This window comes from Erithacus rubecula, assembly GCF_903797595.1.
Source record: "Erithacus rubecula genome assembly, contig: SUPER_Z_unloc_6, whole genome shotgun sequence".
Lineage (NCBI taxonomy): Eukaryota > Metazoa > Chordata > Aves > Passeriformes > Muscicapidae > Erithacus > Erithacus rubecula.
In genome coordinates, this window is record NW_027635650.1 from 903040 (window position 1) to 957941 (window position 54902).

General features: G+C 40.7%; 1 protein-coding gene across 2 annotated transcripts; it reads left to right on the forward strand.

Annotated features, from left to right (window-relative positions):
- The first annotated feature begins 249 nt into the window (after positions 1–249).
- Positions 250–35687, forward strand: UGCG (UDP-glucose ceramide glucosyltransferase). Of its 2 annotated transcripts, XM_079331616.1 has the most exons (10): positions 260–377; positions 411–593; positions 23972–24113; positions 27592–27694; positions 28632–28733; positions 29119–29231; positions 31143–31321; positions 31816–31902; positions 32331–32520; positions 33248–35687. In XM_079331616.1, the coding sequence occupies exons 2-10, from the start codon at positions 496–498 to the stop codon at positions 33416–33418; spliced, it is 1185 nt and encodes a 394-aa protein (XP_079187742.1). In that variant the 5' UTR covers positions 260–377; positions 411–495; the 3' UTR covers positions 33419–35687. The 2 variants fall into 2 exon arrangements, with proteins under 2 accessions (XP_079187741.1, XP_079187742.1); XM_079331615.1 differs by having other exon boundaries at positions 250–593.
- The last annotated feature ends 19215 nt before the right edge of the window (positions 35688–54902 follow it).

Sequence of the window (54902 nt, forward strand, 5' to 3'; positions counted from 1 at the left end):
CTGCCCCCGACCCCTGCCTCTGCGGATGAGCGGCTGCAGTCTCCTCAGCGGCCACCGCCGAAACAGGACACGGACACGGACACGAAGCCGGAGCCGGTGCCGGTGCCGCGCCCGCACCGCTCTCCGGCAGCCGAGCGGGGCACACCCGGAGCGGGGCACACCCACTCCTGACGCCCCGCTCCTCCCCGGGCGGCCGAGGGGGACGGACCCAAGGTCAGGCGGCGGCGGCGACGGCAGTGGGGGCCGGGCCGGTAACGGATGTGCCCGCCCGCCCCGCCTCCTGCGCTGACAGAAAGGTGGCGGCGGCTCTCGGTGCGGCAGCGGCTCCGCGCGCAGGCCGGTGCGGAGCAGCAGCGGCGCTCCGGAGCCGCCCCGAGCCCGCCCGCAGCAACCGCCGCCCTCGGGCCGCCCCCGCCCGCAGCAACCGCCGCCCTCGGGCCGCCCCCGCCCGCTCCGCTCCGCCGGCTCCTGCTCGGGCCGCCGCGCCCCCCGGGGATGGCGGTGTTGGCCCTGGCCTCAGAGGGACTCGCCATCTTCGGGCTCATCCTCTTCGTAGTGCTCTGGCTCATGCACTTCATGTCCATCATCTACACGTAAGCGCTGGGGTGCGGGGGGATGGCGCCGGCGTTGTTCCGTCACCCACCCGCCATCGCGCCCGGATCCCCGGGCAGCGGGCCCCGTCCGCCGCCCACCTCCGCCCGGGCCGGCGGCTTCCCTGCCTCGGCTGTCAGTCCGGGAACCCGCCCGCCTCCCTGCGGGGCGGCTCCCGCACACCCCGCCGAGACACCCGGGCGTCGGGCTGGCCGTGCGCAGGGCACAGCTGTGTCCCTGCAGCTCGGTCCTCGCGTCAAAACCGACCTCGGGGTTTCTGCCCCCTGCTCTGTGCGGTGATCTTTGCTCCGTTGCTCTTAGTGCTGCTAGGGAAGGCTTGTGTTTGTTGTGTGCTGGTATACACCTGTGAAGTGTGGCTTTCCCGGTGTTAGTGGGAGACCAGGGTCCACAGGACTTGGGCAATGTGTGATGTTTGGCTGCAACGGCTGTACGGCAGAGCAACCGACAGAGCACGGTACTCTGTGCCAGCCATAAGCACACTTCTTTTTTGTATTGAGAAATAATGATAGTACTAGTAAAACAAGTATATATAGTGAGTCAGATCCTTCTTGGATAAGTCCAAGTAAAAATGCCTTTAGAGTTTGTGAGTATTGTGAGTGTTTGCATTTTAGCGACTGAGAAAGTAGATAGAACCTGGCAGAGGAATTTTCTGTGGGTATGCGGGGAAAGGATCAAGAATGTATCTCTTTGTAGATAGTTGTTTTGCTCTCTTAAGTAAAAGGCCACTCTTGCATCACTACTAGGATTAGAAAATACCTGAATTTCTGTTTGCTTTCCTTCTACTTATCTGTTCTTCTTTCTTGCTGCTCTACTGCGTCTGATAGGTACCTGTGATAAACCTCAGCCCTTACTGAAAGCAAAGCTTGCAGAATGGGTCAGGTTGGAAAGGACCACAGTGGATCATCTGGTCCAACCCACCCTGTCCAGCCATCCCTGTTACTCCTAAAGCACCTGGCACAGGACTGTGTCCAGACAGTCCTTGATTATCTCCAGTGAGGGAGACTCCACAACCTCTCTGGGCAGCCTGTTCCAGCGCTCAGTCACCTGCACAGTAAAGGAGTCTTTCCTCATATTCAGGTGGAACTTCCTGTGGATCAGTCTCTGCCTTTTGTCCTATTACTTGACATCACTGGCTCCATTCTCTTGGCACCCTCCTTCCAGATATTGTAGACATTGATGGGGTCTCTTCTCTTTTCATCTATTTTCAACATTGAACAGGCCAAGTTCTCTCAGCTTTTCATCATATGAGAGATGCTCCAGTCCCTTAATTGTCTTTATAGTTCTCTGCTGGATGCTCACTTTTGTGTCTCTTGCACTGAGGAGCCCAGAACAGGACACAGCATTCCAGGTGATGCCTCACCAGGGCTGAGCAGAGGGGCAGGATCCCTTCCTTGACCTGCTGGCACTGCTCCTCAATGCAGCCCAGGATGTCACTGGCCTTCTTGGCCACCAGGGCACACTGCTGACTCATGGGGAGCTTGTTGTCCACCAGGACCCCCAGCTCCTTCTCCACAGAGCTGCTTTCCAGCAGGTCACCCCAGCCTGTGCTGGTGCCTGGGGTTGTTCCTCCCCACGTGCAGGACCTTTCATTTGCCTTTGCTGGATTTTGGAAGGTTCCTCTCTGCCCTTCTCTCCCGCCTGTTGAGGTCCTTCTGAAGGGCAGCACATTCCTCTGGGGTAGCAGCCACTGCTCCCAGCTGTGTGTTGTCAGTGAAATTGCTGAGGAGGCCTCTGCCCCTTCATCCAAGCCACTGATGGGTAAGTTAAACATGCCTGGGGCCACTATTGGACATTGGGATGAAACACCACAGATAGGTCTCCAACTAGAGCCTGTGCCACTGATTATGACCCTCTGAGGTCTGCTGCTCAGCCAGTTCTCAATCTGCTTCACTGATGCAGTCCACACTTTCCGAATGGAATTCATGAATACCAAAAATTTGCTTTTGCTGCTTTATTTTATTTTTTTGGGGATTGTTTGGGGTTTTTTTTTAAACGTGAAATCAGTAATATTCTCTAATAGTTTTATTTTTTTGTGCTGTAGTTAAGTTATCCTTAGATCTTACAGATCTTGTATTCACTTGGATGTCTCCCTCCTGGAAAACTACCTGTATGGGTTACCTTTTACATGAATGGTAGGATTTCGGTACTGGGGAGTAGAAAGAGTGCCTAGTGGGTGAAGAGGCTACTTTGGGCATGGGTGATTTTGGTCAGCTTCAAAGCTGATTAAAACAGTCCATTGCATGCTTAAAATCTCAACCTGTCAAGTGAGCATGTGTGGTGCTACTGCTCATAACTTTTTAACAAGTAAGTGGCAACTGAAATGGGCAGGAGACACAAATGAAGACATGCAAGAGGATGAACAGGAGGCAGAAGGATGATATATGCTAAGAGATGTGAGAAGAAAGAACAGAGAAAAGTACACTTTGGGCAGTCAATGCCACAGGAGTTACCCCTTCAAAGGACTGGCTCCTATGGAGGCAACACTGGAGCAGGGACACTCCTGAGTGCGCTCTGGGCTGCAGGTAAGGCACTCCTGAACCTGTAGACAACCCATGCTGGTGTAGAGACACCCTGAGGGGTTGCAGCCCCATGGCTGACTCTCCCCTTAGTAGACTGCAGCCCATGGCAGGCCCATGCTGGAGCACAGACTGCCAAAGGGCTTGCAGCCTGTACATAAGTTACTCCTGAGCAGTTACACCTGCTAGAGCAGAAGAACAATTTAGGACACAACCAGCAGTAGGCGAAAATGAGTGAGAAGTAAGGCATAGCTGAAAGACCATTGCTGACCCTTGCCTCCTGTGTCATCTTGCTGAAGGGCTGGGGAGGGGACTGGGTGTAGGGGTGGGACTAAGGGACTATGCAAATGAGCAGTTCAGATAGAAAGGTGGGGGGAAAGTAGTTCTTACTGAAGCAGAGCCTGGAGAAGGAGGACAAAGGGTACTCCCCTGGAAGCTAGGTTGTTTGCCTTTTTTTCCTCAGTACCCAAATTGATAATTAGTTGCCTTATCATTGCCAGCAATTTAAATAGAATTGCCTTTGTTGAAGCAGTTTTGCCTGTGACAGTAATTGGTGGGGAGTGCAGACAGCAGCTGGACCTGGTGTGGCCTGCATACAGGGCATTTGCAGTGGTGTGAAATCTGGATGGAGTTGTATTTTTTATTAATGGGAATTTGTGTTACAAGTGCCTGTATAAATTGTGTGTTAACAGATGTGGAGGGGCTGGTTAAGAACTGGGGTGATCCAGTCTCAGCCCCTGAGGCCCCTGGTCTGCTTCCAGCAGGGCTCCGGAATTGCCATCTCAATAGGGCCAGAGTCAGGAACTGTGTTTGGTGGAGTAATGGGCTGATGGCAACAATTTAGTGTTCAGTGCAAAACAGTGGCCCAGGGCTGGAAATGAGCAGCTGGTAGCACTGACATGACCAAATTGCAAACTGTTCTGGGTTCACAGGTGGTTGTGGAGGAACTGCCCTGTTTACAGTGATTTGGCAGATCTGACGATAAAGGACACAGCTCCCCATTGTGTGACAACACCACTGTCCTTTGAAGTGAAAATAAAGTGGTGGACACTATGCCAGGTGACTGTGCAGCAGCTGTGCTGGGAAAGAGCTGATAGCTAGAGAGGACACTGTGCTGGAGAGCTTGGAGCCTGTGCCACTTGTTAGCATTGCCCTGGGCAAGGCAGGAGGGCTGGGAGGTTGTCTAATGAAGCTGTACATGGAGGAATGGCCTGATCCTGTGCAGGAGGTGATCCATGAATGCTGGAGCATGTTTATGGGGAAAGCCCTCCAGACAGAAGATGATTGCTAGTATTACAGCCTGAAAACTCTGGTGGCTGGACACTGTTACTAGTGCCCTTCATCTCCTAGAGGCGAGAGTTTTATCCTGGATGGCAGACACAGCACACTGCATCGTTTCCTAGACCCCTGAGGTAGGAAAGGGTCTTCACTTAGGGATGGAAGCTGCTTTTTTTGGAGGATGCAGCATTAGAATAGAAGTGGATGATACTTGGCATACACTGAATAACATATTGTTCCTATTATGGGCAGTATAGAAGAAAGATGAAACTAATTAGTCTTCCTGTTTTCTCCTTACAGACAGTATTGTTGGTTTAATTTTTTTTAAGTCAATGAGGTACTGCTTGCACCAGTCTGCACTGTGTCTAGTCATGCTGTATTGATGAGTTGGAAGGTCCCATCTCAACCACTGGAGTACTAAGATAATGTAACATGTCAATAAAGCTGTTGTGGACAAGACAGTCATCTTTCTGTGGTTTCCCATTGATATTTAAGAAGTTTGATTTAGCAAAATACTTCAGAACATGTTAATTTAGTAGGTAAATGGAATTATTCAAGAAAGCAAGCTTTTTTGTCTTGAAATACTTTCAGCAGTTGTTGAGATTAACATCAAGACAATATTTCTTTTGCATTGGTTTATGCATTCAGAGTTGTAGGTTTGGATATCTAAGGTACTGTTCTTGCATACTGCAGTTGCAAAATCTGGTTCTCGCCACCTCTTTCTCTTACTTTGAATGGGTTCAAAACACAGAATATTTAGGTTGGAAAAGACCTTCAAGACCATTGATTCCAACTTTGATTAATCACCTTCTTGTCAATTAAGCCTTAGCATCAAGTGCTATGTCCATTTCTTGAATATCCCTGGGGAAGATGACTCTGCAACCTCCCTGGGGAGTCCATTCCAAAGCTTGGCAACCCTTTCCATGAAGAAATTCTTCCTGATATCCAACCTGAACTTTCCCTGACAGAGCTTGAAGCCATGTTCACTTGCCCTGTCAGTAGTTGCCTAGAAGACTTCATCCCCCACCTGGCTACAGAGAGTTGTAGGGAGCAGTAAGGTCTCCCGAGCCTCCTTTTCTCCAGTCTGAACATCCCCAGCTTCCTCAGCTGTTTCACACAGGACTTATCTTCTAGACCCTTCTTCAGCTTTGTTGCCCTTCTCTAGAGAAGGTCCAGCACCTCAATGTCTTCCTTGTTATGAGAGGCCCAAAACTGAACTGAGGATTCAAGGTGTGGCCTGATCACTGCCAAGTAAAGAGGGACAGTCACTGGTCCTGCTAGCCACACCATTGCTGGTGCAGGTCAGGATTCCACTGGCCTTCTTTGCCTCCTTGACATGTGGCTGGCTCATGTGCAGTTGGGTGTTGATCAGGACCTCTAGGTCCCTTTTTATTGGGCAGCTTTCCTGCTACTTGGTGCGTAGCACATTGTTTGACTCCAGAGCAGAACCCAGCAATTTGTCTTGTTGAACCACTGTCATGGTTTGAGCCCAAATAGAAATTAAGCACTCACAGCAGCTCACTCAAGCCCCCCCAGCACTTCCACCTTGGTGGAACACCACCTCACAATTGATCCTGGCTTATCGATCCAGATCACTCTCCAGAGCTTTCCCACCCTCCAACAATTCAACACTCCTGGCCAATGTAGTGTCATTTTGAATGTACTGTGCACTTGATCCCATTGTCTGGGTCCTCACTAAAGGTATTAAAGACATTAGGTAATGTCTGGTAACTCTTAAGCTATTTATTTGTCTTTCTGTCTTTATTTATCTGGTCAAAAAAACTGAACTCACGTGAAGTCATGTTCTGGCTTTGAGTCTTCGTTGTTCTTGTCCTACTTGTCAGTGGCAATGCTAATTATAGCACTTAATGGAAATCACTTTAAGGCAGCCACAGTAAGTTGATACTGAGGTTGCTCATTTTCTTGGTTCCCAGGTGCAAGTGGGAAGGGTAGTGCGTGTCACTTAATTGATAAACATACTGCTGGTTTTAGACAAATTATTTTAAAAAGCTTTTAGTTACAATAGGAAATGAAGAAATAATGAATTCTGTATTTATGTGGTATTTGGGTGTAACTGGCCTTGTCTGTTGAGTGAAAATCAAGACTTTTCACAAAGATGTACAGGTAATAAATAACCCAGATGTAACAAAAAGTAATTGATAGCCTTATTGTGTGTATGGAATCAAGGAGGAAATTAACTTTGTACAGATTCATGAAATTCAAGTTTCCTAAGATACTTTTGCAACATTGAAAATCTTCTTAAACATGCCTTCCAAACCTAAGAAAGCAAAAATGTCTACATTGCTGATTTTTAACTTCTGCTCTTTTTAATATGAAGTTAATACTTCAGTTAATAGTTGCATAGTAATTCTGACAATTCTAAAGAAAATGACAGTTTTATTTCTCTTGTGCCTGTTTGTTTTGTCAACACCTTTTTTCCCTTCCTCATTGAGTATCTCTTGCTGCTCAGTCTAATTTGTGTCTGGGTTTATCCTGCTGTAATCTTTCTGCTTCTCATTGTCATCTCATTTTCACCTTTTTGTGTGTTGTTGGTGGGACTGTCTCCTCTTTTGAACTTATATTTTCCAGTGTCTGGCAATAAATCAGGTAAGACAGCTGTTAAAAACAGCAGTAGTTACTCAATTAGCAATGATCAAGTTGCATTTTCTTTGATTTGTGCAACTGTTACATACACATCCTGTTGCAGGCAGGAGCCAGGTAGGTTGTAATGTATCTTTAATTTAAAAGGCAATGTTTAGAGAATTTTCCTGTTACTATCAAGTGCTGCCTGGCATAAGCGAACAGACACTTTGGTAGTCTCTGATGGAGATAATCCAACTACTCCTTTATGAGGTGAGAGGTACCCTTGCCTCCTGTTGATATCCAAACTCGGAGAACTTCAAAGTGAGATAGTACTGGAGCTTCTCCAGGAAGTGGCTGGAAGATGTCTAGCACATGCAGAATGCCATCTGGTTTTGGCTATGTGACTTAGATGAACCTTTATTGAACTTGATCAACTTACACTTAAATGTCTTCTGCTGGTTATCTTCTTCAAGGTAAGTAGTTTTTCCAGTTATGTAGCTGATGACTAGGATGATGTAAAGTATTGGTGACTCCAACAGCGAACAGATTGTTGTCTGTGATCTTGTATGTGTGGAACAGGTAAAGAAGGAAATTGGTGCTCTGATTAGCAGTGTCTTTTTGCAAAAATTCTTTGAGGATTAAAAGCAAGCCAAAGAAATGCTTAAATGTTTGACCATAAACTGGGATGTTGGAGAGGCAGGAAAAGTTGGAAAGTTATCTGAGGCTTCTCTTTGATCTGAGGTGATGTTTTATCTTCCTGCTTTTTCCCTGAGTAACCCTTATCTCTTGTAATCCATGTGTTGATGATGAACCCCACTTCAAGCAGAAATCCCAGTGTGTTTGCTGCAAGTGTTACATGTTTAAAGCTTCATGTTGTATGGGTTTTCAGCAAGTGGATTACAACATTGTAGCGAGGCAAATCTGAAAGATAGTAATGCAGAGATTGGAAGTTAAATACAGTTACTGGGGAGGAACCCAGAAAGTCAATAGGGAGTGAGAACACACAAGTCAGAATAGACACAATATCCTGAGCTCGAAGGGACCCACAGGATCCTAGAAGTCCAGCTCCTGTTCCGGTACAGGACAACAGTGTTGTTGTGCAAACACTCCTTTAACTCTGGCAGATTTGATGCTTTGACCGCTTCCTTGCAGGGGGAATCTTTTCCTAGTATCCAGTTTAAACCTTCCTTGTTCTTCAGGCCATTCCCTCAGGTCCTGTCACTTTCACCACAGAGCACAGATCATTATCTGCCTCTTCTCTTCCCCTCACAAGAAAGCTTTGACTGCAGTCTCCTCAGTCTCCTCCAGGGTGAACAGACCAAGTGACCTTAGCCACTCCTCACAAGGCTTCCACTCCAAACCCTTTCACTATCTTTGTTTCTCTCCTTTGGATGATCTCTAATATATTTTTCTTTTATATATATTTTTTAATGTTGTTGTGTCCAAAACTACACACAGGACTTGAGGGAAGGCTGCACCAGTGCAGAGCAGAGTGGACAATCTTCTCTAATAACTTAGAGGTGAAAGCCTTTTTTTCAACACTGTGAAGGAAATTGGAGTGCTTTAGGCTGGAAATGCCAGTTGAAGGTTAAGTTCCATCTCCTGTTTGAAGCTGAAACAAATTTTCATAGTTTGATGTATGCATTGATATGATAATAGCTTGTGATAGAAGATGGAAACTGTGGAAGGAATGCTGAGTTTGAGGTGCACAAAATCATCAGATGCCAGTGATTGCTGGGGCCATTTGACATCTTCATTAATGACATGGAGTATGTAACGTGGTCAGCAAGTTTGGAGAGAGTGGCTGATAGATCAGATGAGTTCAGATAGACCCAGACAGGCTGGAGAAATGGTGTCTGGGAAGCTTATGAAGGTCAACCCAGGAAAATGCCGTGTCCTGCACCTGGCAGAAATAACTCCATGCATCAGCACAGGCTAGGAACTAACAGGTTTGAAAATAGCTGGGCAGAGAAGGACCTGTGCACGCTGATTGGTGCCAATCAGCCAACCAAACATCAGCTGGATTATGAACAGTGACATGCTTTCGGTAGAGAAGGCCATTGTTGCATGGCTGGCAGATTAGGAAGGTGATCCTTTCTGTTCTACACAGCACCAGGAAAGCTGTGTCTGGAGTGCAGAACACAGTTTTGGTCTCTCCTGTATGAGTCACAGGTATGTTGGAGCAAGGCTTAGGGCTGCAGAGACTGCAGCATCTGACACTCGAGGCACTGAGAGCTGGAACTCTGGAGAAGGCTCAGAGGGCTCCCGTTATTGTGTGTGAGTTCCTGACTGTTTGGGACAGTAAAGGATGTGAGGTCCAAGACTCATCTCTGCGGTGCCTTGTGACAGGATGAAAAGCAACAAGGAAAAATTCCAGTGAAAAACTGTAATTTTAAAGCAAAGAAGACACTCCTGCTGAGCATTGGCATAGGCTTTCTGGAGAGTTGTGGAGGCTCTGCTCTTGAGGACAGGAAAAACTGTCTAGTCCTTAGCAACTTAATCTAGTTACCCCACTTAGAGCCAGGCATTTGGAGTAGCTGACCTCCAGAGGTGCCTTCCAGCCTCTTCTGTATGGTGATTTTTTTTTTGGTGAAAGATGACACTGAGGCAGCTGTCTGGACTGTTATGGAGCAATAGATTAAGAAAGAGGTTGCTTGGAGTCTGTGTGTTGCTTGTTTTAAACAAGTTGAAGTTTACCTGACACCATGTAATTATAAGACTTAAATTTAGACAATCCTTACGGGAAGATGTCTGAAAAAAATAGTATTGTGGTTGAATGAGTTTCTCTATTGATAAACGGGGAAATCAAAACAGTGCACTACCAGAAATCTTAGAGTGGTAACAGTGTGGGAGAAACCAATAATGTTGAATGCAATTAGGGCTGGCCAGTTTTCATAGTGAGAGTCAGGAGGATAAGACAGACTATAAACTTTGGGGTAAACATTAAGGTATTAAGTGGCTCTGAATGATTTACCAGAATGCAAGAGTGCTAAGCCTAGATTAAAGACTGTCAAGTGTTCCTTTAAAGGAGAGGAATCATGGCAGTCTGGATGGTGTACTTAAGTTGAGAAGGCAGAAGACTTAGTACAATAGGTGTGTTTTGATTTTAAAGCCTACTTGTCACATCTCTTGGAGTGGTTTGTGTGGAAGATAGAAGGCTGTAAAGTTTGGATATGCAATGTGGAAACGGGTTGGGTTAATAGAGCTCTTATAGGGCAAAGAAGCATCAGCTTTGTGTGTGAGCTGGAATGGAAGAAGCTGAATAGTGGATGGGGAAAAATGTAATCTTTAAGTTTTTGTCAGGATATGAAGATTTCAAAGGCATTTTAGGAAGTTGATGCTTTACATGAACTGTTTCCATAAAAGCATGAATTTTGATTAAAGTGGATGAGTAGAATAGTAGATGATAAATTGGTCTAAAAATCAGAATCTGAAATTTCTGTTCTAGCTGTTCCATGACCTGCTGAGCATATAACTAGTTTTACTGGTTTACTGGGACACACTTTAGTATTTGTGTCCATCACTGCCTGAGAATGGCATAATGCTACATAGTGGTGTCAGAATTCACTGGGATTTAAAAATTGCTTTAACTGAAATAAAATACTGTAGTTTTGACACACTTAATATTGTTTTTTACATTATATTGAAGACTGCTGTTTAAAAGAAATTATTGCTTACTTTATTGTGAGAGATGTTTTCCTATAGACTAAAAAAACATTTTAATTTTGCTAATTGCAAGGTGACTAGTTTTGCGTTTTCTTTATTTATTTTATTTTTATTTTTAATCTACATTACTTTAAATAGTAGGTGGTAAGGATCTATGCAAGACTGTATGTTCTTATAAGTGGCCTGGGTGACTTCATACCCTGAATCAAATTATTTCAGTTCCAGCATGTATAAAGAAAGTCTTACACTGTCCTTTGGACAACTAAGGTAAGAAATATTCTTGCAAGTGTGAACTTAGAAAGCTGAAGGGATGCATTGTACTAAGAGAAAGATATTACTTTCTTGCCGGTGTTACTTGCAACACTTGGCTGAGGAATTGTTTTATTTCTTACAGCAGTTTTTTTAACAACTGGTGGGTGCTTCCAGTGGAACAATCTTTTATTAATTAAAGCAACAAGATAACTAACAATTTATCTTTGCCCATTTGTGCTGGTTTGGTCAGGTTTCAACCACGTGAGTTCCACTCTTAGAAATACCTGTCTGTAAACTAAAGATTGTTTTGTTTTCTTCCCTCTCTGTTGATAGGGCACATCTTGGATTTGTTAACAATATAGTCCATGAGAGGAAATCTGTAAATGAGGTTAAGCATTCACTTTTATGTTGTTTGCAGTTGTCCTATTCTTATTAAGCACTTGCCTTGATCCAATTTGCCATGTGAAATGATTTCTCAGATGACTGCAGCTTTGGTTTAATAATAGGTAGTATGCTACACCTTATTTTATGAAGTGGTAGTATCACTTGTCTGGTCATATGCACACATTGTTAAAATATTCAAGCTGATGAAAACGAGATATTGATCAATGTATTGAGCTGGTATGTAGCAAATGTCCCAAATGCTTTATACTGAAATACTTTGAGTTAAAGATTGAGTTAAAATTGAGTTCAAAATTATTACTTCACACTTCCTTTTAAGCATTTTTAAGAGAGATGATACATGTGTTTTATACCTGCATTTGCAAGAAGATTCTTTTGTGCGGATTGTACAGTGGTGAGGGCAGTACTTTTTTTGACAGCACAAACCAAATTTGTGGTTTTTTGTAGACAAGACAGGTAAAATTTGCCAAATTAGTTTTTCTGGTTTGTATCTGTTGGAAGTGTAAAAAAACAAGAAAATTGGCTTTCTGAAATGCAGTCAAATAATGATGGTGAGTGTGCAAGTGTTGTTTTAACATTTTCTTTCAAAGCATTTTTGTTTTTATGTAATTGCTTCCTTCAGTTTCTGATATTTCATACAGGAGACTTTTTCAAGCTTTCCAAGCCATTTGCAGCACAAGGAGAGTGACCCTCTCACTGACAATTGTGTAGTCTGGACAAGGTTTACAGGTTTTTTATTACCCCAGCTGTTGGTAGTATTGTCCCAGACTGTGTGTTCAAACTTGTGTGAATTGGTGTTTCTTTTTCAGCAGTGTGCTTTTTTGTACTCTGTACACTTGCTGCTGAATTAATGAAGTAAAAAATCATACTGTCATACACTGAAAATAAAGAAAAAAATACCTGCTGTATGATTTGCTAATATAGTTTCTGATTAGCCATTAACATAATTCTGTTACTAGCAGTTAACTGTTTTGGAAGTTTTGAGGTAGAAAAGGAGTAGCCTGGGGTCTGTAGGATGCACATTATGCAATGTTTAGCAAATTATGTTGTCATTTAAACTTGTGCCTTATGAAATAATTTAGACTGAGCTAGTTTAATTTTAACATTTTCAAATAAAAGTCAGAAAACCAAATTGAATAGTCTCAAAATAAAATTGTTGTAAAGCTTTGTATTTCAGAAGCTCCCAGACATTGTTGGGTTGATCCTGTACTAAAAGATGTCTGCTGTGGTTATCTGGCCCAGAGTTATGGCCATGCCCTGGAGATGCTTTCATAAACAAAACATGAATTGTGTTGCATGCAGCAGTTCTCTGAACTTGCATAGCATTTGTTGCAAGGAACACCAAAACCATTTCTGTGCATTAGTGAATCTTAATTTGATGCTCAAGGGGATAAACCAAATCCCTTCCTTCTGCTATACCTTTCTAAGCATTTCTACCATTCTAATCTGCCTTCAGTGAGCATATGGCTATGTGGTGACTCAGATCAGCGAGTTTTTTTGTGGGGTAGTTCCCTGTTTGATCAGCAGGCTGATCTGATTTGTCTTGTGGTGCTGACTGTTGTATAGCCACAAGTGGGCTGAGGGTGTGGGAAAGCAGGAACAGGGAATAAATTGCTATTTTGTTTGATGGCAGACTGCAGATAGACTACAAGGAAAAATAGTGTGTTTATTTTAATATTTAGTGTGGTGCAGTAATGAATGTGTTGTAGGCAACTTGCTGTGTCTTTGTTAACTCCATTCAGCTTGCTGAATTATGAACTATCAAAGATTTGGTCAGTAAAAGGGTTCCTGTTGCTTCAGGATCAGCCACAGCCTATTGTAAGGCTGTTTGTTCTTCCTTTTATCCTTAGGGAGTGGGTGGGGAGTAGGAGAGTAAGTGTTCCCTGGCTTTAAGCTGAGATCTCTAGTGTTTTATTCTTTCTTAATCCTGAAAGATAAGGTCGGGGTTTTTTCTACTTAAAACTGTAAAACAGATTTGAAAGCATTTTCAATTCCCCCTATATCCCCCAGTTTTAGAAAAGACTGTATTAATTTACTGATTGCATGTACTGAATGTGACTTCATGGTAATACCTGGAAAAGGCTGATTAAAGAATTTCAGTAGTGCATGGAGATTTTAAATATGAAATGGCAAATAGTACTAGATAGGATCTTAACTGTTCTACATTATATGATTTTTGTCCTTATTCTTAGCTACTAGTAGATTGAATGACTCCTTTCCAAAACTGAAAAAGCAAATTGGTGTTTGGTTTTTGAGAACACTCACCTTCTAAAAAATAGCAATGATCACAGTCTAGGTTTTTTCTTGATCAATTTCAGTTCAAGACCTCTAATTTGACCCCTTAAAAAAAAAAAAAAAAAAAAAAAAAAAAAAAAAAAAGTTTTGAGTCCTGAGCTTTTTTTTGCCTAACTTAAAAAAAATTCTCTTCCTCTCCACTACCCACTGTGACTTCAGGACACTACACTGTAAGGTCCTTTTCATTTTGTCTGTGGAGATTGTGTAGTACAGGAGAAAATATGCAGTGAAAGTGAATTAAGTATTTTATTTGCCTTGTACACTCAGCTGGTAGGTGATGAAGCACAGTTGTAACATGCTTTTCAACAAATCCTTAGTATGCAAAAGGCAGGATTGCAATTTTTGGTTTTGGTAGGTTTGAGCGTGCCTGCAAAACCATGACTGTTTGTCTGCTGGCAGACAGCCAGTGCACACCTGAATCATACCTACCATGTTCTTCTTTCAGACTCATCTACTTCCCTCTATCTCTGAACGTTTTATCAAGGCCAAGTGACTTCTTAAATGTTTTTAATTGTGTTAGGGTTTCCCCTTTAGTACTTTTTGGTGTCCACACCTGTCTGTTTCTGTTCCTGCCTGTTGTTGGGTCTGACAGTCGTGGTGAGTGACTGGTGAGTGGCCATGTGAACCTATGGCTGTTGAATTGGATGTGTGCAGGTGACAAAAGTAGAGGATGGGAAAGAATGCCTGTCTGAGAGCTATGTCTTACTGGTGCAATGGTTTGACCTAGGCCAGCAGCTAAGCAAGGTTGCCTATCACTGGTGTATTTCTATAGGCTGATGTCTTGCTTTCAGTCAAAAAATGTAGAAGAGAGGTGTCCCATAAGCATTACTTCAATAATCACTTTTGAACACTGGCACTGTTTTCTGTTACTGGTTAACATAAATTAGCTTCTTCTGGCAGATAAGGAGCAATGTGTAAGAGAGTGAATGCTGTGAAGGAAAGCTGAGATGTAGTGTTCGTTGTGAACAGTGTTTAGGGGCTGACCAAATCTGTGGTCAGCTCAGCCCTTCTGGAATCCCACTGAAGCATGAGATGGAAGGAGACCCTATTCTTGGTCTTCTCCTATGATATTGGTAACACATTCAGAGCCTTCTTGAACATGCTCTGGAGCTTTGTGCAGCCTTCCTTAAGATGCCTGAACTCTAAGGTGACAGAAGACAATCTGAAGTAGAAGCAAACCATAGCCAGATTTAACTTTCAGTTGGGTGAATGATTTGAAGCAGGATTGTACGTGCATCAGTATTGGCACAATGTCTTGTTTGGCTGGTGTTGATGGCAGCACGGGAGGAGGATTACTGGGGACCTTTACTGCTTGTGAAGCTGCATGATTATCTTGCTCCATCCTTTCAAGCTTGCTACATGGAGCTGATGAAATTATAATGTTACATGCTGAGCAATAGTTGCATGGTGGTTTATGAATCTCACCTAATTCACTGTGGGATCAGATGAATGTCAGCACAGGACATCCCAGAAAAAGAGGAGAAAGGAGGAAGGAAGGAGTGCCTCTGAGCAGTAGCCTGCAGTTAAACTGGTTCAGCTACATTATAAAGCTCCTCTCAAGGGGAAGAAAGGTTTAAAACAAGACCAAGGTGTTTAATTATTGCTTTATGAATATTTCTTTCAGTTTACTAAGAGACCAGTGGCTACAGGTGATTCTGGGTTTTCTGTCTGGTCTTTCGGTTTTCAAATCTCTGACATCTATGAGTAATAGTGTAGTAGGCCTTTACAGTGATGCAGCAGTAGTATTTCTATGGGCTTAAATATGGACAGAGAAGTATAAGAAATAAGTACTTGATAATAATATATTATTCAGCCTTACTTGTATCATTGCAGAGTCCTCTTATATTTCTCTGCTTCCATGTTTTGCTTCCTGGTGGGATCTACTAGAGCTATGACAATAGCTGCTTATATATGCCCTATTCCTCCCACCTTCACATGCAGATGAAAACCTGCACATGTATATTTACTATACAAAAGGTAATTATATTAATATATATATTTTATGTAATATTATATACGGCAAAAATCATATTCTCATAGGAAACACAGGAAAATACAGAATCATAGAATAGTTTAGATGGGAAAAGCTCTCCAAGGTCTTCAAGTCCAACTGTTAACTGAACACTGCCATGTCCACCATTTAACCATGCCCTTAAGTGCCACATCTACACACCTTTTGACTATCTCCAGGTTTGGTAATTCCATCACTTCCTTGCACAGCCCGTTCAGTGCTCACTAATCCTTTTGGTGAAGAACTTTTTCCTAATGTTCATCCTAAATTTCCCCTGGTTTTGCAACTGCTTGTCACTTGTCATTGAGACCAGAGACTGACCCTGTGTCACTATAGTCACCTTTCAGGGCATTATAGAGAGTGATAAGGTCACCTCTAAGCCTCTTTTTTCTCCAGGATGAATACCCTCAGCTCCCTCAGTCTCTTCTCATCATGCCTATGTTCCAGACCCTTTCCCAGCTCCTTTGCCCTTCTCTGACACCAGCACCTCAGTGCTCTTCTTGCCCAAAACTGAACACAGCTCTCAAGGCACAGCCTCACCAGTGCCCAGTACAGGGGGATGGTCACTGCCCTGCTCCTGCTGGCCACACTGTGGCCAGAATGCCCTTGGCCTTCTTGGCCACTATGGACACTTGGCTGTCAATCCCTAACATACTGGCTCGCGTGCAGCCATTGTTGACTAAACTCCCAGGTCCTTTACCTCTGGGCTGACTTCCAGCCTCTCCTGCCCAGCCTGCAGTTCTGCACAGGATTGCTGTGACCCATGTGCAGGACCTGGCATGTGGCCTTTTTTAACCTCACACAACTGGCCTTTGCCCATGGATCCAGGTGGTCCAGATCCCTCTGCAGAGCCTTCCTGCCCTCCAGCAGATCAACTTGATGTAATTTGCAAACTGAGTAACAGTGCTCTCAATCCTCTCATCCTGATCTTTTATAAAGATACTGAACAGGATTGGACCCAGTACTAATCCCTGGGGAACACCACTGACTGGACACTAGTTGGACTTATCTCCATTCTCCATCATTCTCTGTCCTGGCCGTGCAACCAATTCTTAATCCAGCAAAAAGTGCATCCAAGACATGGGAGCCAGTTTCTTCCAGGAGAATGCTGTGGGAAATGGTGTCAGTGGCTTTACTAAGTCAAGGTTGACAACACCCTCTGGGTGTTGTCTTTCACTCATCTAGCAAGTGAGTCACCCTTTCACAGAAGGTGATCGCGTTGGTCAAACAGGACCTGCCTTTCTTAAACCCTTGCTGATCCCCAGGTTGTCCTGTACATACCTTATGATGACACACAAGATGATCTGCACCAGAACCTTCCCCAGCACTAAGGTCAGGCTGACAGGTGTGTAGTTAGTTTCCCAGATCCTCCTTCCAACCCTTCTTGCAGATGGCTGTTTTGTTGGGTAGCCTCCAGTAAATTGGGACTTCTCTCATTAGCCGGGACTGCTGGTAAGTGTCATTGAAGAGACTTGGTGTGCACTCCCTCAGTAGCTTTGCATGGATCCCATCTGTCCCCAGACACTTGTATGTCTAAGTGGTGTAGCAGGTCACATTTGTCCCAGGTTATGGGACATTCTGTTCCCTGTTCTTTCTTTCCACTTAGAGGCCTTGTTACCTGAAGAATGACTGGTCTCACTACTGGAAACTGAAACAAGCAAAGACAGTATCACAGCCTTTCCATATAATTTTTCACTGTTTTTCCCTCTGCAGTTAATGAAGGGTGGATGTTCTCCTTAGCTCCCCTCTTGTTGCTAATGTGCTTATATGTATGTTTTTATTGTCTTCTAAGGCAATAGCAATATAAGGTTCTAGTTGTGTTTTGGCTAATCTAGTTTTTTCTGTCCATAACTTAATGACACTAGAGATGCCTACATTGTCTTTCAAAGGTCATAAACTCTCTTTTTCATCCTGAGTTCCAGCCAAAGCTCTTTAGCCAGGTCACTCATCTTCTCTGCCTTGTATTTTGGTACATGGGGATGGCCTACTCGCTCTGCCTTTAGGATTTCCTTCTTGAACAATGTCAGGATAGCCTCCCAAAGTACTCTGTTGAACAACCTCCTAAACAGACCGAAGTCTGCCCTCTGGAAGTCCTAGGTGATAGTTATGCTGACCCTTCCTACTTTTCCAAGGATTGGAAACTCTATAATTTAATGATTGCTGAGCCCCAGACAGCTCCCCAGCTCCAACCATCCTAGCATCCACCAATCCTCAGTCCTTAGTCACAAAGAAAAGGTCCAATGGGGGCCCCCCTAATGGGTTCACTCAGCTTCCTGACATGGTATCTCCTATGCACTCCAGGAACCTCCTAAACTGTTACTTCTTTGCTGTGTTGTATTCCCGGCAGACATCTGTTGAAGTGAAGTATCCATGAGAAGAAGGGCTAATGATTGAGACTTCTCCCAGCTGCTTGCAGACTATTTCATTCTGTCTCTTCTTACTGGTTGGGTGGTCTGTAACTCCCACCAGGGTTGCTGACTTGTTGGCCTATTATGCTGAATCCTGCCCATAAACACTTAACCCTATCATCACCATTATTAAATTCTAGACAATCAAAAGAGTCCCAAACATACTGTCTACCCTACCATCTCTTTCCCTGCTTATCCCCTGAAGAAAGGGCTTATAGCCATCCACTGTAGCACTTGAGTTATGCCAGTTGTCCCACTGTGCTTCTATGGTGATAGCTATGTCATAATTTTCCAGCTGCACAATTGCTTCCAGCTCCTCCTGTTTGTGGCCTGTGCTGCTTGTATTGGTTTAGATGCATTTCACCTGGACAATTAATCCTGCCTCCATTTTTTGGAGTGAGGTTTCCCTATGTGGCGGTTTTCAAGCACTTCAGTGTTTCTAGAACATCAGTAACTCTTGTGTGTTTGTTGCAGCACAAATCTCAATCCCCTGCCTCCACTGAGACTGAAGGACCTCACTAGCACACTGTCCCTTAAGAAGACAGGCTGTCCCCAAGATTATTTCTAGCATATCTGATTCTTATCCCTTCCTCCTTTAAACTAGTTTAAAGCTCTCATAATGGGCCCTGCTCACACCTTTGCAATCCTTTCCCCCTCTTTGAGACAGGTATAACCCATCTGTTGCCAGCAGGCCATGGTGTCATGTAGACCAACTATGGATCAAGAAACCCAAAATTCTGTTGGTAACACTGGTTATGTAGCCAGAAGTTACATTCTGCTTCATCTTCCTGTAATGTTTCTTCTCACATCCTTCTTTGCAACTGGGAGAATAGAGGAGAAACTACTTGTGTTCTGATGCTGTAACCAGTTGTCCCAAGGACATTATTGTGCATACATTATTTTACATATAGAAGTTCTCTTTCTTTATAAAAAGTATTCTTGGTTATGTAATTTTAAAATGATCAGATGACTGAATATAAAAAGTTACTGCTGTGAGATACTGGAACATTTTTGCTAGCTGTCTGTGACTTCTTATGTGAACTGTCTTTATACTGTTACAATTAGGGTGGTAGAATTTTATGTCTCCTAATATTAGTCCTGGTGAAGCACTGATGCTGTTAACACTTTAATGAATTTAGGAGTTGTCTGTAATACTTTTTGAAATCCTCCAATCTCTTTCAGTTGTATTTAATGCACTGACCAGTGTGGAGTACCAGTAGCAAATTTCTTTTCTTTTTCTTCTGTGGATAAAGGTATCAACTTTTGGGAGTGTTTTGACTATATATACATAGTTAAAGTTTGATAGATAGATTTCATTATATATGTAGTATGTAAAGAAGATATGAGGAGCTCATCCTTTTAACCTTTCTGTTACCAAAAGGAGAATGATCTCACATTTTCTTATTCCTGTTCAGGATAAGACCTTATGCCCTATATTCTATAGCAAACCAACATTCCACAAAGTGAGATGTTTCAGATCACTAAAAATTTCTCATTAAGATTTACTTACCTCTCTCTCACAGGGTAGTTCTTTAATTAAAGTAGCTCATAAGGGAAAGTTGACATGGGTGAATAAGAACTGTTGAGGTTTTTTTCAGCTACCTTTAAAAGGTGTATGTCTGAGAGACCCAGCAGGTTGTCTACTGTAGCAAGGTTTTTGCTTTTGCTATAAGAGAGATAGAGAGAGACTTTTTACAAGGTCACATAGTGATAAGAGAAGGTGGAGCAGCCTCAAACTGGTGGAGTAGGTTAGATTAGATATTGGGAAGAAATTCTTTACTGTGGGGGAGGTGAGGCACTGGGACAGGTTGCCTGGAGAAGCTGTGGATGCCCATCCTTGGCAGCGTTTAAGGCTAGGTTGAGCGGGACTGTGGGCCACCCAATCTAGTGGAAGGTGCCCCTGCCTGTGACAGAGCATTGGAATTAGATGGCCTCTAAGGTCCTTTAAAACCCAACTCATTCTATAACAATACTCTTCTGCCCTTAATGAGCTGGGGAGAGGAAGTCTTGGCCTTTTTTTTTTGGTTGCAAATTTTGGTACAGATTAGCAAGAATTAATTCTGAACAGTGATAACTTGTTGGGATTTTGTCTTTGGAGACTTTTTTTCTTCCTATGCTGAGAGGAAATCTGGGGTATGGGTGCTTCTGTGGGTTAATTATTATTGTTATGAAGTTAGAGAAGATTTTGCAGGTGCTTCTTGATTGATGCTTCATAGTGAAACTACGACTTTTGACACCATTACCATATGTCTGCTTTTTCTTTTTTTCTTTCCCTATCTATGTATGCCAGTACCAGAAAAAAATATATAAAAAATTATATTTTAAAAAATTCAGTTTCACTACCTAGGGATTGCATGCTGATTAATTTAATAAATGTGGGTGCAAAAGTGCTTAAATATAACCTGGCTACATTTATACACATTATCTGAAAGTGCTTATGAGCACTGCTGTGCCAGCATGAGTTCCAGGATTCAAAGGTTGTTGGTGGTTTTCACTGCTTTGGACTAATATCAATGCAAAATAACATGTATTATCCTGTACACAATGCAAACCTTTGAGAAAGCATTGCTTAGCTCTGTCATTTTGAACTGTATGTGTTACACATGTAGAGTTACGTAGAAATGAAGACCTTTGTGATTATGATCTATGTCTGAGAACTGAACCAGCATAAGCACAAGTTAGTACTCAAAAAGACCAGCTTCATCTTAACCTCTCTTTGTAGACTTTAGTACATATACTGTAGCAGATTCATTTAAAAAGTACTTTGATCAACAGTTAATGTTGCTTAAATTCAGTTTTATTATCTTGACTTCCACATAAAATGTTAGTCTGAATTTCAGTACTGTAACTTTTTTAATGGTTGGCCTGTTTCTATGGTAGGTTTTCAATTGTAACTTTAATTCTTTTTGAGAATGTGCCCCTTCATAAATAGTACTCAGTGTGAAATGATCTGGTTTACTGTTAATTTGCTGTTTGGTACATGGACTCTAGCAGAGCCCTGTAGTTCCTTTAGTGTCACAATACCTCAGTGCTTTCAGAAGGGCATGCTGCCACTTCAGTGCAGTGTTACAAACAGCGCATGAACTGGAGTCTTAGTTAAGGTAGAATGTTATGGACAGTCTTGCCATTTGCTATCAAAACTGTACAGTGCTTCAGAGCTGAATAGATTGTGATAATGCTGCATGTCTTATTTGTGTGTTTTGCAAGGCTTTTCTCTCTTGCACAGTCTGTAGGCTTCTCTTACCATAATTCAGTCGCCCTCATAATACTGTGTTAGCATGGTTTGTACTCAGTGTTGCCTTGCAAGTGTCTGCAGGTTTTTCACTTTAGGCTTATTTACCACAGTCCTGCCTCAGAGCTATATTCAGAACTTATTGCTCTGATATTTCCTTCTAGTATTTCCTGTTTGTAATGGCTTTTGCTGCTATACAAAACTCTATGCATTGCTACACCTTTTTTTTTTTTTTTTTTTCCCCTCTCTCTCCCATTTGTTATCTACTTTTTGACCCTCCTGGTCAAAGTTGTATTCTTGAGACTCTCCCTCTTCATTGGCAGTAAAGACCTTATTTCCTGTTATGTTTGTGAACATTGGTAGGAAAATTTCTGTCTAGGGTGAGCTATCTGAATTACTGCTTTTTTTGACTTTGGTGTGACTATCCCTTGGCAGTTAAATGCTCAGCAAGTCTGTTTCAATTTGCCTCTGCAGAGCCCAGGTCTGGACTCAAAAACAGCATTAGGACACAATCTGCTTTGTTCTTCTGTCTTTTTGGTCAACCCATTGTTTATTCTCTGTAACATTATGTTCATGATATCTAGCTGCTACCCTGCCTAAAAGGCAAACATGCTGGCTGAGGCTGATTAGGTATCAAATGCTGCTGTCCCACTTCAGAGAGAAAAATATTCTAGAGAACTACTGGAATTTATTCTCTTACTGGACCTTCTTCTAAGTAATTAGTTCTTAGTAATTTTACTTGGTGAAAGTTTAAAATGAGAATTGATATAATTAGGTACATATTGCAAGAAAATAGTCTTTCAATCTGACAACTCTTCATGGTAGAGAACTACAATATGCAGTTTGTATGTTAATTTGCAAATTTTATGTTTCTGGATATACTTGTCCTTCAGTTACTTGTGTATATGTATTTTTGTCACTGCAAATTCAATTGTATGCTGGCCATTGTTAGGCAGTGGTTTAGCACAGGAATTAAGCCTCTGAATAAAAGAGATTTGGACCCAGAAAGGTTCGAAATATACCCAAAACATGTGATTAAAACCAAACGAGGTTAGATGTTCCTGCCAAAAATTGATATATTTTATTTAACAGTAAAACAGAGAGAAAGAGAAAAGCAAGAAGAAAGAGATAGAGAAGGAGGTGTGCGGGGTGGTGGGGTCAGGGGGACAGTGGCAGGGTTGGCTGGAAGGACATCACCCATCCGAGGGTCCCAAGGATGTCTCGTTGCTCCCCTACCTCACTCTGCTGGGTGCTGAGGATCTCCCATCGCCGCCATGGCCGAAGAGTCCAGGATTCAGTGGATTAATGAATGCTGGCTTTGGGCAGCTGGGAACGCCCAGGTGGCTCCCTTGCAGTGCCAGTGTGACCCCGTCCCTTGCGACACTGAGGGTCTGGTGGCGTCATCTTTGGGGCTGTGGCGCAGCCCCCTTTGGGGGCCCTCTGATGGGCCATAACACTCCCTGTGCTGTGGATAAGCTTTTCTCGGGGTGAAGGGGCCCACAGCCGATCTCCTCTGCACAGTGGAGGATGGGCGGTCACTGAGCCTCTGAGCAGAGGCTTTTCCAGCACACCCAAAGCCTCTCTGCCCCCACCCTTTGGTGCTGGGTCTGTGTGAAGCTGACAGCTGACTGCCCCAGGGCTGCAGTCTCCACTCCAAAGGTGTTAACCTTGATTCCTGTGTGAATGTATTCTTCTCTCCCCAGACCTGAGCTTACTGTATCTTATCTCTTGTCAGCGAACAGTTCAGGGCCTCAGTCAGAAGGCCTGCTCAGGGTGTGGGGGTCTTCTCTGCAGCTTTTGTAATACAGTTTTGCTGTGATAGATAAAAGTTTTTCATTAGAGTGTTTAAGTCACAAATGATAATATTCAGTCTCCAACACCCATCAATCTTTCAGAATTAAATTTTTTGTTCATTTACACAAGAGTGTAGGATTAAACATTCATTTTAGTGAGTTGCAATGTTATTGCCAACACATTTTATATATTTAGTGTGGCAGTTAGGGACAGGGCTTAGTGCACCTGGTAGTGCTGGGTTAACAGTGTGACTTGGCAATCTTAAATGTCTTTTTCAAAACCAAAATAACTCTGATTAATTGCTGAAATACCAATGACTGTTTGAAATTGCGTGTGTAAGTTTATGGTTCTGACCCAACTTGCTGTCAGGATTTTTATACTACAGTTAATTGATCCTTAATCTTGGAGTCACTAACAAATTGATCAGTAAGATCATCTGTTTCCCCTGTACTTTCAGTTTCCTCCAAATTTTGTGTAACTTGATGCAGGAAAAAGCACCTGAACCTTCTGCTTTTTGCCTTGTTTGCAGTAGATTGGTTTTTATGATTATTTTGTTGTAATGCTGTGAGCTTTAATGCTGTGGAGGAAGGCAGAAAAATTTCATCTCTGCAGTTTGCAGTTTCCTGTTGCTTAAAATGCATAGGGTAAAATGCATTAACCTGAAATATTAAATAAGTTAAATAAAGGTGAATGTAATCTACATGTTATGCTAAGGTTTTTTAGGCATTGCCTTTGACAGCAGCTGTTGACATCAACTTTGACATCAACTATTGGATAGAAAAATAGCTGTCTTTTCAACAACTAGATTTAATTATTTTTGCAGCAGTTTTAACTCCCAGGCTTTCTTAGTTCTCACTGTATTTTGAATGGCTTTCTCTAGCATATTTTCTTAAGTGGTGTTATATGCTATTTCTCATTACAGGCGCCTCCACCTCAATAAGAAAGCCACGGACAAACAGCCATATAGCAAGCTTCCTGGTGTTTCACTTCTAAAGCCATTAAAAGGCGTGGATCCTAACCTGATTAACAACCTAGAAACCTTCTTTGAGCTAGATTATCCAAAAGTATGTATATTATTTAGTGTGTTTTTTTCCTCCGATGCCTCAAAAAGTCATATAGAAAGCTTGGATTAGAATTATGCTTGCGTGATTGTCTTGGATTGTTCTTCATTCTGCAGAAAATGTGTAATTACATATTTTACATGTTGCAAACAAAACTTACTCCCTTTTAAAAAGCTGTCTATTTAGGAACATGTCCAAGGCTTGGGGGTGAAACGTACTGTACACTTCACTAAGATTTGCTTAATCATTATTCCTGTATTGTGGTGTTTATAGATTTTCAAGTGTTTCATACTACTGTAAGAGATCACTTGAGAAGCAAGAAATTCTTCTCAGTTGACGATTTCTCTGTAAGAGATCCTCCAGTAGAGAACACTTAACTGACAACCTGAAACTTTTTGATGGTTCTTACTTATGGCTCATCTAATTAGGAGCTCTCAGTGATGAGGTAGTGTATCTCACCAGTTGTTGGTAGGTAGGACAATCTCTAAGCCATGTCTTGGTGTTAGGAAGCAAATAGTTCATAAAAGCTCACATTTGCTGTTAAGCACTGTTTGAATTTGCAATGCAAGTGATAAGGAATATAATTGATAAGTGTGTCAGATGCTCTCCTGCTCTAAAGAGCTTAAAAGAAGTCTGCAAACATTTGCTGTATCATTCAGTATTTGAAATATGTTCCTGTAGATGGGAAAAAGAATACACTTTTAACTGCATTTGTCTGCTGAATTCTAAATTTTGGAATTTAACTTGGATATAAAAACTCCTCTTTTCTCAATTCTTCTCAAAACTCCATCTGACACTGCTGTTCCAATTGTAGAAAGTCAAAGGTTTGTGTCAGATATTTAGCTAGTTTTGTTTGTGTATTCTGAGACCCTTAAACTGGCACCTAAGTAGGCAGGGTAAAACAAGTAAAAATCCCCTAGCACTTGAAACTAATCAGAAAATGGAGTTTTTTTCTGTAATGAGGCTTTGGGCCTTTTGAAAAGCTTCAGACGTGAAATGTCTGAATCAATCCTTTCAACTCAACAAAGTACAATAAAGTGTGGCCGAGCACGTTTTGAAGCATACTTGAGGCATGCTGCGTACGCCAGTACTGCAAACAGTGCAGAGTATCTTCAGCAATATCATAAGCTATTTTATGACCTACAATGAACATCAAAACATTATGCAGCTGAAACATTTGACTGCAAATAAACCTTGTTTAATAATTTTAAAAAGTTGTGTTGTATCTTGCTTTACAAGAGTTAGTCTTGGTCCTTTTCAAAGGAGTTCATGAGTTCTGAAAACGCATGAATAATAATCTTTAAATGTTGGTACTCCATACAAATCTGAGTTTCAGATAATAGTAGATAATCATATTTTTTTCAAGGAAAGTGAAAATGGATGTGTGAATGCTTCAGTTTACTGCAGCACAGATTAGACAGAATGCTTTTTATTTTTACTGTACAGAACTACTTAAAGAGATTGGCCACAAAAATTGGAACAAAAGTATTGCCTGGTATTCAAAGTTCATCTGTGCAGTGAAAAATTATTATGAAACATTAATCTGAAACTTTTTCCAGTGAAGCTGAATTCAGACTGCAATGACAATGATTCTCTTCTGTGGTACTCCATGTGTGAAATATTTTTCTCTTCAATGGAATCCAGTTACCCTGTCTCAAAATGGAAGGGTTTACACATATTTTTATTAGTAAAGAATTCTCACCTACTCTGCATATTGTAATTTTGCAAAAGTTTTTAATGTTAAATTCAAATGAATATGATGGTAATGTTTGTGTAGATAAGCATCTTGGTATTTGTTCTGCTTTTATCATACATTTTCTATTTTTTGACTTTGCTGCTGCATACAAAGGCCATTTATTTTGAATTTTTCTCTTTTCAAATATTGGCATCTGAAATATCTGGTTTATTTCTAGTTGAATTTCTTGGAGAATATGGGTATAGAAATGTCATTGCTATGGATTGAAGATTGATTGTATCATGACTTGGAAAGCCAGTTTTATTTTACAAATTTAATTTAATGTACAGTAAAAAACTAATTTTTTCAGTTATTTCTATGGTGTTCATGCTGTCAAGATTCTGTTGTGATGAAAGGACCTGTCTGCTTAATGAGACAACTCTTTTAAAATCCATTTTCAATGCTGTGAGATGGTAGAAATCAAACAGTGTGTGCTCCTTAGCCAAAGTGATTTGAGTTTGCATTCTGAAAGGTAGAGATATTTTCCTGTTAGTTTCTAGTGCTAGAAGAAATCTTAACTCAAATTTAAAGGATTTTAAATTTCCTCAGTATTGTGAATGGAGTTAGAGTAGTTCAGGCTTTTGTGTATGACAGTACTATTTTTTGATTGGAAATGTATATATGTATTTAACTTGATAACTTCTGTTGTACGTAATACCCTTTACTGAACATCAACATCAGAAATTTTCATCATAGAGCCAATAGGGAGCTTTCAAAACTCAGATTATTTTCACTAGATTACTTAAGTTTAGTGAGGTGACAAAATAGTACAAGGGAGAATAAGAGCTGTTGTGATTGCTAGTTTGGATTATTTTTTATAGCAGTTACTGCAAATGTGGTCCTAGAAAATTTTCTTGTTATGATTGAATTTTTCAGTCTTGGACTGTAAAAATGACTTCTGGATATCTTGATCAGAAATTTGTATTTTCTGTATTGTAATCTTTGTACTGGAGCTTTAATAGGTCTAATTTTGACAGGGTTAAAAAAATACATGATGTAAGAAGTATGTAATAAATTTGCTGTTATTCCAAAAGCAGAAATACCTTTACCAAAACTGCCTCAATATTGAGTGATTATTATTTCTTCATCCACTATCACTAGCTTGTGTAAGCATGTAGCAGCAGTTTTCCCTTACCACTTGTTGTTTTTTCAGCCTTTATTAATAAGAAAATACAGATATGTTACATATGCATATTCCTAAGCTTTGTTGTACAGTTAAGTGTACATATGGACATATAGTGGTCATTGTGGGTTGTCTTCCAGCTCTGTTCTGCATATGTATTTATAAAGTAATGAAATGGAAGATGTAATTCAGAGATATGCAGTCATAGCATATCATAACCTCATTCTTCAGTATTTCAGGTGCTGTCATTTCATTGAATATAATACTGGATTTAAGATTTGTATGTGAACAAAAATGGAAGTGGAAACAAAGATTTTTACCTTGTACACCAGAGCATCTTATTTCATGACTAATAGAAACCCTTCAGAACAGCAGAAATAATGTTCATCATTGAAAGGGTTCATTGAGATACAGCCTTAGTTCCTTTTTCAGAAGTACTTGGCTGTGCTTTAGAAAACTAGACTCATTTAGCTGTAAAACAACCCCTTTGTTTTTTATCCTATAACAGCACTCTTTTTTTTTTTTAATCTTACTACACTATTAAGCTTTATTTCGTAGACCATATGGATATTAGCTGTGTATGTAAATATATATGTGAGTGTATACATTTTTGTTTTTACTAGTATGAAGTACTACTCTGTGTACAAGATCATGATGATCCAGCTATTGATGTGTGCAAAAAGCTCCTTGGCAAATACCCAAATGTTGATGCTAGACTGTTTATAGGTAAGCAGTGCAACTTGGAGGTGGGGCTCTGACTTGTAAAAAGATAGGTCTTCAACTCCATATAGAATGCTCTATATGGAGTTGAAGACTCCATATGTATATGGACTTAAAGAAATAAATAGTTGTCTTGTTCAGCCCATGTTGGTTCTCTAGTTTAGTCACCAGTTTACAGTAAAAAGTAAGTTTGTAGTAGCAGTCCGTGACATCAGTCTAAGAAAACTTTAGGAAGAACAATTTGGGTAACCCCCTGCAATTTTTGCTCCTAATTTTAAAACAAGAGTTTAAATCCTGTATTTGCACTGAGCTAAATGTGCAGGGTGCAGGAAGTGACTTAGAGTTGTAACTGTATTTGAGCTTGAGGTTCTGCAACAGTCCTTTTTCAGGACAGCTTAGGCTGTACGGCTCTTTCTTCACTTTATATTTGAATTAGTGGAGGAAGGGGGTATTAGAACAAGGTAGTAAAATGTAGATTTTTTTTTTTTTTTCCTCTGATACAAAACAAATTTGACCATATCTATTAACTGGATGTAAAGGAGTGTCTCACTTTATTTTGCTCCTTTTTTATTTTTCTGCTGAAATTACTGTAGAATATAATCTTCATAATAATTATCTTAAACAATAAGACGTGAATAAGGTTTACCTTAATAGAATGTAGTAATAACTTTTATAGTTCCACTGCTCCTTTAATTATACTAATCTTGCTATCCTGCCATTTTAAGGAAGTACTTGAATATTTTTTCTTTTTATTTTTCCAATTATAAAATATAGAGTTGAAGGTATACTTAAAATGTAAATACTTTGTATAAAAGTGGACTTTAAGAATTGGTGGGTAAACATTTATTTTTCTTCAGTTCATATATTTAAGTATTTTGTATAATGAATCTGTCTTCCAAAAGCTCCCCATACATTAATTTTGTATGATGTTTGTATTTTTTAGGTGGCAAGAAGGTTGGCATCAACCCCAAGATTAATAACTTAATGCCTGGCTATGAAGTTGCCAAATATGATCTCATATGGATTTGTGATAGTGGAATCAGAGGTAGGGTGTGTATGTATTAACTGTTAAACTATGCTTATTCACTGTAAGCAAGCAGATTTTGGAGCTATTGTGACTGAGAATATAAGCAGAAATTAATTTTAAGGTCTGAAAAAAAGCTTTCATGGAATAAAAGATTAATCTCTAATTAAAGGAAAAAATACCTTTAAAAAAATACTACTCAGACTGTTTCAATTTTATTTGTTATTGATCATAATAATGGTTAGTCACTAACATTCTTTTCCCGAAACTGTTCTTGTAAGATATGCTGTGATGTGTACTATGTACTCTTGATACTGGTAATGAAATGAGAATCAGTGTCTTGCTGCAGTAGATCTGCTAATGATAAATTGCTCCATCAAGTGTCATTTTTTCATTTGTCACTTAGTAACACCAGACACACTGACAGATATGGCCAATCAAATGACTGAAAAAGTGGGCTTAGTCCATGGGCTTCCCTATGTGGCAGACAGACAGGGTTTTGCTGCTACCCTTGAACAGGTGAGTGCAGTGTTCTGGGGGTGGTTTGTTTCATTCTTTTTTGCGTGCAAAACCTCACTGAGTGAAAGCTGTATTGTGCCACTTGTACTTTGTGAGTGAGGAAATGTTTATTTTTAGGTGCAGTCACACTTCAAACTCAGGGGTAACTAGGGCAACTTCTAAATGCTCCAAAAATTTTCTGTGGTGCTCTGCCTATTGATTCAATATTTAAGTTTACAAAATGAACAATGAAGATTACAGGATACACATTTTGCATTTTATGTTTAAAATTATTTAAAAACTGAAGAATTTAACTGACCAATGCTTTCTAGTCAGAAAGAACTAATTAATTATATTTTGATATCTGAAAAGGCACATAAAAATGGCCATGGCAAGTCAAAGCTAAGAACAGCTCATGCAGTATCTTATTTCCAGCAGGATTTACAAGCAGAGCCTTTGAGGAAAGTAGAACGGAAGCACACTTCATATCCTATTTTCCTGTAATACTGCCTCAGTGTTCTGTAATTTTCAGCTGAGAGACCACCTGAGCAGGAAGCAGACTTGTGTATTTACTAATCCTTTATATAATAGTAAGAACAGAGTTCTCAAATGAGCTTTTGTTCCCTTCTTTTTTTTGAGTCCATATACATTTTAACACCTATAATTTTCTCTACCTAGAAGTTGCATAGATCTGTTTGTTATAGGATCTATATCTGTTTTACTCTGGCTCTTATCCTGTAGTGCTCTTTCATGTCTCATAATAACTGTAGTGAAAGAGAAAGTGAAAAGTTGATTCCTATCCACCATCTTCATATTACTCATTCTCATGAGCAATTACATAATGAATTACATATTCTCATTCTCTCCTCTTTCTCAGTAAGTGGTCTTTGACAGGAGGTTGAAGAGGTTGAGTTAGCTTGTTTGTTCTTTGTGTCTCAAGACATGTAATTTAATCAATTTTTATTTGGAACTGGCATTGGTATGAGGCATTTTGGCCTCAAGGCTAACTGATGGGGATGAAAGAGAAATGTGAGAGATGAAAGTGTGGTGAAATTCTGTACTCCATCATTGCTCTAAATGAGAGATGCTTTCGTGCTGATTTTTTTTTTCCTTTTTTTTTTTAATTTTTTTATTATGCAAGTCTGAGTTTTCTCTTACAAGAGAAAAGCAGAGATCTATAGCACAAGTTTCCTACTACTGCTAATTGTTAGAGCAAGAATTATAACTCCTACTTCTCTGCTCCTGGAAGAGTTTTTTGCCTGCTGATCCAGTATACTGCAAGATGAGCATATGTGTTCTTGAATGAGTTATTTAACCAGTGTGAAGGCAGTCTACAATAATAAGTGAGAGGCACTAGCACTCATTCCATCTGTTTTGCAGGTCATTCCTAGTCTTAAATTGCAGAATCTTGTAAAAAAGGTTTGCTCACAATCTGTGTCTTTTCTTCACTATTTTTTTTGCAAGTGTGCTAAGTAAACAAATTTTCCATGCTTCCATAGAATGATATAGAAGTTTATAAGAACATGTATGCAGGAATACAGTTAATTTGCACAAGAGGAAGTAGAGAACATGTCTGTCAGTTATCACCACATAATATATTAATCGTACTGATTGGTCTGTTACTTAATGGATTTTTAATACATACATTCCCTTAGAAAACTCCAGTAAATTAGAAATGAAATATGAAACGAAATGCAGTAGTTCAATATGTAGGTTTAAAACCTGGTTACAGATTTGCAAAAACACAGTCAGTGTTACCTATAATTTCTCAGACTTGGTGATATACTCGGTTTTTTAGAATGGTACTAAAGGTTTTTCCAAATACACCATCCTAATTGACCACATCTAGTGTTTTTTACCTTCCCTATGGTTTTCAGAGGTCAATATAGTACTTACATAGGGAGTTTTAAATGCCTGTTTTTCTTTTGACAGGTCTATTTTGGAACTTCACATCCAAGATCGTATATTTCAGCCAACTTAACTGGCTTTAAGTGTGTAACAGGAATGTCATGCTTGATGAGGAAGGATGTCTTGGACCAAGCTGGAGGACTGATAGCTTTTGCACAGTATATTGCTGAAGATTACTTTATGGCCAAAGCTATAGCTGACCGGTAAGATGACTCTGAAGTAAGCTTATTGCTTTAAATGTTGTTTAAATCTTTGGTTTTTTTTTTTTTGTTGTTGTTGTTGTTGTTTGATTGGTTTTTTGTTTTGTGTTTTTGGTTTTGGTTTTTTGGGTTTTTTTGGTTTTTTTATTTCTTTGGACATGTGGCACATACTGTAAGTATAGATGTTTATGTCAGCTTTATGTATATATAACAAATATGTTAATGCCATGTGCTTTGTCTTATCAGTATGTCTCTTAGAAATAATTAAGCCATGTCATTTTCAATTGCTTTAGAGAAAAGTTTCTGAATTTGGTTTAAGTATTTGATTAATTCCACAGAAGAGTCTTGAAAAATTTTTTTTTTTTTTTTGCCTAGTCCCATTGTAATAATAAGGTACATATGCCAAAGAAACTAATGAAATTCTTGTGTGTTTGTTTTCTAGCTGCTTTTTACCTCTCTCATTTGCACCTTTTTATAATAACAAATTCCTTTTTCAGGGGCTGGAAATTTGCAATGGCCACCCAAGTTGCAATGCAAAACTCTGGTTCATATTCTATTTCTCAGTTTCAGTCCAGAATGATCAGGTAAGAGTTTGATCTTTACTTCCTCTCCCACCCATCCCTGCCCCCTTCTTCTGATGGGGACAACCTGATAATGAGAGGGAATGTTTTCCAAGGTGATTTGATCTAATGCCCAGTGTGCTAAAGTTCAGTACAGAGCTTGATGCATTCTTCTTTGTTAGTGCTGGGGGAGAGGCACTGACTTTTCGCAAAAGAATGACTGTTACAAGTTTAAAAAAAAAAAAAAATTCTAATGCCCCTGCCCTTAGTACCTTAAAAATGCTATCCACAGCATCTTTGAAAGAGAGTTTTTTTGCAGGATTTTACTTGGAGGTGTTAATTAATGTGATTGGCATTTTAGAAAATGCCATGATGGCTCATTTGGCGAGGTGGGAGAGGAGGAGGTAATGAATAATGCAAAGTTCAAAACTTGATTTGTTTGTCTTTTCTAGGTGGGCCAAACTACGAATTAATATGTTGCCTGCCACAATAATTTGTGAGCCAATCTCAGAGTGCTTTGTTGCCAGTCTAGTTATTGGCTGGGCAGCTCATCATGTGTTTAGATGGGATATAATGGTATTTTTCATGTGTCACTGCTTGGCATGGTTTATATTTGACTACATTCAGCTAAAAGGTGTTCAGGTATGTTACTAAAATTATTACTGCTGTTGGCTTCAGTAAAAAGCTAAGCTTAATTGCAACCATAAAATAATTCTTTTGATATGCAAGAAATAACAGGTCCAATCCTTTTATTTCTCAGTTGTCTAGCTTCAGTTATAGTATCATGAAAAGGAAGAAGTGGTTGTAATTTTGTATTTGGTTGCAATTTTGTGTTCTACAAAATTCTGCATTTGCCTCTGATGAGGCTCTGGAAGTTTGTGTCTCCTTAATTAATACTCATTTTTCAAATCTGCTCTACATGGGCATATATGGAAATTTTAAGCTGTTTTAACAGTACAAGAAAAGAAGCTTTGTGGAATTTTATTTGGGGAGCGGTTTATTATTTTAGTTGTCATGTTTCATCTTATATTTGTTGAGGTGTATGTGTACTCATACATACACTTTTCACTTTGATTGTAAGGGGCAAGGAGAGCAACTGTAAACTACTTCCAAGGCTTTGCAAAACTGTCAATATAGAAGGGGGTCACAAATGAGAACAGCATTTGTTTTTCTAATGCTGTAGAAAATATTTAATATGGGTAATTGTATCTTAAACAAGAAAATATTCTTGGGTTTTAATGAAGGATGCTGCTGCTATGTAAATCTGCATAGTAAGCTTTATAAAATTTTTTTAAAAGGTTTTAAGTTACTTTAAAATATCTCTTGGTTTATCAGTATGACTAAATGCCTTGGTTTTTGTTCTTTCTAGGGTGGTGCTCTGTGTTTTTCAAAACTTGATTATGCAGTAGCTTGGCTCATCAGAGAATCCATGACAATTTATATTTTCCTATCTGCTTTGTGGGACCCCACTATTAGCTGGAGGACAGGGCGCTACAGATTACGTTGTGGAGGCACTGCAGAAGAAATTATTGATGTATAGCCACATGTTTGTAACTGTGAATGTCAAAAAAAGAAGGGGAAAAGAAAAGTATTATAAGTTGTTTATATACTTCCAAGAAAATCTACCTTCAGTAGTTTTATTACTTGTATGTTTGGTATCTGTTCTTCAATTTACTTTTGCATGGCACTTGCATCTGTGAAAATACATCTGTAGTCTTGGCCAAATGGTACCTTCCTTCTATGTACAAATAAAAATCGGAGAATTGGTCCTGATATATGCTTTCTATTTAAATGCTCTGCAGTAGACTTTTTAAAAAAAATATCCTTTGGGATATGAACAGCTTCTTACTCCTTGGTGTGCTAGCCTAGCGAATCTAGGGTCCTTTATTTTCCAGCTGGGTTGCATAAGGCTGTATCTAGTAAAATCACAGAGGTACAGCTGATTTTTGTTTTATCCCTCTAAATTGAGCTAGTGATGGGACTTTGGGAAAGAAGCTCTGAAATGTTTTATTCCTACCTCTTCTAGTTGCTGCAGAACAATGTGAATAGAAAGACTAAACCGCTTTGCAAAAATGAACTAAAGTAAACCTGTAGTCTTGTGTTTATATGTATATAAGGAATATTTTAATCACTGCAGTAACCAAAAGTGGACTGAGTTTGAGTTGGAAGGATTTACTAGTAGGGCATGTATTATGGGCATCTTTTGGCCAAGTCTGATCTGGTTCTGTCTTGAACCTCGTTAAGCACTGTGCTGTTAACTAGCCAAGGTGATCCCCTCAGTACTTCCATCCTTTTTTAAGGGGTGTTTGTTTTTTCCTGTGAGTGAATGCTTTCATGTTGGGGGGGTGGGGGTGTTGGGTGTGTGTGTGGGACATAGTAGGGACTAGAAGGGAGCAGAAATACATTTCAGAAACATTTCACACATGAGCTATTTTCTTACGCAATGTCTTAAGAATGTAATTTCATGATGCAGGTATTTAATATCTTTGCAAAGTGAGCATACATACCTATACTAGTAATAATTAAGTATTCAATTGCAGTAGATATTGTGAATATATTAAAGGGCCGGGTGAGTTTGCTGTTACTGATTAAAACTGTAGTCTTAATTTAGATATCAAACTAAGTTTACTCTTGGCTGTTCGCCTATTAGTCTAGCCTTTAAATTGGACTTCTGTATTCCAGTGGTATGACTAAAAGGACTAGATTATAATGCATGCCATGGTTTTCCTCTTTCTATTCCCTGTAACTTGGTTTTCAACCTCATTGTGAAATTACCTAATTTGTGGTGAACTGGACTTGTTTTCTTTGAACCATTTAAAAAAAAAAAAAAAAAAAAAACAGAGCAAAGCTAGAGAAGACTGTTGCATAAGCCTTTTGTTGTCATAATTGTATTTATGCTGCTTTACTTTTCTTGATATGGAATAACATATTGTCACCATGAACATGAACTCTAATTACAAAGTCATGTCGACAAAAGCAGCTTTAAAAGTTGGATGATGATGTGTAGCATATTAGCAATAATGATGTGTATTTATAGAAATGGATTTTCTACCTTACTGAGCCAATCCCTTACCCATCATAGGCTACACAAGTGTACTGTATAAGTATCTGTTGTAAGACATGCTCTGGGCCAAGATGCTTCATCTACTTTAATATCTCTTTTGCCTTATGGTAACACGGAACTTTTTAAATGGGCATTTCTCTGTGGACAAAGGCTTGTGATGCTTCATTTTTTTAATGTGAATCAGGAAGAAGTACTTTTCCTGAGGAAAGTTTTACATTGAAGCCTAGTCTAGTTGTGACCCACAAAAACATTCTTTTTTTTTAATATTGTTTTTGACATAGTTGAATTTTACTGACAAAGTTTGTATCTTCATTTGTTTCATGAAGTTTGATGCCATTCATTGCACTGCTAAAGTGAAGCTTAGCTTGCTATTTAGCTTTATGCTGATTTCTATGCAGGCAATGGAACAGAACCAAAAAAAAGAAAAAAGGCTGAACAGACTTCCGTTTAAAAATCTAGGTGGGGATAATTGTTTTACAGGTGCTTTGGTATTAGTAGAGCCGTCTTTGGCTATGAAAAATAAAGCTTCACTTAAGCAAACAGTTTCATTTGGGTGTTGCTTGGTTGATGATGAAATGGAAACCAACAGTGTCAAATATTGTAGACAATGCTGCAACAGAACTTTTAAAAGTTACAAACAGCTAATGTAAAGTTATGTTGATCTACAGCTGTGTAGAATACACCATGTTTATTTAAAATAATTGTCTTGTTTTTTCCTTTATTTAAAAATAAATTTTGAATACAATCTGTTTGGAGTACTTTTTTTCTTTCTCCAATGATGCTCTAATGTGACAGCTTTAAGTGTTTATGGTAGTTTTGTTAGATTATATTTCTAATTAATCTTCACAGCAATAAAGGGATGTGCCTTTTGATTATTTTTTTTTTACAACTACACCATCTCTTTTGGATTTTATATTTGACTGAAATTAACTCATAAGTGCTAAACTGATTTTGAGTTATCCTTAATTTTTTAGAATAACTTCATTGTACAAAACTTTTACAAGTGAGCAGCATAGTTCTGTATCTATTGTACCACCCTAGATTCAGATTTTAGAGATGATGCCTTTGCCACATGTTGAATTGAGAAGCAGTGTTGATCCTTTGCTTTCAGGTACACTAACTCAAAAGCACTCTGAGCTTGTTCTGCCATCTAACTTATATTTTTTTGCCTCTTCCCTACCATTTATAAAGATCGTGTGAAACTTAGTAAGAGACTGTGTTTATGAAAGAGTTGTTGGAATCCTGCATGACATAAATAAACACCACTGGAATAATTTGAAAACTATTTATAGAAACTTAAATGTTCCTGAGTGTATTTTGTGCTCAGTACATTTGCAGCCACAAAATTTATCCTCTTTCTTCAGTCCTTTATTTCTTTCCTGCCTATTGTTAAATAATGTTGTCATTTTATTCTGTACTTTTAGTTGAAGTCTTTATTCTTTGAATTCCTTTTGCCATTCTCCTTATTTCCTGCTGAATGCTGGCTACCTGCATGTCCTCTCAAGTCTGTTTTGACAGCTGGAAAAGCTTGTCTCTAACTACCTGTTTTCACAAATCACTTCTGGAAGCTGTTTCATTCATCTTAAAAGCTTTTAAGCCTCACACCTAGTTTCTGATCATCCAATTTTAGGGTGGGTTTGAGCTCCAGCTGTTCTTGGATTGAACTGGTTCTCCAACAGCTCTGGTACTGATGATGGCTATTGAGGTTAAGAATGTCACAGTAAGTTTGAGTCTATCAGTACACTTCTAGTGTACCTAGTGTTTTAATAGTTATACAAAAAGATTTCAGCTTCTATAGTGTCTGTGCTTGTATAAATAACACCTAGAAGAGAGAATGGCACTGTATAGAATTTCAAATTAATTCTGTCTTTTGGGTCTGAGAATGTAAGTTTTAAACTAATGATCAGATTATACTGAATGGTTTACTACTTGGCTATTTGGAGTGAATGGACAGGTTTGCATAAGGTTTTTTCCTATTACCCAAACTAAAATCTGTGGCATAGGCAGTACTTAGTGTTACAATGCAGTTTCCTGGGCAGATGAGAATTTCCCTCCACAAAGTCATCTCTGTTTTTATGTTGGCTTTGGACAGTGTTTGCAAGATTCTTATGCTAGTGTTGTAAAACTGCACTGTAATTGAAATCAGGGTCCTGAGATGTGCTTCTAACAAAAAAAACCAATAAAACAAACCAACCCAAAACACAACAAACAAACAGGAAACCCCACCAAACGAGCAAAGGAAACAAAACCCACCACAACCAAAGAAAGCAGCAACCGCAGAGCCAGACCCTGCTGACTTTGTGCATCCTATTGATCCTGAGCCTTTAGAGTTGACTGCTTGAAATGTTACCTGTTCTGCACTCCACAAACCAATTTCAATTCCTAGCTTTCAAACAATTGAGAATAAGTGAAAATTCTTATTATTAAACTCACCATGTTCTACTTTTGCTTCTGCTTTTGTCTAAGGACAGGTGGCTGTGTTTTCAGTGTTAAGTCCTACCTGGAATTAGTGTCCAGTTGTCCCTACAAATCCAGCATTAAGTGTAAGCATACTGGCTGGTCTTGAGGATCCTAAGGCTTTGCTGATGTTTGGCTAAAACCCTGCAAGCTTGTGGCCAGTGGGTTTCCTTTCCAAAGGCAGTTCTAGGTTAGTGTCCTACAGATGTTCTGACTCTGCTGAAGCCCTGCAGAGTGTATCTGAAAAGGCAAGTGTCTAACAACCCTTTTAAGTGGAAGATGTTTGTGCTGCCCATCTTCACACTTGGCTGACGTTAAAATAACTAGCCAGCTTAATCTTAAGAGACTGTAAAAAGTAAAGCATTTCCAGTGCTTTCTAACAGCTTTTGGACTGCTTTATTTCTTGAATTCTCATCAGATCAAGAGTGGACTGCTGCTTATGTGTGGTTTGTGCTTCTGGGAAGAACGTGCTGCTTCTTGCTCTGAATCAGATCTAATGATTTTTGCTCGATTGTTGATGTGACTGCAGATGCTCAATTAAGAAATGCAGACCAGGGAGCCCTGCACTGGAAATTTATGGATTGCTGCTTCTTTCTGCCCCATCCCTCCACACATTCCCCCAACATTTTTTCCCAGTTTCAGACAGGAAGGAAGTGCCTCAGCCAAAGCTCCATGTGCCAGCTGGAATTAATGGCCATTTTATATGTAGCCAATTTGTGGGTGAATGGGAAAGGTCAGGCTCATGTGCCTATGCAGGAAGTCAGTAAATTCACTGGGACCACAGAGCAGAAGCTGTCAAAAGAAATCTCTTCGCTGGGCTTTGACATGAAGTGAATTATTATTCCTGACTTTGTCTTTGCATCCTCTGGGCTTGTGTTAAGCTTAAATCTGCTCACACGGTGGAAGTGAGCTCAAGCCAATTTAAAACTCTGCTAGCCCTCCCCCCTGTCTTTACTGTATTATGAATAGCTTTTCTTTTTTTTAAGGTTTGCCTGGTGCCTGGAAGAGTGTGTTTTTACGTGTTCAACAGTACTTTTTGGTAGCAATAACTTTGCCTTTTCTCTGTTACCAAAATGCTGGGAGAGGTGTTGAGACAACAGCAGGCCTGTAGAGTACACATGTTAAATGCACGCATTCAAAAGTGACTCCCGAACCCTACAGAAATGAGAAAATAGAAATTATGAAGCCTTTGGGGCAATCTGTACATACAATTTTTGTTTTTCTATTGCATGTATGCACACTACATAGATTAAGGTACACGTGCATACATTTTTTTTTATATGTATATATATACACTTTTATATATAGATAAATGTACTAATGCCAAAATAAAACCTTGTAAGAAGCCTTGAATTTGAAAAACCTATTCTTTCTGTAAGTGGACCATACAGGTAAATTAATGATATGCTAGTATAAAAGGCCAGCAGCACAAAGTTAAATAAATCAAGGGCCACTGGATCTAGTATCCAGTTCCATTTCATGTCTCAGTAAGCAGACAGAGGAAAGCTCAAAACCTGTAATTTTCTTCCTGGATTTTTTTTTTTTTTCTTCTCCTGGGAGGGAGAAATAACAGCAATGAAAGGTAGAACTAGGTAGTGAATGCAGTGTTACATTTGCTTGTGACTAATGCTCCAAAATGAAATATGGGCCAATCTGACCACTTTTGCAACGTACGGCATGACAAGGAAGAATAAAAGAGGTGAAATTTCAGAGTTCTTGCTCAGAGAGAGGCTGGAGACCTCTGAGGTATTCCTGAAGGCTAGATATCGAGGATGAGCCTATTTCCATTAATTTTATGGTCATTTCAACATGATCTGTTTAAGGGTTGTGTTGTATGGTTGGAAAAGGAGGAAAGAATTTCAATGGGGATTGTAGCCTGGTCTGTAAGATATGGCAACTTGCATCTGTTGTGTCTGGATTGCAGACCTCTCAAAGACTGTCTTATTTTGGCTTTCCTTATCTTGAGGCATTCAGCTAGCCCTTCTGCAGATGATTTGTAGGATAGGGATAACTTGTCACTGTTGGGCCATGGGCTGAGCTGGGAGGGAGCTCCAGCTGGAGAAGGCAGTTGGGAAGGCAGCCATGGACTTTATTTGAGATGAGAGCTCCTAGATGGTGTGGTATGGTCATGACTGTACTATGAAGGTTCTCTGACCATGGTGCAGGACTGGGGTGTCTAAAAGCAGCCAGCATTTCTAGCAGGGAAAAGGCAGATATTATATGGAGTGTTGCTCTGTGAGTCCTACACTGGTGGTATGAACTCGGAGCCCTCTTACTTGGGCCTAAAATGCCAGGCTTAAAATGTTGGTCTGTTTCAGGCATCCTCCTGCAGTGGTAAGTGCCTGTGAATGTGAAGGGAATCTTGTCTGTGTGCAGAGTGCCACAAGCACTGATCTCATCACGGTGCGTCAGCAATGCACCAACTCTGCTGGGAGTCAGCAGTCATATTTGACATTCATATCTTAGTGTGTGTACATAAAACAATCTTCCTGCAGCCAGAATATAACTGCATAATATTCTTGTGCTGTGCCTGTCAAACAGATTGCTTTTGTATGCAACAGGTGATGACTAAAGAGGGTATTTCATTTAGTTTAAAAACACAGCTGAAATGAACATCAGAAATAAAATTTGGCATTTCCAGCTCTTTGTCCAGTGATTAACAGAGAAGCTGGTGCATTTTCTCCTCGTGCAGTCTGTTGCTACTGTGGCTAGGAGAGCAGAGAAAAGGATGTAGCAACAATACTTCCTTTATGCAAAAGAGAAGCAAAAGCCCTTTATTAAAGAATCAAACTACACTTTTATAGATATGATCATGGAACGAAGGACAGAAGTGATTCCATTGGTTCAAGGAGGTGATGCCCCTTGCCTTCACCAAAACATCATGCCTCTCACTGACCCTGCAGGTGCATAATCTCTATTATTAGTTCTTTCTCTTATGTTTTCTTTGAGCAGGTTGAGAAAATCCAAGGCTGCTTTTTCCCTGGCTTTCACCAGTATCCACAGCAGTCAGTTACTGTTGAACAGTGGCTCATTCTTTATGAACATATGAAGTCATAAACCAAGTCTATACAGCAGGAAGGACTGCGCTTGTCCACGCAGTCTGTCTCAAGGCTGGTTTTTGTGGGGCCACAGCAAAGTAGCCTATGGCAAGCAGAAGACTTTACACCATAAGACCATGTACTTACTGGGTTTTCAATGTCTACAAAATGCTACAGGTATCTAGAGGAAATTGCCCTTCAAGTCCTTCAAGTGGCTGGCATGGGTGGTGAAGCTCTTTTGCAGGATCACAGAGATTTTCTGGCCACAAAATTCTGCTGTTTTGCATTGCATGAGTAGGTAGCACTTCCTGCCATAGTTTCAAACCTTAACAAGATTATATCCTAAAAGAAAGTATCTTAGAGAATAAAGGGCCCCTTTTCACTACAGTTTGTTTCCTCCTCCAAAATCCAGTAGATTTCCCTCTTAAAAAACACCATGGACTTTGTCTAATTTATATCTGCCAACATCAAGGGGTGTTTTTCCCCCTGTAGGCTGTGAAATGTTTTGAGTTTCTTGGCTTCTCAGGAAGCTGATGTTGTCATAAATAGTCTGGATACAGTTTTCTTCTTTATAGATGAGATGGCAAGAGATGGCAAGTCTCTACAGGGACTGTAGCTCTACCATTTCAGTGCTGTGCTGTCTTCATCTGGTTTGCACTGCAGCAATTTCTGATGTCCACTGCCCCTGTGGTAGCCATTTACTCCTGCTGCAATACTGCAATCAGTGGATAAATGTATTTCCTCCTGTCAAGGGAAATTTACCATCTCCTCCCTGCTGTTGGCAACCTGTGAAAATCAGAGAGCGCTAAAGGGCATACCAAGTTCCAGGCTGGAGAACCTTATCTCCATGCACCACAGCGTGCAGATGGTGTGAGTCTATTGCATTGATGCTTGGCAGTCACTTTTTGGGAGCTGGTTCCTGCAAAGGATGGTAATAAAAGAGAAGGGGGGGGGGGGAGGGTGGGTTTGGTGGGTGGGAATTGTATTTGCTTAGCATTTATTTAGAGAAAAATACATTGTTTGGAAAGTCTTGGTGGAGTATTCCTGTTTAAGAAAAATCCTTGCTACACATCTAAACAATGTTTCCAGCTTCTCGGCTCTTCTGCATACTTAGCTGAGACTTAATGTTTTGCAGGGAGCAAAGTGCAACACTACACACCTGAGTTTGATCAGATTGACTAAATCACCGATGTCTATTTTCCTTTGTGTGCCCAGCTAATAGGTCCTTACAGTTTTTTCTCTGTATGGTGTGCTTAAGTACTTTTGTGAGATCACTTTGTTTAGTTACTATCTGTGTCCTTTAGAAGTACTCTGCAGATGTCCACAAGTCCACAAGCAATTAATCAGAAGATACTACTCTTAGAAAACTTTGTGTGAAAATAAATTTCCACTTCCAGGCAGAGAGTGTCTGTGCTACCACAAGGATCTCTTCAGTAAAAATGGGTATTGGATTTTTAGTAGAAGATTGGTAACTACTGCTGCTTCAAACAGCACCAAACAGCCCTCTATTAAAAGCATTCTTGCAGCACAGAACTTCTTGCTTCCCTGGTCCATTCAAGACTGGATGTGTAAGCTGGTTGCTCAGGACTGGGTCCAGGTGGATTTTGAGCATGCAAACAAAAAGCTCTCTGGCCCTTCTGCACATCCACTCTCGCAGCAGAAGTATTTCAGAAAGTTCAAAAGCAATGTCCTGTTTTTCAGTTTGTGCCCATTGTCTCTAATCCTGGCCCTGTGCACCACTGAGAGGTGTCTGTCTCCATTTGCTTCCCCCTCATCAGGTATTTGTAAATGCAGATAAGATGCTCTTGAGCTGTTTCTTCTCCACACTGAGCAGATCCAGCTCTCTCTGCTTCTCCCCATATGTCAGATTCTTCAGCTCCTTCATTGCACTTGTGACAGATCTAGTTGTGATCTCAGCAGTGCTGAGTAGTGGGGAAGGATCCCCTTCCTCAACCAACTGTCATCACTCCCTTCTGTGCAGCCAAGACACCATTTACCTTCACTGTGGAAAGGGCACACTGCTAGCTAAAGTTCAACTAGGTGTCCACCAGGACCTTCAAATCCTTTTCTTCCAAGCTGCTTTCCAGATTGTCAGCCCCCAGGCTTCAGCTGTTCCCTTCTGGGTTCAGGATTTTAAACTCCTCCTTCCTGAACTTGATGATGTTCCTTTCGGCCATTTCTCCAGCCAGATCAGGTCCCTCTGGATGACAGCATAACCTCCTGGCTGTCAAGTGTACATTAGCATGGTGTAAAAAGGGAACATGAATCTCAAGTTATTTTATTTCAGTATAAATATGGAAAAAAAAATCTATTGGTCTAAACAGAAAGCAAAATATATCCTTCTTAGTCCAAAATGGAAACAATGCAAATGGATTACTGATGGTAATAATTGGCTGTGACTACCTGAAATAACTGGGTGAAAAAAGAGAATAAATGAGGTTTTTAATCCTTATTGTATCTGGGCACAGACTCGGAGTGCTTTCATTGCATATTGGATGTGAGTTGTCTTGCCTGGGTGAGGGAATCAACAACTTATCCTTCACACCAGCCTTTCCTCTTTGCCCAATGCCTCCAGACTCTCTGCTGGGTTTCCCCTTCACCTGCTCACTCTTTTCAGGGTCAAAATCTTACTTCTAAGTTTCCTATTGCTGTTTTCTTGAAGCTTTGCTCTCTCTGTTCTTCCTTCCCTTTCTTCCCTCCCAACCAAGTGCTAACACAGGCTGCCACTCCCTGCCCAACCACACAGGGGAATGAGGTGCATTTCCTCACCTCTGTGCCTGGTGCAGGGTTCTCTCTACCTTTGTTGTTCTCCATGTCCAGGAGGTACCAGTTCACACAGAAGCCACCTGTGGGTGTGTTGCTGGTGTGCACCCTCCTGGAGGAGTTGCATGTGGAATGAACGTGCTCCTTGCTGGAGAACAGATGCAGAGGCAGCTGTGGTGCCTTCATGGTCACCATCCTGCTGACCACCAGTCAGTCCATCCCACTGCTTCTGTGCCAGGGGGATGGTAAACAGTGGGAATGGGCAGTATGTGGTGGGTGTAGCATGGCTTTTGCCTGAGCTTGGTGTGCCTCCAGCATCTGTGCCCATTGAATCCATTGCTTTAAACCTAGGAAGTGTCAGAGACTGCTGGAATGGAGTCCTGGATGCTTCAGCGATGCTTTGAAGGACTGATGAAGCCAAAATGGAGGATAAACCAAAGGATTGTCTTCTGTGTTGTGTTTTTTCCTGGCTATCCTGGCACCCAGAAAGATGGTGTAAGGAGATGCAGTGTGTCCTGCACCTGTGTCCCTGAGAAGTGCAGCTCTCTGGACTTTGAGAAACAAACATGCTTGTCCTCCAGTGGCCATGGGCTCCTGAGCTTTACAAGGCACTGCAAACTGTAAGCCTTGACACACATCCTTCACAGCAGAAATCTGAGCAGTCCAGGCACAGGTGCATTTGGGCACAGCCATGGAAGCCAGACAGTTACTGAATGTCCCTCCACTGTGCTGGCTGCAGGGATTGATAAATCCTTTGCAAGTCTGATTCAGCAAGCTTAATCCAGTTGCAAAGGAAGGGAAGGAGTCACATTTGGGTCTGGGGGAGTTTGCTTTGTGTGTTTGTTTGTTGCTTATTGGAAGACTTCAACAAAGGGTCTGGTGTCTGTCAGAGGGAAGCAACTTCAGCAGTCAACAGGTATAAGCTGCAGTAGGCTCACATCCTCAGACAGCAATACCTGTAAGATCTTAGCACAAATTTCAGTGCACATGCTGGGTTTTTGCGTGTTGGCTTAAATGATTTAGATTTTATGACTGACCATTAAAGCAGCAAGTTTAGTCATAAAATATCTTAAGCTGTGGGAATTTGAGTTGTGTATTGCATTAGTTTTCCCTTTAAGCTAACTAATCAATATTAACCTTGTATATATTTTGTCTATATATAACATATTCACTTTCAAACTAAATATTCTCTTTCATATTAATAATTAATTTGTAATCTTTAGCATGATATATTTTACATAAATATAAGTAAACATAAGATGTGATTGCTTGTACGTAGAAAATAAAAGGAAAATGTAGTCTTGATTAATTTCCTCTCTTTTATTTTATATTAAAGATATGACATTTTTATTTCAGTAAATTAAAAAATTGTAGATTTCCATGCTTACCTGGGTGCTGTCTGTGTGTTTGCATTCCTACTTGCTAAAAAGACCTTTTGTTCAAACACAGTATCCTTTCAGCAGGGTACCAGATATTATAGAAATATAAACAAACCAGTTTTTTGCTTTGAGCATTTTTACCAGGTGGTACATCCTGTTCCTGAGAAGCTATATTATTTGTCAAGCAGCTACAGCATTGGATTCCTAATTGTCTTCATTTGTTCCACTGTGAAAGAGAGGGAAAGTGCCTAAAATGCCATTTAAAAATCTAGTACCTTTCACTCTCTTTATTGTGGTTTGAGAGACATAATGGTGCATAAGGCAGTGGATGTGTCCTCTTTGTGTCGTTTGAATGGCTGTAGTGGTATTTGCAGCACTGTTATTTGGAATTAGTATTTTTTTGTTATTGCTGCTTTTTTCTTAACCAGTATTTTGTTGAGACTAGCCTTTCTAGGGTCTCTTTTTTTGCACATGTCTCTTCTAGGTTTATTTACTGTGTGTGTATACCTCTAGACTTGCTGTCTCAGGCTGTGTTCCCTGCTCAGGAAAGAGCACAAAATTTTGTGTCAGTCCTGAAAAAGTAATGCATAGAAGGTAACATATGCTGATGAAGTCAGACAAAGCCTCTGAATATTGCCACAGGAGGAGATGAACATTTTTTTCTTGGAAACACATGTGGCAAAATCCTACATACCTACCATAGCACTGTGTTCATGCCTGGGACAAGGGGCAGTGAGGAAACCTTGGTGTGATATTTGCTGTGCATCTGTGGAGGTGACTGCACTCTGCAATAGCAAGAATCAGGCTCAGGACCTTGAGGCTTCCTTCACATCTACATAAATGCTGTGAAGACCCAGAGCCGCTGCTGTGCATCATCACAACCCATGAGGTGTAACTTTCTCTTAATGTCCAGTCTCAGAACCATAAGATGAGAAAATGCAGACTGAAGGTGAGTGCTTTTAACCCATGCCATGTACTAAGCTGTTTTTCTTCTAGTCTGTTTTTAGTATTATTTTTACTCTCAATATTTGTGATCTCCATGAAAGGACTTCGAATTAGATTTTGGACTTGTATGTACTTTGCAGATAGCATTGTTCTCTTTCCTATTTCTTGCATTGTTTCTCTGGTGGCTGAACAACTCTGTGCCTGCTCTAGTGTCACTGCATGCTGTTGCTTTTCTCTTTAGCAGCCTTTCCTGGCTCAGCCAAGAGGACAGCCCTGATGCTGGGTATGTGCTTTTGCTCCACTTTAGGGAAGTGGAGCCTGTGGGATGTGGTGCCATGGCCACTGTGGTTCTGGGGTCATGTTGCTGAGCTGGGGATAGTGTATTTTGGGCAGCCCAGGGCAAACAGCAGGTGTCCTGCTTCCATGTCAACTAACTATATGTAAAACTTGAGCAATCTAATAACAAGAAATCATGGCTACAGGTTGTACAAACCTGTAATCAGTGCCAATTATACTGAGCCAGAGGCAGGTCTGAGGATGCCTTCTGCTGGTATCAAGTTATTCATCCTTCCTGATTTCCTTTCCTAGGAGATGGCTGTCCCAGAATGTGGCTCCTTCTGTTGCCTACAGACATGACTGAGCACCCATGATCAGACTTCTCCTGAGTAAATAACTTTCACTAAGAGTGAGTGCAGCTATCTGGACCACTTCTGACCTGGACTGAGCCAGGGTGGGTGGAGCAACATTATACACACAGTTAGCTGTAAAATTCCCACTATGGCAGCCAGGTGGCTTCTGTGGGCAGAAGCTGGAGGAACAAATTTTAAGGCAAATTCAGAGAAAGATAAGGAGAGTGGATGGAGATGCTAAGGCCTTTTTCTAGCTCCTAAATCTATGTGTTCCTCTTCCCTTTTCAGAGGCTGGGAGGAAGTAATTTGGAAGGATATTCTTTTGAGTCCTCAACGTCTTTTTGAATCCTTCAACCCTGCTGGAGTTATCACTGCACAGGGAAGCAGAGTTTAGTGGCCCCCTGCAGCATCCCTCTCCATCAACAATGCCACTGAAAACAGGTAGTCAGCATAATCCATTTTCCATCATGACACTGCACAAGTCGAGCCTCTGCTGTTGTCCATGAATTGGATTTTGCTACTGTGCTCTCATGCTGGAAGAGGGAGTACGAAGAGGCAGAAGTGGCAGAGTTGGCACAATCACCATGTGCAGCTGGTGCTGCTAGTGCAAGAGGCGCTGCCAGCCCTGTTGTGTGTCTGGGAACCACTGTCAAGGTTGTATAAGGTTTCCATTTCTCCAAGGAGCTGATGCTGCTGAAGTCTCTTTGCTACCCCAGAGGTGCCAATTCAGTACCAGGTCCCCATAGCCTTTGGAGCAGCATCCTCTGAGATGTGTCATGGGGTCCTGTATGTCCCTGCAGGGTCCAGGCATCACCTTCAGGGTATGTGGGGCAGCCTGCAGGAGGTGTTGACAGTATTTGTGAGATGACCTGAATAAAAATTTTACTGGATCTGGGATTCAGAAAAAGCCTGTCATATATTCATGCAGAGGGCAGGACCCTGGGGGTAAAGGTTGAGAGCAGCTTATATCCTTTCATCAGAAGTACCCTGTTTCTTAGCACAGCTACCCTATGGCCAGCTCTGATCATCTGGGGAGATAAAATGGGGGTCTCTGCAGTCTTCATAGCTACCAGTGGTGCTGTGCTGCCCAGGGCCCCACTTGTGGTGCAGCGTGCTCCCAAAAACAGGTACTCACTCTCCAGAGACCTCAGTGAAGGGGCCTTTCCTACCAAGGGGAGTGAATCTGTTAGTGACCCTCACAAAAGCTGTCTTCTTTATTTCGTGCTTTTGGAAATCTCTACTGTGGGGTCGGGTGGGAAAAACCAGCAACCTCTGCTCACATCAAATGGTGCTGTGACATTGCGCAGTTATTCAGTTGGCACATGCTGTATACCACAGAGGTCCATTGCTTTTGGTTTTTTTTTTTTTCTTTCCACAAAGTGCAAAGATAGTGCAGTTTCCAGAACATGAGGTGTTCTGAAGCATCCTGAAGAGAGTTATGCTTGTAGCAATAATCCAAGATTTGTCAGCATTGCCACTTAGGAGAAGCACATGAACAACATCCTCTGCCCAGCTGCTCTTGTTGTGTACACATTACTCATCCCCTGCCATCTGGATAGGAAATAGCAATACTTAGAAGCTTAATCCACCCATCTGCCAGATAACACATCTGTTTTGTGCAAGTCCAGTTCCTCTAAAGCTCAGTATGTTTCCAGAGAAGTGACAATAACTTGTAATCCCTGATGTTGGAGAGAAGATTCACACCTCTCTGGAGATGCTGTTCATCTTGCAGGTTTACTCAGACATTTTAGATTTGCATTTTGGGACATGGAAACTGTTTCCTGTTTGCCAGAAGAAATAGCAAATTATCAGCACCAAGAGAGACAGTATTTAACCACAGACCGGATCTCAGGTGTAACTGTGTAATGTATTTCCCATGCATGTTCTCCCAAGATGTCAATGGGACTGGCAACTGGAGGGCAACATCTCACATCCCAGGAAACTGCTGATTATCTGAAGAGAGTTAAAGACCAGTTAACTCACATGTACATGAGCAGAGTCCCAGAGCCATCTGCACTCACAGATACCAATGCTGTGAAATAGACTTTCTGTCAGTGGGCAAATGTGTTCCTGGCCCACCCCTGATTTAATTTCTGAACACTAGCAAAAGGTTCTAGCAGTGAGTTTTACAACCTGCACTCCCCCCCCAACAGTTGCTGCCAGGGCAAGCATGATAATATTTGCTCAATATTGGAATTTTCTACTGCCATAGTAGACTATTTCAGCTGCACAGCAAGGCAAAACGACTAAGCTGAGGTCCCCTCCATTCTAAAGACCTGATAAAGGAGTGGGAGGTCAGATCTGAGGCTCCAGTATAAGTAAAATAGCTGCCCAAGCAGTCAGCCTGACTGATGTAAATTGGGGCGAGTCTGTGGTTGGTCATCACTGTTGCCTGTTGGATTTTGTTTCACTGGCAGCACTGATTGATTTCACCTTGCTGAATAGAGCAGAAAGAAAAAAAAAGAGAGAAAAGTAACAACATAGTCTTTCTCAGAAGGAAAGCAGTGTGCACCGGCATATCTTTATTGCTATTTGTCTTGAAACACTCCTTGGCCTCTTTCTACCACAGCTTTACAGTGTAGTGAGTCATAAATTAAAGCTTTGTGCAAAAATAAAAGTAGTAAGTGTGTGGAATATATAGGCATGGAATCATACCTGCAGCATGATTCCTCAAGCTGAGATAATTTTAGAAAGAAATTGTTTCAAAGAAATGTTTCTACTTATGCACTGAAAAATTTAAAAAAGGCAAAAATGAAGACGGAAAAAAAAAAGGCAGTTTCTAGATTCTGAGAACTTCTGCATGACATCAGATCTGCATGAAACCAGTCAAAAACCTGGATTGCAGCCCAAAAGGAAACTCTGACATACTGGTGCAGAGCAATGACCTGGGACAGGCCCGTGTAACAGGGCTTAACAATTCTGTGTGGTAGAGGGGCCTTTCATTAGAAAACTTCACGAGAGAAGGCATGTGCCAAGCCAAAATAACTCTGGCTGTGGTTGCACTGTGGATTTCATTTAGCATTTACTATTAGAAAAACCTGGGCACGTTGCAAGCAGATCTGGGGAAATCTTGCTCCTATCTCTTCCACACTATAAATAGTCACACTGTTGGCAGTTTTAGCTGTCCCATGCAAAAAATGGCCCTTTAGTTTGGGCTGCAAATGGTGATGGAGGTGTTGTTTTCCCTGGGCACCCCACCCTGGACATGGCCACTTCAGGCAGACACAGCTGGGCTCCACCGAACAGCCCAGTTTTTGTTTGCTAAAAGGTATTCTGTGGCACCAAATGGGCTGTGTGGGGACAGGCAAGCAGCCTGCCTTTTACTGTGCCAGCACATCTTTGCAAACTGCTCTCATATATTCGCATGTCATAGGTTGCTTGCAGGAAATGGCTACAAAAAAATTGTAGGTGGTACAATTTTCCAATGGTGCAACCATCGTAACACTGGTGACCTGAGAGGCGTTAGCATATGTGGAATATTAAAAATATATTAGAAATATTGGTATTTTTATCTGCGTGTCAAATCAGAGTTGTGTTTTTGCCGGTTTATAAGAGAGGAAATACTTCAGCCTCCTTGCAGTTTTCGTTCCAAGATTTCTTCCTGTGAAGTAATGAGCATGCATAAAAATCAATGCAGTAAGTAATTTAACTAATGTTTTCACTTTAAAAGAGAAACAAAAGCATATCTATTTTGGAGAGGAGATGGTAAAGCTACTATTTCCTAGAAGTCCTGAAATTCCCTTTTTTTCCTCACCTCCCTCCAAAATTCCAAGTAAAGACAAAGCAACAAAGGAAAATTTTCCTGCCCTGATGAGTTATAAAAGTGTATCTGGAAAGGTCTAGATAAAATTTTGACTTTAAAAAGTGCAGAAAATTGCAGTTCTGGAAACACCTTGGAGATCTACTGGCTGATGGCTGGGGCTGATGGATGTGAGGAGTAGGAGTTTGACCTTGCAGAATGGGCAAAACCAGTGGGAGGAAAAAAAAAAAGCACTGGCATGGGAAACACTTCCCACAGTGCAGCTGGCACTGTGCTTTCCCTAGAAGAGGAAGAAGTGGGCTACAGCCCTCAAGCCCAGGCTGCAAACACCATTGATCCCTTTGACTTTCAGCTTTCTAGACCTCCTGCCTAGGAGTCATTGTGCTCTTCTGGTAAATGCTGAAAGAAATAACTTTTATTTTTCCCTATGAGGTTTTCTGACGCTGTTTAGAGGCCTCTGTCTTGTGGGGCTGGGTGGCCAGGATGGCTGGAAGTCAATGCTCAGGAGGGGCAGGGTGCAGTCTATGTCCCAAGGCATTACAGACACCATGCACAGCAGGTCTGACCCTGCTGTGTAGAGAGAGACTGTCAGCTTTGGCAGTTTCTGCTCGTTGCCAGCCTCATACAGAGGTCCAGAGTGTGTGACGCTGCATGTTGTCACATGTCATCTTGTGGCATGGGCTAGAGTTGCCTTCTTGAACTCCTTAATATTTTGGATCTACTGTGAGTTTATGCTGGTTTCACAGTTTTAATTGAATAAAAATACCACAGCTTGAGCAAATTACAAATTACGTGGTGTTTGGTAATTGCAAATGGCATGAGCTACTTATCCCTGGGTTTGGCCTTCAGAGGGTGGTCCTTGCATATGTCCAGCATGGTCTCAAAGTTATCGATTCTTTTGCAGAGAGGTGCCAGAAATGCTTGGAAATGCAGCAGGACTTCAGAGCACTCACTACAGCTATCTGTTACTGAAAGCTCGACTCTGGTGTAACAGTCTGAGAGACATGTTATTGTTTCTGCCAGGACCTGCCTATCCTCATGCTGGATTTAACAATTTTCTCTGACTTTTAGATTGTCTTTCCATTTCTTCTGTCTGTGTTATAATATTTATTCTGAATTTTAAGGCTATTTCAGATTTTCTAACTGCTTAATTTTAAAATTGTGGAGGCAATATACCCTCTAGCTTTACATAAAGCCAAATGCTTATGTATACCCATATTTACCCATATAACCCATATTAAATTTTGGGTATTTTAAGCACAGATAAAGCACTTATTATGTCTTTTAAAAGAGCTTAATATCTTCTTAATGGTTCAAATTATGGGACAAGGAGATCTCTATCATTAGTCTGCAGTAAACTTTTTCACACTGTAGTGCTGCCTGTTAAAAACAGCAGAAGAGAGGGGACAAAATACAAGTTGAAAGCTGACTCTGGTTTCCTTGGGATAGCTTGCACAGTTCCTGGGTCTTTCTTTGAATACATCACTGAACACTGATGTCCCCTCTTTTACCTTCCCTCTCTTCTCTTTCTATTTTTCTTGATTTTTTGCAGATCAAAGTCAAGATCTTCCTCATCCACAGACATGGGAACAATTCAGAGGTGGTTTAATCCTCACAAAGCACTGACTGCATGGCACTAGAAGAGAGAGAGGGGAATTTTATTTTCGTATGTTTTGGTGGGATTTTAAAAAAATTATTTTCTCATTGTCCAGGAAGCATATTGAATAATGCTTTCAGGCACACAGTGTAATTCTTGAGGATAGTCCAGTGCAGAGTCAGGATTTGGACTCGCTGCCAAGGATCATGTCTAGATGGCTTTTGAATATCTCCAAGGATGGAGACTTCACCACCTATCTGAGCAACCTGCACTAGCATTCAATCACTATCACAGTGAAGAGTCTTTTGTCAGGCTGAATCTCCTGCTTCACTCTGTGTTCATTGCCTCCAGACCTGTCATTGATGGAATAAACCAGGCTCCATCCTCTTTCTACCCCTCTGTAGGTATTTGTACGCATTGCTAAGATCCCTCCTGAGCCTCCTTTTCTCCAGAATTCAGTCTCTGCTCTCTCAGCCTTACCTTACAGATTAAATGCTTCAGGCCCTTCGTCATCATTCTGGACTTACTCCAGTGCAGCCACGTCTCTTATACAGGAAACCCAGAAAGAAAAGGTAAAGAAACCTGCATGGGAAACCATCAAAAGCATAAACCAACTGGGAGCTCAGCTGGGATTGGATGTGGCACTCTGTGCTGTGGTTTAGTTGAGGTGTTAGGGCTGATCTTAAAGGTCTCTTCCAACCTAGTGATTCTGTGATTCTGTGATTCTTCTCCTTTCAATTCTGTGAGAAGGAGAGAGGTATTCAGCTGAGTGAGTTTTTCATTTTTGTTTCTGTCTGCCTGTCTGCTGAACTCAGTTAAACTTTGCATGTTTGGAGAGTTTCATTTTTAGTGCACTTTTACAATTCCGTTTGCTAGTAAATGTCACATTGGGGTTTCTGTGCCGCTCTGCACTGCACTAGTTGTTTTTTGCCTACCAGGCCAGCAGAAAATAAATCAGTGGAAGAAACCTATTGTTCAAGGGCTTCACTTTCCAGACATAAGTCTCTGCCTTTATCAGAAAACCTGGAAGCTTTAGAGACAAAAGCAAATTGAATACCACTACTGTAATGTTGCTCCTTTAATTCCAAACAAATGAATGCTGCCAGATCCAAGCAGCAACACTCATCATCAAAATGCAAAACAAAATATCCCTTTGGTTATCTTCATCCTGAGCAGAATGTATGGTGGGGTATGAGCAGCATTCCACAGCTGCGACAGGGTCTGTGCCTTGGTCTTTCTTCATTAGCAATGGGAATAAGACTGAAGACAATACGTAGGTTCATGTTTGCTTCATTGTCTGATGTGCTGAAACACCCCTGAAATACCATTTTATTGGTATTGGTATTTATATTATTGGCTGAAGGAAGTAGCTTAGTATGAGAAAGAAGTAATTCAGCTTTTGGTTTGTTGTATTATCTCACTCACAATGGGGAGCCCTATTCATGGATCAGGTCTTCAAGGTGGCTGACACAGAGCAAACCCAGGGCAGGAAAGTGTCTGAGGCAAACCCAGGTGATTTGCTTTGCCTGCACACCCTGCTCAAACACAGGCTCTCACTTATGTGCAGCACCTGTAAAATATGCCAGTGAAATAGAATACTGTTTTGGCAATTAGCTGTTGCAGCTGCATTGACTCAGCCAACAGCCTGGCTGCAGGTATAATACCATAGCATACCTGACAGGGGACACACCTGAGCTCTTGTAGTCAATTTGAGACTTCACAGGATGAGCTTTAAGTCACTTTATTGAAACCTCTTATTCCCTTTTTAAGTGTCACCTCACCTGTCTTGCAGAACAGGGCTGCCCAGAGAAGCAAGGCTACCTAACACTGCAGCAGCCACCTTACTGAGGTGCACCCCAAATTTACTCCTGTTGAAAACTGAATCCTTTCAGGCCTGGACCTGGCCTGATTGGGCCAATTCTAATGTATTTGACAGTGTTTGAGAACTGGAATGTTCTGAATTCAGTGTAAGCCAAAGTTTCAACTAATTTTGATTCTGTGGTTTTAAGGAAGTTTTATGTCTGTTTCATAATGTCTGTGTGAGTTCTGTACTGATTTTCTTATGTGATTTTTAAAAACACATCTTTTTTTATCTGCTATCACTTGGAATAGAAGAAGGGTGTAGATCTTCTGAGATGAGAAGCCAAAGGGGAAGTTGAAAATGCCACATCTGATCTTTGAAAACATGAAACTGACAGGGCTGTGGACATAATCTCCTTGGGGGGAGAAAAGAAAAGCTTTAGAAAAAAATCTATCTTTTGTAGCTGATGTCTCAATTTGAAATTCTGTCTCTGGGCATAACATCTAACATGTTCCTCAGAATATTAATTCAGTGGTAGCTAATTTGCTAATTTTGTGACCACAGATGTTTGTTTTCTTTCAGGACAGTCCTTGCCCTCAGTGCTGCACATTTTGCCTTTACATGGTCAGGAATGCATTTGCAGGCAGCTATAACAATGGTTTAAATGACTGTTCTTTGTCTAATTCAAGAACAACAGTTTTTGTCTAAGCAGAATTTACACATATTCATTATGTTCCTTTAGAAAGTGCCACATATGTATTGGATTGGATGTCTCACACATGAACACTTAAATTTCCCCGCCAAATATAAACAAACCAAAAACTGGAGGCTGAGGCTGACAATGAAGCCAGCTTGGGATGCATGCTGAATGCCTTTCGCTTGTCTCTCTGTACTAGCTGGAGGTGGATGGTCTGCTTTGTGTGCTCTGGAGTGGCAATGCTTCAGTGATATTTACAACAGGACAATCCAGCATAGCTGTTTTTAAAACATACAAACATATGTTTAAAGCATAGTTTTAAACTTCAGGTTTGAAACAATGGCATTTGACACTTCAAAAATAATCTTCAGATCTTGGACTTACATCAGCATAGAGATGCTTATCTATATTTATGTACAATAAAAATCTATGTGGATTTTAGTTCAGCAAGCATAGTAATTCCCTGGATTCATTCTCTCAGCTAAAGGCTGTCATCTGAAGGGTGTACTTGAGTCTTGGACAGAGAAGGACAAGAGCATTCAGCATTCCCTTTCTTCACTAAATGGGAGGTAGCTCAAAGGAGGAGAAAACAAGGACTGTCTCATAAGAGAATAAAGAGAAGTTTGGGCATCCTTTTTTTTTTTTTTTTTTTTCTTGACTTCTCCGATATTTTCTCTGATATCTTGAGTTCTCTGGTTTAGTCTTGATGTGCACAGCACCAGTGATGCAGCCCACTGATATTCTGGATGACTGGTCCTATTGAGTTGATGGCTCACTGTACGTTTTTTTTCTAGATATTAAGAGTTTCAATTTGGTTTATCCTGTAGTTGCACGAGAACACATGATAGCTCTGTCTGATACTACTTTGAAGGAATTAACTGGAGAATAAGGTGA

Coding starts and splice junctions, on each gene's coding strand:
- UGCG (XM_079331615.1), top strand. CDS start 259: ATGTGCCCGCCCGCCCCGCCTCCTGCGCTGACAGAAAGGTGGCGGCGG. Junction 29,232..31,142: donor TTGCTGCTACCCTTGAACAG/GTGAGTGCAGTG, acceptor TTCTTTTGACAG/GTCTATTTTGGAACTTCACA. Junction 31,903..32,330: donor TTTCAGTCCAGAATGATCAG/GTAAGAGTTTGA, acceptor TGTCTTTTCTAG/GTGGGCCAAACTACGAATTA.